The 72,089-nt window shown below is 38.3% G+C and overlaps 2 protein-coding genes and 1 long non-coding RNA gene across 7 annotated transcripts; all 3 read left to right on the top strand.

Moving 5' to 3' along the window:
- The first annotated feature begins 12,639 nt into the window (after positions 1 to 12,639).
- Positions 12,640 to 13,746, top strand: LOC128128066 (uncharacterized). 2 transcript variants are annotated; one of them, XR_008225673.1, is made up of 5 exons: positions 12,640 to 12,691; positions 12,877 to 12,945; positions 13,023 to 13,295; positions 13,390 to 13,492; positions 13,638 to 13,746. It is a non-coding gene; the product is annotated as an uncharacterized LOC128128066 (long non-coding RNA). The 2 variants fall into 2 exon arrangements; XR_008225672.1 differs by having other exon boundaries at positions 13,586 to 13,746.
- A 964-nt stretch (positions 13,747 to 14,710) lies between these two features.
- Positions 14,711 to 16,319, top strand: LOC111920425 (protein DETOXIFICATION 45, chloroplastic-like). 3 transcript variants are annotated; one of them, XR_008225593.1, is made up of 7 exons: positions 14,711 to 14,759; positions 14,842 to 15,040; positions 15,158 to 15,229; positions 15,321 to 15,437; positions 15,575 to 15,787; positions 15,879 to 15,966; positions 16,088 to 16,319. XR_008225593.1 is itself a non-coding variant. In XM_052766812.1 (6 exons), the coding sequence occupies exons 1-4, from the start codon at positions 14,890 to 14,892 to the stop codon at positions 15,737 to 15,739; spliced, it is 417 nt and encodes a 138-aa protein (XP_052622772.1). In that variant the 5' UTR covers positions 14,766 to 14,889; the 3' UTR covers positions 15,740 to 15,787; positions 15,879 to 15,966; positions 16,088 to 16,319. The 3 variants fall into 3 exon arrangements, 2 of the variants coding, with proteins under 2 accessions (XP_052622772.1, XP_052622771.1); XM_052766812.1 differs by lacking the exon at positions 14,711 to 14,759 and having other exon boundaries at positions 14,766 to 14,952; XM_052766811.1 differs by lacking the exon at positions 14,711 to 14,759 and having other exon boundaries at positions 14,766 to 15,040.
- Positions 16,320 to 31,919: 15,600 nt separating this feature from the next.
- On the top strand, positions 31,920 to 43,639 carry LOC111918206 (receptor like protein 21). Of its 2 annotated transcripts, XM_052767101.1 has the most exons (11): positions 31,920 to 32,383; positions 34,116 to 34,277; positions 34,415 to 34,483; positions 35,066 to 35,221; positions 36,204 to 36,278; positions 36,377 to 36,532; positions 36,634 to 36,705; positions 39,516 to 39,656; positions 40,710 to 40,784; positions 40,868 to 41,011; positions 41,195 to 43,639. In XM_052767101.1, exons 1-11 carry the CDS (start codon positions 31,993 to 31,995, stop codon positions 43,390 to 43,392), a joined length of 3,639 nt encoding a protein of 1,212 aa, XP_052623061.1. In that variant the 5' UTR covers positions 31,920 to 31,992; the 3' UTR covers positions 43,393 to 43,639. The 2 variants fall into 2 exon arrangements, with proteins under 2 accessions (XP_052623061.1, XP_052623062.1); XM_052767102.1 differs by lacking the exon at positions 36,377 to 36,532.
- Positions 43,640 to 72,089: the final 28,450 nt, after the last annotated feature.

Below are 72,089 nucleotides of genomic sequence, written 5' to 3'. Positions count from 1 at the left end.
CATGGTTCGCTGCAGCGACGACTCGTTGTTTGAGATGTTAGGTAAGTTTTAGGCATGCTGCGTACCACAGTCACTCCCAAGCACATGTTGGCCGTGTCTCGAATGAATATAGTTGGCCAGGCTATATTGATCCTAGACACGACTACATAACTGCCCAGTTTTAACCGCAGTGTACAACACCCATTTACTTATGTTTTGTTCTACTTGTAGTTACGGATTTCGACGGTTCGGTATACTTGTCTACTTTTGAAAATACTTATAGTTTTGAAGATACTTTTAATTCAGAGCACTGAGGCCCTTTAGTGTTTATAGTTTTATACCATGTAAGGTTTGGTATACCCCGTTCACTATAAACAAGGGCTCTTATACCAATCTCTCACACCCCGAAAATCAAAGGCGGAAACATTTCCGGGTGGACTCCACGTTGTGTATCAAATCCAATGTAGATAGTAATCATAGTAAACAACCAATACATTACACACACACACACACACACACACATATATATATATATATATATATATATATATATATATATATATATATATATATATATATATATATATATATATATATGAAAGTTTACATTTGTTTCAAAAGTAAAGTTATACAAGATATACATATGCATCATATTAACAAAAGTTGAGACGAATCTTCTGAGCACTCCGTCTTCTCCAAAAGATATCACCGGGTACCTGTCTAACTTGAACCTGAGAATACAAGCGGTTTGAAAATCAGCATAAAGCTGGTGAGTTCATAAGCGGTTTTGTTTTATGAAAATGTATCGGTTTCCTTTAGTTTCCGAAAACATTTGTTATCCAAGAAAATCCCATATTTTCTTATGTAAAGTTAGTTTAGTTATCATTTGTTACCAATTCGATTTCGTGTTGTATTTTACCCCAGGAAAATCCCATATTTTCCTAATTGTAAGACCAGTTGTATATCACAAAGTATAGTTTAATACACAAAACTATATGATGAAAATCTTGGGATCACTATCCCGAAAGAGATATAAGATAGTTTGACACATATGAAAGTACAGATTTAAGATCATGGGACTACCATCACGGACTAGACACGAGATAATTTGATGTATATGGAAATATAGATTGAAACCATGGGATCACTATCCCGGACAAGATATAGCTTTAGACCATGGGATTATCATCCCGTACTTAATATAGATTGCATTCATGGGATTACTATCCCGTAATAGATATAGTTAAAGACCATGGGGAAAAACATCCCGTACAAGTTATAGATACAAAACCATTGGATCACTATCCCGGACTAGATACAAAATAGTTTGATAATACCATGGGATCACTATCCCGAAAGAGATATAGATTCAAAAACCCAAACTGTGAATAAACTAATATTAATACATGTTGTGAGTCGGGTAACCATACTAATACGACAATGAGACATCCTTGATGTTTGTCAGACGTCGAAACGATATCCAGAAATTTGTCACCCCAGGCGTGCCCGCCTAACTGTAGCTAGCAGTTAAGGTGTGGGATTGTCAGTCCCGAATAGATCTATTCACAAATTCCGCGCTCTCCCTCCAGGAGACTCTGGTTACACTTCCGGGGAGGATTTACTGATCATCCATAAAGGGTAGTGACTATCTCACAAACTAGTACTAAACTATTCGCAGGGTTCTCATACGATATCGACTTACAAAAGATTATGAAATGTAATACAGTGAATATAGATATACATACAATGAAATTATCTGACAATACATTCAAACGCTACGGAGATAAACTGAATCAGACATAGTTTATCTAATATTCTTATATAGGTATCAGAACATGATAAAACGAATAGTAAAGAACCCCAAATTATTCCCATAATAATTTGATTAGTTTTGTTATTTCCTTAACTAAAATCCATTTAGTTGTAATTGATAAATCATTCCTTATGCTCAGCATAATACATAAGGAGTAAAAGAGTTTATAAGATTTTCAGATATAATTTGAAACGTATCAATGTTATGATTTGAAAACAATTATAGTTTGCTTGTATTCCCCCCCTGAAAACATTGAAAACAGTGAAAAGGGCGTAGGGGTATGAACTCACCGGACTCGGAAATGTGTCGGTTTTGAATACTAGACGTTGGTTCGGGGTTTGATTACTCGTGATGTACCTATGTAAAATTAAATAATGTCCATATATATACAATTAGGGATACATTCACTAATCATATGGGACATTACACTCCAACGAGGTTAAACACCTCAAAACGAGCGTTTGGAGTGACCCGGGTGACATCTTCGGACGTGTAATGGAACTAGGGACTTGGGACTTGAGTTTACTCCCCAAGAGTAAACATTTTAAAGAGTTTACAGCCATAGAACACACACATACATGAGTTTACGGCCATAAACTCATGTGGGTGTGATTTTCGGTGTTTAATGGCTTAAATGGACATGGGGATTGTTGGAATGGATTTCTAAAATGCCTTGGAATTGATTGAATGAAATTTTAACACTTAAATGGGAGTTTACAGCCACACCATAAGAGTTTACGGCCGTAAACTCACCTATGGCCAAGAAAAATTGATTTGAGCTACAAAGGACAATCACATGAGATTCTAGTTAATTTTCCAAGCCTTGTTATGAATTTAGAACATCATTTAACATACTTTAGGAGTTTACGGCCTAGAGGCATGTTCTAAGGCCGTAAAATCTCTTATACCCATGAAAAGTTAGTTTTTGATGCTTAAAAACAATCACATGTGATTCTAGAAATTTATGCAAGCCATTTGAGTGTATTTGATGCATCATTTAACAAGTTTTATGAGTTTACGGCCAAGGGTATGTTCCTAGGCCGTAAACTCCTATAAATGACATTTTTGATATGTTTCAAACCCTTAAACTATTTTTAGATGCATCTAGATTTTACCACAAGGCCATTGGTTGAGTTTCAAGGCATTTGGACACGTTTTAAGGCACTAAATCCCCATTTAAGTGGAGTTTACGGCCCAAGAATGTGCCTTGGCCGTAAACTCACTTTTGTCCCCCAAAATTCATGTTTAAAGTGTTCCAAGTCTAGATTAGCAAGCCTTAAGGTCATATCTAAGCCATATTAGTGATTTGGAGGGGTTTAAGGTCAAGAATACCCCATATATATATATATATATGAATTTACGGCCCAAGCTTGTGCCTTGGCCGTAAACTCCTTCAAATGTCTCAAAATCCAAGTTTTAAATGTTATATGTCCATTTCATGAAGCCATTAAGCCATATCTAAAGTCCAAAATTGCTTAGGAGGGGTTTTAGGGCTTAAAAACCCATGTTATATGAGTTTACGGCCCATGAATGCTCCATGGCCGTAAAATCATGAATGTGGTCTTAATCCATGTTTTGAACTCGAATTTGAAGGCTAAGAAGGTTACAATACAAGCTAGGGAAAGTACCTTAGAGATTTGAGGCCTTAAATTTGAGTTTTGGACCCTTAAACTTGGATTTAGGAGATAGGTTAGAGAGAGAGTAGAGAGAGGAAGAAAAAGCTTCAAATGAGTGCTTAAACACATTTATATAGGTCCTAAAACTTGGACATGGTGGAATTCTACCCGATACCGACGTTAAATGCGGCTTTTGGTCGCACCTGATTAAGTTTCCGTCACCCGGCGGGAACATTTCTAAAACTTAAGAAGTAAATATTTTGGGCTAGTTACATGAGTTCCTGAGTGATTTAGACACTCATTAAATTATATTAAACATATAATTTTTCAAATAATTAACCCAAAGTGAAAACGGAACGAATTTGATAACGGCGAACTTTTCGGGTAGAACGGGTTTTGGCGACGAACAACTTCGGGTTGTTACAAAGTTAAACAAACAAACAGAGAAATTTTCATTCACCAAGAGAAGTACATTTCGGAACTCCTCAAAAACTACTCAATGGACACCTGTGCCTCAGCCAAGGTACTAATGGGTTTCAAACATAAAATCTTTTTAGACCCTTCAGGTGTAGCAGTTGATGAAAAGAAGTATAGAGGAATGATTGAATCTGTACTCTATCTCACAGCAAGTCGTCCAGAAGTTATGTTTTCAACATTTTTGTGTGCCAGATTTCAAGTCAATCCAAAGATGTCTCATCTTTTGGCTGTTAAGCAAATATTAAGATACCTCAAAGGCACAAAGAATCTCGGAATCTGGTACCCAACAAACGATAGTTTTCTTCTTCAAGCATATTTAGATTCAAACTATGACGGTCTTCAATTGGACAGAAAAAGCACATCTGGCGACTGTTAATTTTTAGGTGGTTGATTGGTTAGTTGGTCATCTAAGAAACAGAACTACATTGCTCTATCAACAGCTGGAGCAGAATATATTGTTGCTGCTAGCTGCACTTCACATGTTCTTTAGATGAAATCTCAACTCTTGGATTATGGTTACCGCTTCCAACGTATTCCAATCTATTGTGATTCTCAAATTGCAATTGCAGCACAATCCAATTCATCACTCCATGATGAAGCACATTGATATACGGTACCATTTCATAAAAGATCATGTTTTAAATGGCAATATTGAACTCATCTTTGTTCCATCTGACGATGAATTGCTGATGTCTTTACTAAGGAATTAGACAAAACCAAGTTCAATGATTTTCTGAACAAAATGGGTATGATGATACCTAATCCTTAATTCTTTCAAGAGGTACGTACTCTCCGATGGCAACATCAGAAAGTATAGTTGGTTCCGAAGCAAAATTCTTTTACATTTCGGAACCATCACCTCTCGGAACAATCAAGATCATATTATGTGTCTTTTTATCTAACCTTTATCTCAGTGTAAGTTGTACAACTCCTAAGTCTTGAAGTTCAAAGATCAATATAGTCACATTGGTTAAAATCATACCTCAGAACCAACTTCATAAAATCATCTTGGAATTCAAATCCAGAATGGTAATAAATTCTTTCTTTTTGCTCCGGAACACTCTAAACATTGCTGTGAAAACTGTCTAATTTTTTTTGGAATTTTAAAGAATCTTGCTACGGAACATTAAAGTTTTTTTTTTTTCAATTTGGCTCCGGAAGAATTTCAAATCTGTCTGAAACGTTTTGAAATGCACTCTGGTCCCTTTTCAAATTCACTCCGGATTTTTCAACTCTTGTCTCCGGAATGTTTCCCAAATTTGCTCCGGAACTCTTTCTCTCAAATTCTACTTCTAGAATGCTCTTTCTCAAAACCCTCTCTGGAATCTTTCAAAATCTTTCTACTTTAGAATTTTTTAAAGAAAACATTGCTCTGGAATTTCAAAGTCACTTTGCTTCTAAATACACTTCATAATCATCCAGAAGACCAAAGGTTTTTAAGGTGAAACATTTATTAGTTACTTTTCAAAGGACCCTTTTCGTGTCTTCCTTGAAATTCTCACCATGATTGCATGTTCCCGAAAAGCAACAATCACATCGCCATTCAGGGTTTCCATTTTAAGCTATCAACCATCCCACCCTTTTGCTATCCTAGGTCAACTCATCCCTTAAAACGGATAAACATTAAATGCAACTGATTTCCATTTTGGACCCTCATCATTACTATTCCTGCCCGACCCGTTTTCATCACCCATATAAACCTTGTTAAACCCCCATTTGTCTCTTTATGCACTCAAACTCTCAAAAAAAAACCCCAAATTTATTTTGAGTGTGTGTGTTCTTCAAGCTATCATCCCTTTGCAACAAAGGCGTCTCAATCATCTTCACAAAAAATTGCTCAAACTGCTTCTACACCGTAGAAATCTGTCGCCAAGAAGAAATCTTCTAAAGAATCATCATCCTCACACTCATCTGAACCATTCCTCAGAGACACAACTCAACTTTTCTCGATAAATCCCATGGATTTTGATGAAACCATTAGAGTGATGATCGAGTTCATTGCTCATCATCCCATATCCATTCCACTTACTAAAATCCGAGAACCTCCTTTACCACTCAATCTTCTGCACAAAGCTTTTACAAGAATCAAGATTTACAACGGGATTCTCAAAACAAAAATCACATGTAACAGAATTGTGCCCATCCACAAGTCCAACGAAGAATTCCAACAATTTCTGAATCACATTGGGTATAATCAAGACTACAAAGCCAAGGAATTCAAGAAGTCAGCGGTTTCTGGTCTCTGGACCATGTTGATGCACTTCATTATCAGGGGTTGTCCGGAAAGCATGGTGGTACGGACACCTTGAACAAGGACTGGATGTATGTGGTAAACAACATCTATTCCGGACGCACCAATACAATCGATCTTCTGGAAGTGTTATGGCAGGATTTCCGAAAATTTTCCATTAAACAGAAGATCAATGAAATTTCAAGCCCTAGGTTTTGGGCCTTGACGATCCATCAGATTTGTAGATAAAGATCCGAACCTATTCCGATTTCCACCATTCCGAAAGAGGTATATCTATCCTTTAAAATTGTTAAGCACTATAGAGTTCCGGACCAAGCTTCCTTTGCACCTGTAAGACGTCTTCCGGCACATATGTTGGCCTTAACACCTTCCAAATCAATTTATTTGAAACACCACCTAGAGAATTTGGTTGTGTTTGAACCAACTCAACCTACCCCTGTCTCCGTTGAGCCTAATCCGGAAGAGGCGAATCCCACTTTGTCCGGAGAAAAGATCAAAAAGTCTAAAAAAAGGAAGACTTCTCCATCTAATTCAAAGCCTAAAAAGAGAACCAAAGTTAGCTCCTGCTCCCAAAAGGAAGGAGCTCATGACATTCAGGCCGACTCTAACCAGCCGAACATCCCTTCAACCCACTCATCTGAGGTACCCCTTGATGTTTCAAAACCACTTGCACACACTCACGAGGAGTCTGCTCATAATCCAACCTCACCTTCCCAACAAGGTGATGTTGGTGTTGAAAAAAGTTCCTTGTACCCCCTGGAACTCACCCATGAGTCACATTTGATATCACATCTCTTTCTACATACACACACACACACACACACTCTCTCTCTCTCTAGAACCCCTGTTCTAGACCCCAAGCATTCCGAAGCGGGAACTGTCCCTCCTGCTTCTGGTGCCCCAACTAGTCTGATACCCGGTAAGGGTACAGGACGACTAGGTTCTAATGATCCCCTTTTGGAAGATTTTGTTAGTAGGGCACATTCAAGGTGTCACACCCCCGAACCAGACGGCGGAAACGTCCGGGGGCTGTTGTGACTCAATTGAATACCATCACAATGAATATACATGAAACATAACATTATACATCACCAAGCATTGGAATGATACAACTGGTGGCGTTTACCTCCATTACATTGTCTCAAAATATTACATGCCCAAAAATAAATTGTTCATTGTTACTTAAACAACCGCAAAACAATCATAGAGTACAGTCCTTTCTTCACTTTATCTGTTACCTGAGAATACAAGTATTTTGGAAAAACGTCAACATATGAAATGTTGGTGAGTTCATAAGAAATGTTTAAAATCCAATGTTTGTATTGTTTTGAAAACCACCAGAAAATCCGATATTTTCTGAAAATAGTATAGCGTAAAAATATGTGAAGATCCGTGAGTATGCTTGTTTGAATTCTATAGATGTAAGCGTACGAGTTGTGAAAATTCGGCATGTAGTTCGTAAGTGTACTAGTTGAAAACCCTAGGAAAACCCGACGTTTTCCTATCACTTTGCTTTAATTAGTTTATGTGTTGTTGTTTCGTTACGTTAGAGGTATTCGTTGAGCTCCGGAGGCATTGAGTATACAGTGGGTGGTGAATTGTTGTAACGTCCGTTAATGAAAACGTCCAGTCGACAACCGTACTAGCGATCCCTTAGGCGTCACTCGCACTTATTTACACAACTCAATCCTCCCGGACTTGTGTAGTCCCACGACCGAAGGGAAAAAGAGAAGGTGCGAAACCCTCGGTATTTCCTTGCGTCGTTCAAGACCATTGCAATTGCGAAGGGCCCGAAGCCCAACCCGCAATCGTGAGTTCCCGACTTTACTAGCAGCACCGAAGGACCCTTGGGGACCAGCAGCACATTTGCCATTGAAAGTCCTTTTACACGCGGTTAAGTCGTATTAGACCTAACTACATGTAAGCAAGTATCCTTTGGGCCTAAAGATCATGTCATCGGGCTAGCTAGGCTCAACAAGCATGATTTGCAACTTTTGGGCCTAAGGAGTGTACGTCGACGTATTGAGTAAGTTCCACGAGAGTAAAGAGTTCTGAGAGTTCCATATGTGTATTGAGCGTTGTAGTGTTAGTAGTTTTGGATTTGTTATTGATTCGAGACCGAATCAATTCGTTTGATAACGATTGTTGGTGATATTGTGTATTGTAATTCATCGAGAGTCGTAGTGTTAGCCTTTGCTCACAACGAGTGTATTGAATTGTCATTGAAAATTTTCTGTTTACAACCCCTCTTTATTTTGTAAATGTACTTTTTCACCCCCTTTAGGTAAATAAATTTCCGGTTTAGTCCTTAAAAAAAAATTTCTTGTCATTTAACACCAAAACTTATTACAATTGACATTTTCAGCATGTACTTAGTTGAAAACAGTTTTAATCCCTGAAAATACAGTTTTCTCGGTTGTAACCCCTCTTTTTCGCAATTTTTACATTTTTGGCCCAAATTGGAAAATTTTTGCAACTTTGGTCCTTTTTAAATTTGAAAAGCATTTTAAACCTTTGAAAAGTACTTGTAACACTAATAGTCCACTGTTTTACAGAAAAATACAGTTTTGGCCCTCCAAAACAGAAAATTTCGCATAATGGGCCCTATTGGGCCGAAATTGTCAGTTTTAGCCCATTAAGCTTGAAATTTATGTTTTTAATCCTCCAAAAGAGTATATTTTCAGAAAATACATTATGGAAACTGTTTTGACTCATCTCACCCATCAGATTTCGAAATATTTCATTTTAGTCCCTTCAACTTTGTATTTTTAACATTTTGTGTCAAAAAAAAATGAGTTTTTAGCCCAAAATAAGTGTTGTCAAGCCATTTGGCTATTTTTCTTGGTATACTTTGCATGTAGTAGTACATTTTATGCTAGTATAAAATATATCTCGGTTTTTAGCAATTCATAACTAGATCTAGCATCAAAATCATACAAAACATACATATAAGCATAGAAATCAACCAAAACATACACATAATGATGGATCTACACCTTTGCTTGTATTCTCCCCCACAAAAACATATAAAAACCGAAAATAAGGGGGTATGAAGCTCACCTTTGGGTGTTGATTCGGTTTTTGAAGAAAGGATGGAAGAAAACTTGGTGATTTTCGGCCCTAGCACCCCTTGATGAAGATCTCGAGTTTATGGAGTTTTCTAGGAGTATGATCACCAAAGAAACTTGTTTAGAATAAGAGATCTCATGTGAGGGGGGAGTTTTGAAGCTTAGACATGGAAAAACTTACCAAAGGATGATGATAATCTTGAAGAATCCTCTTGAAACACAAGCCAAATTTCGAGATTTTAGATGGAGAGGAAGAGAGAAGTCTTGAGTGATCTAGAGAGAGTTTGGGAGAGATTTGTGTGTGTGTGTGTTGCTCACGGCCGAAACAAGAAGAGAGAGAGAGAGAGAAATAGACATGAAGTGATACATGCATGGAGATATGAGACATGTTACATGGAAAACCAAGAGATAAAAATGAGGTGGCATGGTAATAGTCAACTTCTCCTCTTGGGCTTGTCTTGGGCCGAAAATTTGGGAAGGAAAAAGAGAAATTTGGGCTTTAATGCCCACAAGCCCATGTGTAAATTAAGTTGGATGAGTTTTAACCTAAAAACAATTATAATATGATTTTTACACTTTGCTAGGCTAGTTTAGGTTAATCATGGATCAAAGCTTTTAATTTATTTCATTCTAGGCCCAATATGGCCCAAAATATTGAAATAAGTAAATGTGGGTCCAATTAGAGCCCATTTAAGGGTTCTAAGCCCATGATAGTCAAATTGGAAGCTTATTGGTCCATTTAGGTCCAATAAGGAAGTCCTAGTCCAAAATGGACCTAATCAAGAACTTTTAGGGTTTCCAATTGCTTGATGTAGTGAATTGGGGTTTAGTTTTCCATTGAGTAAGCATCATACATGCTCTTGAGTTTTTGAATTCAACATTTACTTGAGTATAGTGATTACAAGACACAAAATTTCTAGTTGTGACATCATCCCCCCGTTAGAGGGAATTTCGTCCCGAAATTCTGTTTGAAAGCTAGATTTGAGAATGCTAGAATAGGTGAGGGTACTTTTGTTTCATTTGGTCTTCGCGTTCCCACGTGAATTCTGGCCCACGCTTTGCGTTCCACCGTACTTTCACGATCGGGATGCGACTTTGCTTAGTACGCTTCACCTCCCTATCCTTGATTTCAATTGGTTCCTCAACGAACAGAAGATTCTCATTGATTTCGATTTCGTCAAGAGGAATGACGAGTGTTTCATCTGATAGACACTTCTTCAGATTAGAGACATGAAACACGGGGTGTACACCGTTTAGCTCTGCGGGTAGTTGCAGTCTGTATGCTACCGGACCTATTCGGGCGACGATTTCGAAAGGTCCAATGTATCGTGGATTTAGTTTTCCCCGCTTCCCAAAACGAATAACTCCTTTCCAGGGCGAGACTTTTAACAGTACTCAATCACCGACATGAAATTCTAAAGGCTTTCACCGTTTATCAGCGTAGCTCTTTTGTCGGTCACGCGATGCTTGCAATCGAGCTCTGATTTGAACGATCTTTTCTGTGGTTTCACGAATGATCTCCGGTCCTGTTAGTGCTTTGTTTGACGTATGCGTTTTTACTAGCTGGGTGTCACCTACTTCAGCCCAACATAACGGTGATCTACATTTACGCCCGTACAGTGCTTCGAAAGGAGCCACCTTGATGCTCGAATGGTAACTATTGTTGTATGAGAACTCGATTAAGGGTAGGTGGGTATCCCAAGACTTTCCAAAGTCTATCACGCATGTGTGGAGCATATCTTCGAGCGTTTGGATGGTTCGCTCGCTTTGACCATCCGTTTGTGGATGATAAGCGGTGCTCATGTCGAGGTTTGTTCCCATCGCCTTATGGAGTGATTGCCAAAATCGTGACGTGAACCTACTGTCCCTATCCGAGATGATAGATGTTGGTATTCCGTGGAGTCTCACGATCTCTCGAATGTATAAACGCGTCAATCTCTCCATCTTGTAAGATTCTTTAATTGGCAGGAAATGGGCAGATTTCGTCAGTCGGTCGATTATTACCCATATGGTGTCTAATCCATCCAGCGTTTTGGGTAGTTTGGTCACGAAATCCATAGAAATCCCCTCCCATTTCCACTCAGGGATTGCCGGTTGCTGTAACAATCCTGAGGGTTTCTGGTATTCCACCTTTACTTTGGCGCACGTAAGGCACTTACTGACGTAGGTCGCGATTTCCGCCTTCATGTTAGGCCACCAATAGTGTTGTTTAATATCCAAATACATCTTATCGGAACCGGGATGAATGGAGTATCGCGTCTTGTGGGCTTCCTTCATGACAACATCTCTAAACCCTCCAAGTTTAGGGACCCAAATACGGTTCATAAAATAGTATACTCCATTCTCGTTTGCCTCCAGGTTCTTTTCCATTCCGCGCAATCACTACTAGAAAAAAGACCTTTTACGACGCGCAAAACACGACGCTCTTTGATTTATGTTACGCATTAGAGAGCGACATTAAAAAAGTGTCATCTCTTCAAAAATTTTAAGGATTTAGGTCGCGCATTACTGAGTGCCCTTAAATTAGTGTCTGATGTAAAAATATTAAAAACACGGAGGGCACCTATAATAAAAAGGGCGTCCTCTACAAATGTCGCTATATAATTTTAATAAACACGCGTTTCTGGGACTCATGGGGGAAACTAAATCCCCCAAAAATTTTGAACACCCGCTTCCTCTTCCTCTCTACTCTCTACACCCGCCAAATCAACTTCATTCTCTCCCTTCTTTCTCTCTGCAAACCCCTTCTTCTCCGATCGACTTTCACTTCCTTCTATGTGCAAACCCTAATCAAACATAACACATTTGAAATAGTAATATCTTCTTTCATTTTCTCCCCTACTACTCTTTGTAAAACCTAGCAGCCGCCACCACTAGAAACATGGAAAATCCCCCAAAATTTTGAAGTACCCCGCTCACTCCTCTCAATATCTCTTGCGCTTTCGTATTTATAGCCAGAGTTGGAGAGCGAAAAGAAGAAAGAAGAAAGAAGAAAGAAGAAAGAAATGATGTACGTATTCTTCCTCTTTTCTTCCTCTAGCTCGATCACAACCCTTCTTCTCCCTTCTTATTATTTCTTTTTTTATTTGCAGGTGAGGGTGTGAGGTGGCGTTCAAAGGTTGTCAAGGGGTTGTGAGGAGCTATAGGGCTCAAGTTCGAGGTTGAAGATTAGAAACCGAAGGTTGAAGATCAGATTTGGGATTAGATGAGTCGCTGGTACAACTGACGTCGTCGTGGTGTAGGTCAGATGAGTCGCCGGAGTCCAGGCCAAGTAACAGTGTCGCTGGAGTTTCGGGAAGCTAACGATGTCATCAATTCGAGTGCAGGTGATGTGCCGATTATTGATTTTGGATCAATTACTAACTGTTTGCCATTTTCTTTCTAGAAAATCAATGTAGTGTCTGCTTCTTAATCTTGTTCTCTATGAGTACCATCGTTACCGTCTCTGGTAAAAACATCTAACCATATGCCAGATTCGTTGATTCAGGTTCTCCTCTTCTCCTTTACGTCCCTAAACTTCTTTTCAATCAACACAATTAAGTTTTTACTGCCCACTAAGTGTTTGATTATTTGCTTCACTGAGTATTGCAATATTTGATTATCAAATCAAGGCCCCTGTCTCATCTTGTGTAATCCATTTTTGATACTAGTATTGTTGTTGTATGTTAAAAGGCTACAAAAGTACCTGTTAAAGAGTATGAGTTTGATGAAAAGAAGATGGCAAATGTGCAGTCTCATCTGGTGCGTATCAATAAGGGCATTATTGTACTTTTTAAATTTATTATTATTTGTTAATTTTTAATAATTGGGTTATGCAGGAAAAATTGGTTGCCAATAACTATTACTTGAACAGGTCTCCAAAAGATGCGTACAGATAAATATATTATTCATGAAGTGAAGGCAAGAATAGTTGAATGGTATATGATTATGAACAGGGGCAAATGCGTAAAACAAATTATGATTCTTTTTATTATGGATGGTGCACAGGACAAGGGCAGGCTGGTCAAGACTGGAAGCTTTACACATTCATATCCATTTTGTTGAAGATCTGATACCCCTCTTATCTACAGAGCAGTTCCCATGATGAGCAGGTAATAAACAATAATAATATTAGTAATGACCTTCTTTCTTTTTAGCATACCCTTTTTAATATGTTTTAATTTTTATTCTGGATCCATAATACAGTTGCTTGAAGCAGCTTGGTGTCTTACAAACATAGCTGCTGGAAAACCTAAAGAAACAAGAGCTTAATTGCCTGCATTACCTTTACTCATTGCTCAAATTGGAGGTTAGTGTTAAGTACTTAGTTTTTAATATTTCTTGATTTTTTCATATCACTTCAATGGCGTAATTCTAATTTTGTAATTGTTATCCAAAAAAGAGTTCAGTGCCTGTTGCAGAGCAGTGTGCATAAGCATTAGGAAATGTTGCAGGAGAAGGTGAAGAACCGAGACAAATTCTGATTTCTCAAGGGGCATTACTTCCTCTTGCAAAAATGATGTTGCCAAATAAAGTTTCAGTTAACGGGTGAACCAAGTTTCTCTGAAATGATTAGTTTTTGTAAATTTTTTATACAAAATCCAATTCTGTTCTTCAATATTATAAAGATCAACGGTAAATTGGTAATTTTTGCTTTTGTTTTCCAATTTTCAGGCGACAGCATTGTCAGGGCCTCCTTATATCTTTGTTTCTACTCCAGCTTGTGTCCAAAGATGTCTTTCATCAGGTGTTCTTCAAGCAAAATCCGTTCATGATTATCTTTCAATTATTATTCTTGATAAGGTATGGATTCTTTTCTTTCTGTAACATTTATAATACTCTTTATTAAAGTACTGATTCATGTTAGTAAATCAGGCAGATCTTCTTTTTACATATGGATATGAAAAGAATCTCAAAGATCTCAAAACTCACATTCCTAAAAGATGTCAATGCCTTCTCATGGCTGCTACCTCAAGGTTTGTTTGTGTCATTATCACTTCTTATAAGATGGTATTTCCATTTCTACCCCTGCAATTTCTTCATTCAATTAATTCTGATGAAATTTTTGCAGTGATGATGTTGAAAGCTTGAAGAAGCTTTATCTACACAATCCCTATATTCTTACTTTGGCAGAAGTTGGTGATGGAAAGGACGAAATTGTCCCCAAAAATGTTCAGCAATTTTGGGTAAGAGCTTAAGAGCTAAAATCTTGTATACTTATTTAACAAACTTATTTTAGGGCATTTCTTTAATACATTTTATAGTTTCTTGAATCTTTATTTATTTCTTTTACTTTTATATTTAGATACAATGTAGTTATCGAGATAAGCTTCTTTACATTCTTGCAATTTTGAAGTTGGATCTTGTTCAAAAGAAAGTCTTTATATTTACAAATACAATTGACACAAGTTTTAGACTAAAACTTTGAGCAAGTATTATTTTTCCCATTAAATTAATCTTTTTTTACCTATTATAGATTTTAATAAAACTTTTTATATATTTTTTGACAGTTTGGTATAAAATCTGTTGTGTTAAATGCTGAATTGCCTGTGAATTGACGTCTACATATTCTTGAGGTATTATTCCCTTTGACTTTTCTTGAAGTTTTTATAATTCTATATAATGTTTTTTAGGGTTTTGGTTCTTAAATGAATAAAGAAAACAAATTTCCTGGGCGGGAAAGAAGCAGACATACTTGCTGGTAAGATGAGTATGGTACAGTTGCAAGGGCGGGACCAGTTGCTGACAGCACAAAATGAAATGCTCAAGGTACTCTACTCTACTGCTTCATCATATATGTCTGCAAGTTTGGTTGGCAGTTTCCCTTATTACAGATGCGTTGGCTGCATCTGGTCAGGTATAAATTAACCAAATGTTGACTTTGACTTGACTTGACATATAGTTTAAGGAAAATGTTTGACTATTTGTCAGTTAGTTGACTTCTTAACCATTTTTTTGTTTTGTTTTGTTTTAGGCGTTGATTGCTAGTTCGGTTTCAAAAGGGAATTATAGATCTGTGAAGGATATCACATACTTCGTGTTGACTGTAATGTTACTTAATAATTATTTTGTTTATATAATATATAAAGATGTTTTTATTTTATAAAAGTTAATTAATGTTTTATTATTTTCTTTAGATTGGTTTTGTGATGGGTGTTACTTTGGCTGCAATATTGGGAGTTTCATTTGGTTCCATAGTCACACTGTTCACTAAGGACATTGGAGTATTGGCGATTGCTAGAACCGGGGTTTTGGTAAACTCCCTATAATACCCTTGTTGTTAATATATATATATATATATATATATATATATATATATATATATATATATATATATATATATATATATATATATATATATTTCTGATGCGTTTTGATTTTGTGAAAAAAGTTTGTGAGTGCTAGTCAGCCTTTGAATGCTTTTGCTTTTATTGTTGATGGTTTGCATTATGGAGTTTCAGACTTCCCGTATGCTGCTTATTCCATGGTATGCTTTTTTTTAGACATGAATATAAAATTACATATTTGCCCTTGGATTAATATGTTTTCACTGTAGATGCTTGTTGGGATTTTATCGTCTGTAATTGCAACTTGTTATGAGATGGTATTACCACATTTTTCATACTAATACTAATTACTAAGGCAGATTTCATTTGAAGTGTCTCTTGGATTAATAATAGCACAATGTTTATCAGGCCAAAACCATTGCATTTTGCAATAGTTGATGAACTTGATTATGTCCTAATTGATGAGGGAAGAAACCCATTGCTGATAAGGGGTGAGGTATGTCTTCTTACTTTGAGTGCTGTACGGATAAATGATGTTTAAAAAATATTTGGGAAAGTAAACAAAAGGAACTAGTTACTTAACAACTTTGATATTTTGATATGCATCTCATTCTCAGGCTAGCAAGGATGCTGCACGTAACACAGTTGCTGCTAAAGTAGCTGAGCTTCTCATGCGTGGCCTCGTATTTTACTTTTTTGCCCTTCTTTTTCCTTTTTGATGTCTTGTTATCCATCTCCATTGTATGCGTATCTCATTGTTTGTTCCACTACACATCATGTAAATTTATATATTGTAACAAATAGAATTGTAAGACATTAAATTTTATGAAATGGATTATATTTTTTGTATATGATATTTTATTTTATATTGTGAGGCATTAAATGCAAATTTAATTTGAAAATTAGTAAATCTATAAAAAATATTTTTTTTTAACATTTAAAATTATGATACGCAAACATGCGTGTCATCTTCATTTATGACATGGCCTTTCTTGACAGAGGCTTTCTTGATACGCATTGCGTGTCATTAACACGCGCGTCGTAAGGTTACGACACGCGAATGCGTATCGTCTTCCTTTATGACAGGGCCTTCCTTGATACGCATTGCGTGTCGTAACCGCGCGTCGTAAATGCGCGTCATAAATGCGCGTCGTAAATGCGCGTCGTCTATAGACGACGCGCAAAAGCGCGTCGTCTCTCTTTATGACAGGGCCTTCCTTGACACGCATTTGCGCGTCGTCTGAGCGTTTTACGACGCGCAATGAGCGTCGTAAAAGGCCTTTTTTCTAGTAGTGAATACTTCGCTTGCTCTATTTTCCGTCTTAATGGCCTCTGACTGGACAACTGCAATTTGAGTGGCCAGGTGAGATTGAATGGTTATCGAGAGAGTTTTCGTACAACGATTAGAGTACTCCTTCCGACTTAATGCATCAGCTACCACGTTGGCCTTGCCTGGGTGGTACTTAATCTCACACTCATAATCGTTTAGCAATTCAACCCATCTTCGTTGCCTCATGTTCAACTCCTTTTGGTTCAAGATGTGTTGGAGACTCTTGTGATCCGTGAAGACGGTGCACTTTGTACCGTAAAGGTAATGCCTCCAAATCTTTAGGGCAAAGACTACAGCTCCCAACTCTAGGTCATGGGTCGTATAGTTTACTTCATGCGTCTTTAGTTGGCGGGATGCATAGGCTATCACTCTCCTACGTTGCATGAGAACGCAACCTAAGCCCTGATTTGACGCGTCGCAGTAGACTACAAAATCTTCCGTTCCTTCAGGCAGAGATAGTACAGGTGCGCTACAGAGAGCTTGTTTCAAGGTTCGAAACGCAATCTCTTGTTTGTCTGTCCATTTGAATGGTACGCCCTTTTGCGTAAGCGAGGTAAGTGGCTTGGCGATCTTAGAGAAGTTTTGAATGAATCTCCTATAGTAGCCTACTAAACCCAAGAATTGACGTATTTCTGTGGGCGTTGTCGGGATTGCCCATCCTTCTACAGCTTTGACCTTAAAGGGATCCACATGGATTCCATCTTGGCTGACTACATGACCTAGGAAGTTCACACTCCGTAGCCAGAACTCACACTTGGAGAGTTTGGCATAAAGCTTTTCTGATCGCAGAGTTTCTAAGACTTGTCGAAGATGTTGGCCATGCTCTTCCTTGCTTCGAGAATAGACGAGGATGTCATCGATAAAAACAATGACAAAGTTGTCGAGGAACGGTCGGCAGATTCGATTCATTAGGTCCATAAATGCGGCAGGGGCATTCGTTAGACCGAAGGGCATTACGACAAATTCATAATGTCCGTAGCGAGTTCGGAAAGCGGTTTTTGGAATATCCTCTTCCCGGACTTTGAGTTGGTGGTATCCGGACCGTAGATCTATTTTAAAAAAATAACTAGCTCCTTGGAGCTGGTCAAATAGGTCATCGATTCGTGGGAGTGGGTAGCGGTTCTTGATTGTGAGTTTATTTAACTCTCTGTAATCGATGCACATTCTAAAAGATCCGTCCTTCTTTTTGACAAAGAGCACCGGAGCTCCCCATGGCGAGTAACTAGGTCGAATAAATCCCCTGTCCAAAAGTTCGCTGAGTTGGCTGGATAATTCCTGCATCTCGGCAGGAGCTAGCCGGTAGGGTGATTTAGCGAGAGGAGTTGCTCCTGGAATGAGGTCGATTCGAAACTCAACCTGTCTCTCTGGGGGTACTCCTGGAAGATCTTCAGGAAACACGTCCGGAAATTCACACGCTACGGGAATGTCTCGAACGTTAATCTCCTCCTTGGTTTTATCCACCACGTGAGCCAGGAACGCCAGATTGTTCCTTCGTAGATATTTTTGTGCCTTGATGCACGAAACGAGGCGAAGGTTCATGCTAGATTTGTCTCCGTAAATTACTAGGGTTTCGTGATTTGGGAGACGAAGACGAACGGCCTTCTCGTGGCACATAATTTCGGCATGGTGGGGGCTTAACCAGTCCATGCCGATGATCACATCGAAACTCCTAATTGACATTGGCATTAGATCTATTCGAAAGACGTGTTGATTAAGGGTTAGGGTACATCCGGTGTAGATTTCCCCAGTGGATTCGGTTTTCCCATTGGCCATTTCCACCGTATAGGTTTCATTTAGCTTTTGGGGCAGTTGTTTTAATAAATGCTTAAACTTATTGCTTACGAAACTTCGCTCCGCTCCGGTGTCAAATAAGATGCATGCATAACTGTGGTTTAAGGGAAACGTACCGGTAACAACAGAGGGGTCTTGAATAGCCTCACCCTGACCCATGGTCAACATCCTTCCTGTTCCTCCGCTTCTTAAATTGTTGTTGTTAGGACAGTCTCGGCGGATGTGTCCAGTCCTCCCACACCCGAAGCAGGTGTGGCTAGGCCCTGTGTTATTGCCGCCGGCATTGATGTTGTTGTTGCTGCGATGGTTGTTGTTGTTGGTTCCCTGATTTTGGTTCTGGGGATGGTAAGTCCTGCAGTACTTTGCAGTGTGTCCCCTTCGGTTGCAACTGGTGCACTGAAAATCCTTGCATTCTCCATTGTGATGGAAACCGCACTTGTTGCATTTGGGAAGATTACCGGAATAAGGTCTGGAAGCATTTGAAGTGGCTGAGGTTGGAGCATGTGGTGCGGCTGGAACCGGTGCGGTAACAGCATTAACCGCCACTGTCTGCTGCTTCTTGGAGGTGTCGGGGCCCTGGCGCCCCTTCCTCTTATTGTTCTTTCCCCTCTTGCCATCACCTTCCTTCGTCTTCTCAGTCTCCACTGGCTTCTCTCCCTTCTTGTTGTTATGGTCATACAGCTTCTTTGCCAATCTTTTCGCACTGTCAAATGTTTCGGGGTTTGTAGCTATCACATTCCCTTGAATTGGTGATGTTAGTCCCCAGATGAATCGCTCAATCTTCTTTCCTTCCGAGGTGATCATACCCGGGCACAGCAGAGATAGTTCGCTAAATCTCGATATGTAGGCATCGATATTCGCATTCTGCATAGTGAGGTTCCATAGCTCTTGCTCCATCTTCTGTATTTCGCCTTGTGGGCAGTACTCAGCCATTAACATTTCTTTCATCTCTACCCACGGCATAGATTTGGTTACAGGGAGCGTCATGGATTCTACATGTCCGTTCCACCAGGTGAGCGCTTGATCCACAAAAGTGCAGGCCGCGAACTTCACCTTCATGTGCTCAGGGCAGTCGCATATCTTGAATACCGACTCCACCTTTTCGATCCATCGCTTCAGAGTGATCACCCCTCCAGTGCCATTAAAAGTTCGTGGTTTGGCGTTTGTGAAGTCCTTGTAGGTACATGTCTTGGTGGGTCCTTGATTCATTCCGTTGTTCGAACTTCCGGCTCCTTGCCCATTGACTCCTCCATTGTTCCCTTGATGAATTTGCGCAATCGCTGCAGTGACTGCTGCAGATACAGCTGCCTGGAACACGGCTGAGTCAACTTCAGGTGGGGTTGGTCCTGGGTTTCCGCGAGTAGGTCGGGGAGGCATCTTTCTGTCACAAAACGGAAAGATGTTGAGGGTATGTTGTTTCAGTGAGGTCGTGATCCTACTGACTAGGCGCATGGTACGAACTTAAACACTACTACCATTGACCAATCAATCATAATTTCTCAACACATAGCAATTTGTAATATCGTAACAAAACACGTAAAAATTTATTAATATTATCCGCATTTGATACATGAAAATTTTGCTCGTAAGAGCATACATGAGTGATACTAGTTCGACAGCATAACGGCTCTATGAGTAGTGTAGTCACTTAAACATAGAGTCGAGGTACATAGCATAGTTCCTAACGACCTACTAAGATAAGTCTATCCCTAACCGCGATGAGCTGCGTCCGGAGGTGGTGCCGAGGATGTGGATGCTCCCTGAAGACGAGCCACCAAGCGTTCTGCGTCCCGAAGTCGAGACTCCCACCAAACCTGCCTCATGTGAAACTCTCGAAGGACGTCACGCGTCTCCTGCTCCGCACGCTCGACCCTAGTCCTCAACTGGCGCACCTGATCAGCAGTGTCCTGGGCAAGGTCGCCCGTATTCCGTAACCGTTTCACCATGACTGGAAGGGCTCGATCAGCCGGTCCTCCGTCTCTCAGGTCAAAGAACTCGCGTGACATACCGTATGGGGGTCGCTGTCCCTGCTGTCTGCTCCATCTCCAAAGATCAATACCCCAGGGAGGTGTAGGACCAGTGGGGCCTACACGATAGGCAGGCACCCTGATCGGGTAAGGGGGGTTGATGACTTCGGACTCCGCATCCGAATCACCCCCTTCGCTATCATCAGTATCCTCCTCGAGGCTTCCTTCATCTTCCTCTGATTCGGCAGGCTCGCCTTCAACTTCGGCCTCCGGTTCCCCGTCAGATTCCTCTTCGGGGTCTTCCTCGGGCTCCTCCTCAGGCTCTTCCTCGGGCTCCTCCTCTAGCCATCCGTTGTTCCCCTGGTTAGGGAAGTAAGGATCTCCAGGGTGATGAAAACCAGCCATGCGGTCTGCGAGAGTGCGTAATTATGCTAACGTTATTCCTAGGATGCTACAATTATCGCATAGATCAAGTAGGCGTTCTCTTTTCGGTGGTAGGGGTATAGTTTTAGATTCCCTAGCTATCCTGATCTCATCAGGACGTGTGTTAGTTATACTTTGGAGAGAGTGTAGTTGATCAGGCTACATCCACTCCTTGGTACCACTAAGAACAGTCCTTAATTTAACCGAGACACTAGTATTATTTTTGTTTGGTTCGGCGTTATGTTCCTATTCCTAATGCAAGCAAGGGTGTTTTATTTACTTGTTTTGTTCAGAGTTATGTTAGTCCCTCTTTTTGGTTTATAGTTGCATATCAATGTGTGGCTAGATATGCTAGTTCACTATAAACAAAGCTCTGATACCAACTTGTCACACCCCCAAACCAGACGGCGGAAACGTCCGGGGGCTGTTGTGACTCAATTGAATACCATCACAATGAATATACATGAAACATAACATTATACATCACCAAGCATTGGAATGATACAACTGGTGGCGTTTACCTCCATTACATTGTCTCAAAATATTACATGCCCAAAAATAAATTGTTCATTGTTACTTAAACAACCGCAAAACAATCATAGAGTACAGTCCTTTCTTCACTTTATCTGTTACCTGAGAATACAAGTATTTTGGAAAAACGTCAACATATGAAATGTTGGTGAGTTCATAAGAAATGTTTAAAATCCAATGTTTGTATTGTTTTGAAAACCACCAGAAAATCCGATATTTTCTGAAAATAGTATAGCGTAAAAATATGTGAAGATCCGTGAGTATGCTTGTTTGAATTCTATAGATGTAAGCGTACGAGTTGTGAAAATTCGGCATGTAGTTCGTAAGTGTACTAGTTGAAAACCCTAGGAAAACCCGACGTTTTCCTATCACTTTGCTTTAATTAGTTTATGTGTTGTTGTTTCGTTACGTTAGAGGTATTCGTTGAGCTCCGGAGGCATTGAGTATACAGTGGGTGGTGAATTGTTGTAACGTCCGTTAATGAAAACGTCCAGTCGACAACCGTACTAGCGATCCCTTAGGCGTCACTCGCACTTATTCACACAACTCAATCCTCCCGGACTTGTGTAGTCCCACGACCGAAGGGAAAAAGAGAAGGTGCGAAACCCTCGGTATTTCCTTGCGTCGTTCAAGACCATTGCAATTGCGAAGGGCCCGAAGCCCAACCCGCAATCGTGAGTTCCCGACTTTACTAGCAGCACCGAAGGACCCTTGGGGACCAGCAACACATTTGCCATTGAAAGTCCTTTTACACGCGGTTAAGTCGTATTAGACCTAACTACATGTAAGCAAGTATCCTTTGGGCCTAAAGATCATGTCATCGGGCTAGCTAGGCTCAACAAGCATGATTTGCAACTTTTGGGCCTAAGGAGTGTACGTCGACGTATTGAGTAAGTTCCACGAGAGTAAAGAGTTCCGAGAGTTCCATATGTGTATTGAGCGTTGTAGTGTTAGTAGTTTTGGATTTGTTATTGATTCGAGACCGAATCAATTCGTTTGATAACGATTGTTGGTGATATTGTGTATTGTAATTCATCGAGAGTCGTAGTGTTAGCCTTTGCTCACAACGAGTGTATTGAATTGTCATTGAAAATTTTCTGTTTACAACCCCTCTTTATTTTGTAAATTTACTTTTTCACCCCCTTTAGGTAAATAAATTTCCGGTTTAGTCCTTAAAAAAAATTTCTTGTCATTTAACACCAAAACTTATTACAATTGACATTTTTCAGCATGTACTTAGTTGAAAACAGTTTTAATCCCTGAAAATACAGTTTTCTCGGTTGTAACCCCTCTTTTTCGCAATTTTTACATTTTTGGCCCAAATTGGAAAATTTTTGCAACTTTGGTCCTTTTTAAATTTGAAAAGCATTTTAAACCTTTGAAAAGTACTTGTAACACTAATAGTCCACTGTTTTACAGAAAAATACAGTTTTGGCCCTCCAAAACAGAAAACTTCGCATAATGGGCCCTATTGGGCCGAAATTGTCATTTTTAGCCCATTAAGCTTGAAATTTATGTTTTTAATCCTCCAAAAGAGTATATTTTCAGAAAATACATTATGGAAACTGTTTTGACTCATCTCACCCATCAGATTTCGAAATATTTCATTTTAGTCCCTTCAACTTTGTATTTTTAACATTTTGTGTCAAAAAAAAATGAGTTTTTAGCCCAAAATAAGTGTTGTCAAGCCATTTGGCTATTTTTCTTGGTATACTTTGCATGTAGTAGTACATTTTATGCTAGTATAAAATATATCTCGGTTTTTAGCAATTCATAACTAGATCTAGCATCAAAATCATACAAAACATACATATAAGCATAGAAATCAACCAAAACATACACATAATGATGGATCTACACCTTTGCTTGTATTCTCCCCCACAAAAACATATAAAAACCGAAAATAAGGGGGTATGAAGCTCACCTTTGGGTGTTGATTCGGTTTTTGAAGAAAGGATGGAAGAAAACTTGGTGATTTTCGGCCCTAGCACCCCTTGATGAAGATCTCGAGTTTATGGAGTTTTCTAGGAGTATGATCACCAAAGAAACTTGTTTAGAATAAGAGATCTCATGTGAGGGGGGAGTTTTGAAGCTTAGACATGGAAAAACTTACCAAAGGATGATGATAATCTTGAAGAATCCTCTTGAAACACAAGCCAAATTTCGAGATTTTAGATGGAGAGGAAGAGAGAAGTCTTGAGTGATCTAGAGAGAGTTTGGGAGAGATTTGTGTGTGTGTGTGTTGCTCACGGCCGAAACAAGAAGAGAGAGAGAGAGAAATAGACATGAAGTGATACATGCATGGAGATATGAGACATGTTACATGGAAAACCAAGAGATAAAAATGAGGTGGCATGGTAATAGTCAACTTCTCCTCTTGGGCTTGTCTTGGGCCGAAAATTTGGGAAGGAAAAAGAGAAATTTGGGCTTTAATGCCCACAAGCCCATGTGTAAATTAAGTTGGATGAGTTTTAACCTAAAAACAATTATAATATGATTTTTACACTTTGCTAGGCTAGTTTAGGTTAATCATGGATCAAAGCTTTTAATTTATTTCATTCTAGGCCCAATATGGCCCAAAATATTGAAATAAGTAAATGTGGGTCCAATTAGAGCCCATTTAAGGGTTCTAAGCCCATGATAGTCAAATTGGAAGCTTATTGGTCCATTTAGGTCCAATAAGGAAGTCCTAGTCCAAAATGGACCTAATCAAGAACTTTTAGGGTTTCCAATTGCTTGATGTAGTGAATTGGGGTTTAGTTTTCCATTGAGTAAGCATCATACATGCTCTTGAGTTTTTGAATTCAACATTTACTTGAGTATAGTGATTACAAGACACAAAATTTCTAGTTGTGACACAAGGCATCCAAAACTTACAAGGTCCCAGGATGAAGCTACACTTATCTCGATGTGGAATAGAGCCATTCAGAGTAACCAACCATTTGTTGCTCCCACCGATGATGAAACCGATCAGGAATTTGCTTCCATAGAATCTCTAGCAACTCCTCACAACAATTTTATTTAGACAGATCCGGACGAAAAACTTTCCAAAGAAGTGATGTTTAATGAAGATGGTACAACTGTTGTTGACACTCATATTCTACCCACTGTGCAATTTCAATCCAAGCCATCCTCATCAAAATCATCTTTTTACTTCGGATCACCCTCATCCACTCATGCCAATGAAACTAAATCTACTCAGAAACTTCAAGATGTTGCTGCTACCAACAAGCCTGGTCCTTCAGTTAACCCGGAACCTCACAAACACAAGCCTCAACACTCCAAATCAGACACCGGATCCTCCGCAGGAGACTACATTGATCCGTTTTCTCTTCTTGACATCCAATCCAATGTATCAGACACCATGAAGAAGGTGGATACACTTGAAGCTTCAGTTTTTGGACTCAACTCCAAAATAGACGAAAAGGTTTGCGGACTGGATTCGAAACTTGATGCCATTCTCCAGTCCTTAGTAACCATGTCCGGACCCTCTATTGAAGAACACGAAGCTCAACTGGATCAACTCATTTCCTTAAGGCTCAAACACACCATTGAGGGAGTTGAGAAGAAATATGATGAAAGTGTCGATCACTATCTTGACACCATCACCAAGATGTTAAAGGTTCATGACGATATGTTGAATGCTTGCAACTCATCAAGAAAACTCATATTCGTCATGAGAAGCAGATCCAACAGTTGGAAAAGGAGATCTGAAAGAAAGATGAGATGTATCAAAAGAAGGAACATAACTCTATGTGAAGCTGCAAGATCAATGCTTATCTTCGCTGATATGCCACAATACTTATGGGCAGAAGCAAGAGCCATTGCTTGCTACACTCAAAATCTTTCCTTAATCTATGAACATCTTCATAAACACCATATGAAGTCATCAACAACCGAAAACCAAACATCAAATTTTTTCATATTTTTGGTTGTCGATGCTTCGTAAAGAATAATAAAGATCACCTTTCAAAATTTGAATCAAGGTTGTACAAAGGAATTTTCCTTGGTTACTCGTATTCCTCAGCTTCTTATCGAGTAGTGAACAAATGTACCAGAGTAATTGAAGAAAGTACTGATGTACATTTCGATGAATTTTATGTCAGAAAATTGGATTGTGAACATTTTGGTTCTAAAATGATTGATAATATTTTTCAAAATCTAATTCAACAAACACCATCTCCTGAAATAGACATTGAAATCGATCTTGATTTACTTTTTGAACAACCCAAAACCGCTTACAATTCTGAACTTCTAACTACTTCAATTGATTCTACAAGAACACCTAGTGAAGGAATTCCACAAACAAACCAAAATGATGCAAATTAATACGAGGGGGAACCACCAACCCATACTTCCATTTTGGAACAACCACCAAATCCTCCTTTGAACACCCCATCCACAAATAGCCAAAAGAATCCTAATGCATCATTTATGGGTGAACCTTCAAACCTAGTCCAAGATAAAACACCCAGAGAAGAACAATGGGATACTGAAATTCCAGTTATTATAGAAGAAGAGAATCGCTTAATAAAGTGGACCAGAAATCATACTATAGACCAAATCACCATAGAACCCAACTCAGGCATTCAAACCAGAGCAGCATCCACAAATGAATGTTTATTTGGAGCCTTTTTTATCCATGACTGAACCCAAAACCATACATTTTGCTCTGAAAGATCCAGACTGGGTAAAAGCTATGCAAGAAGATCTAGCAGAATTTGAAAGAAATAACGTATGGAATCTTGTTCCTACCCCACCCGATGTTACTATTATAGGTTCAAGATGGGTATACAGAAACAAGACTGATGATCAAAGAATCATTTGTCGAAACAAGGCACGTATTGTAGTCAAAGAATATTCACAACAAAAAGGAATCGACTACGTACAATGAAACATATGCTCTAGTTTCCAAAATTGAAGCAATTCACATCTTTCTTGCATATGTTGCACATAAGAACTTCAAAGTATTCCAAATAGACGTTAAATGTGCATTCCTACATGGAGAGATAGATCGTGAAGTATACATCCAACAACCACCAATTTTCGAAGATCCTAAATTTCCAGATCACAACTTTAAATTGCAGAAAGTTGTCTATGGCTTGAAACAAGCACCCCGAGCCTGGTATGCCATGTTGTCAACTTTTTTCGAAGAATCAGGTTTTAAAAGAGGTTCAATCGATCAAACCCTCTTTTGTAAAATCTTTAATATTCATCTTTTAATTGTACAAATATATGTTGATGACATTATTTTCGGTTCTACTGATGAATCTTTGAGTGTTAAGTTTGCAGATCTAATGAAGAGCAAATTTGAAATGAGCATGATTGGGGAGATGACTACTTTTCTCAGACTTCAAATCAAACAGTCAACTGATGACAATTTCATCAACCAAGAGAATTATGTCAAAAACCTACTCACTCGCTTTTCAATGGGCAAACCCAATACCGTAAAAACCCCAATGGCTTTTGGATACAAAATTGATGCAGACTTAAATGGCAAACCTGTTGACCAGAAAAGATGAGTCTTAGACATTTACAAAGGTCCAGAAGAGTGCTAGAGTGAAGAATGGAGACTTTCTTGCTTGATCTTTGCTTCCTTTCTCCTTCTTTAGCTTCAAGGAGCACCAAAACTAACTCAATAATGGAGGAAAGTGATAAGGGTTTCTTTGGGGGCTTGAGAGAACTGATGGAGGCTAAGGATGACCAAACACTAGCCTCTTGATTCCTTTAAATAGGAAGCAAATCCGGAAAAATAGGGTTTTCATGCCAGCCTCCACCACGTCGTGGCCAATACTGCCAATATTGGTTATTTAAATCCAAAAGTGAAATTTTCATGTGCTTTTATGTCAATAAGCCTATAATTTATTTATATACCAATAATGTTATGCCATTGACACCACCATTGCCACATTTTTAATCGAAAAAAGTGAATCAACATTATTATTGGTAGTTTCCGTGCATCTTTTGATAATGTATTGACGGACTCCACGTTGTTTGATGTCATTAAATTATAACGAACCCCAAATAAACACTCCCCAGCCCATTTATGGCTACCGATTTTTTCTATACATGTACGAAAATCATCAGCCAGATCACATCATAGCCTACCCAAACTATCTTTCAAATCAGACTCTCAGTAAGCTTTGCATGCCTCTCAAAGAAAAAAATTTGATTTTTATCTTGTTTGTCGATATTTGTTCGTATATTCATGAACAAATGGTGACAAAAGAGTACATGGTATGTGTTTGGGAACATGACTTGAATAAACATTTCAATAAAATTGGCTCTATTATATATATGATAGCCAAATGGACCATATATAAATTACATTCTTTCAGTCTCGATAAAAATCATATCCAAGATTCCACACTTTATGTTTTTCTAATGCCAAATGCTATTTTAAGGATTAGGTTATTACCGTCCATGGATACTGCTAGAAACATAGATCCCAAGTATGTCCCTTGTAGGTGGGATTTGTCAATGAGAATAATAGGACGCACGCATGTTTGAAAAGCTTAAATCTACACAATAATATAATATTTTAGTAATTAGATCCAATACATGTATAAGAAGTATAAAAAATATACATACGGAATAATACCACAACCATGCTGTAAACGATGAGTGTTCGCCCTTGGTCTACGCGGATCAGGGGCCCAGCTAACGCGTGAAACACTCCGCCTGGGGAGTACGGTCGCAAGACCGAAACTCAAAGGAATTGATGGGGGCCTGCACAAGCGGTGGATCATGTGGTTTAATTCGATACAACGCGCAAAACCTTACCAGCCCTTGACATATGAACAAGAAAACCTCTCCTTAACGGGATGGTACTGACTTTCATCAGGTGTTGTATGGCTGTCGTCAGCTCGTGTCGTGAGATGTTTGGTCAAGTCCTATAACGAGCGAAACCCTCGTTTTGTGTTGCTGAGACATGCGCCTAAGGAGAAAGTTGAAAATTGCTAGCGATCTTAGAAGCACAAGGAAGCAACATGCGAGTTCATTCAGTATCGAAGTTAGCTAGCCTTCATTAAATCAAGGCAAGTTCAATGGGATCTCCCTTGTCTCTTAGTCTCAGTTGCAATACTTGTACATGAAAGGCAGTGAAATACCATTCAATAGAAAGAGGATTGAATATCTCACTTCAATACCAATCTATCGAACTGTATACCTTCAATATCGCTGCTGTCAGTAAGCATTCTTTGTGCCAGAAAGAGAGATTGTATTGTAGCTTACCTTCTTAAACAAATCCGGCTCCAGTTCTATTCAGAATAGGGCAAGAAAGCGACTTGTCGCCTCAGTCATGAAGGAATACCGAAGAGCCTAAAGAGGGTGTTAGAATGCAGCTAGATAGAGAACTATAAGATAAGAGGGATTACCGATAGTGGAGAAAACATATTCAAATTTGTTGTTGTTATATGTCTTTATATGTGCAACGGTCGTTAGATTCTTCCGCATTAAATTGTAACAATATAAAGGAAGTCTTTGAAAGCTTTCTTTAGGGGTCCATCTAAAAAATTTATAACATACATTTTTGCACTCCATGCTTGCTTGTACGAAATATATACACTAATACGGTCATTTAAAGTTTGTTGAATATGTTTTCCTCGCAACATATTCCATGTATATAAACTAATGTGTCCTTCAAAAAATGACCCAACACTTTTTTGTTGGCTTGGCAATGAAGGGGACAGACTTGTGTGTTTGAGCAAGTGTGGCTTTTCGATAGTTTAGTGACTTGAAATGATATAATGTCTTAATCTTTTGTAGACCTTAACTGCTATTTACAATATTTTGCAAAGAAACAACTTTAAATCAATCTTTTATCGATTTGCCCACTCTCATTTGAAAGTCGTTAGTAACACATTTGAATCCCAAATTAAGCTTACAGTCTTCTTTGCTTTTGAACAACTGAAACAACTTCACATACAAATAATGATTGTTGACTACGACACTTTTACATTTTTGATGATAACTCAGGCAATGGTAAGGGATCAAGCATCCTCCAATGAGTGGTTTTTGTTTATCCAGAATCTGAAAAACAATAAGAACACTTATCCTACCGGGCCTTTCGTACTTGTCGGGGATTAGTTTTCTCATTTTCAGATTCAGTCTCCTCCCTAGCAAATTTAGTGAAGCTCTAAAATTGTTTCACTAGGTCTCCATGTGGAATTATATTACCATCATCAACCAATGCCATTAGTTTTTGCCTGATAATTTACATTTACAGATTAATCAACATCGACTCTTGGACCAACATCAACAACAACCTTACCTTTATACCTAAATCCACCCCCTTTTACAGGCCCATTGTAAGAAGGAACATGATTTAATGTTATAGGTAATAAATTACAAATTTGATTATTTCTAGCATGGAAAGAACCATTGCCATCGGAACAGTTTTCCCTTGGAAATCGATAACACCATTTTCCATGACATGATTAACAACAAACAATTGTATTATGTTAGGAGACATATTACTAACAAAACTAAGAAAATATTTGACAATTATCGTCAACAATCTGCATAACTATATTTGATCTAGGATACAGAAAAAATAAACATATTTGATTAGTGTGTAATCTGGACTTCGAAGCAACTAACGTAATTAACCCACAAAAGTTGATATTACTGCCTATATCTACACCAAAATATGTATAGTTTGGAGCAATATACTGCATAGAGCCCTTTATTTATTTCCAACTAGGTTACAACCCGTGGGAACCACGGGTAAAATATTTATAAAACATTTAAATTATTTATAAGATTTTTTTAACTTCTTTGGTTTACTCTCACTCTACTTACACCAGGTGATTCAATTTGTTCAACTCATTCCTACTTTATTGCTAAATAACTTAGACCTAATCTGAAACTAAGATTTGGTTAAACCTTAAACAAAAATAAGGATTGAAAGTGCTTGGTGTTGGAACTTTATTGTAACTTTATTGTTGTTTCAGATTTTTCAAAATATGCTTTGTTTCATATTTTTTTAATTAGATTATACATTGTTTCAGATATTTAGTGTTGGAAAATAATGTTGTTTTTTTTATTTCCATATTATGTCTTGTTTCAAATTATCAATTTTTTTAGCTCATGCCTTGTTATCAAAAATTTCAAATTATCATATTGTTATTTGAACATCTAATGGTGGTGAAGTTATGGCGGTAGTAATATCAAATTAAAAGTAAACGTTATCACTTGTTTATAACATAATGTTTTTTAAAAATAAATCAAAGTAGAATGCTATTATTTGTAAAAAAAATCATCTCCATAATGTTTTTTTACAATAAATCAAAGATAGTAATATCAAATTGAGAGTAAAATGTCATCTCTATAATGTTGTTTAAAATAAATCAAAGTATTACAAATCATGTTTTTTGTATTATCCCCTATTAGTTACAAATTTGTATAAATGGTCGGTCAAAACTCTAAACTATAAGTTTATAATGATATTCACAGAAATGGTTCTGATATCATGGGATTTTATTTAACAAATTTCTATAATAATTTCGAATTTTAAGCATTATAAATGTGTTGATGGTATTGTTGATTTTGAATTGCATTTAAAACTTATCATATTCCAACCTTTCTAAACGTAAATTCAAATTAAAATTAAAAAAGTCAAATTTGTGAAATTTAATTTAAGATAGTAGGATATGCAATTAAGGAATACCAAATTTAAAATAATCAAGGGTATTGAAGTAATTTAACAATGAATTGAAAATGAATTGTGAGAGTGACATGTCATCAAAAGGTTTCTTTTATTAAGATAGGAGATTTCTATCATGGGAAACATGCATTCTAAAAAATTCTTTATACAAACTCATTTTTTAGTATAAAAAAGCTTTATTGGATTATACAGCAAAAATAACAATAAAAATACCTTTATATTAAACAGAACATAACTTCGAAATGTCTGTACATTCAAAGCAAGTACTCCAAAATATATTTTTTCAATTTAAAATGTTCGATGTTAGATTCTACCAACCACCACCAACTTTAAAATGACAACCTACTCTAATAAATGAAAACTGATTTTGTTATATGTCACTTTCTCGTAAATTTTGATATTTGTTATTTTGTGATATTTTTGAAATAAATAGTATCTGCATGTCAATTTCTAAGTTTTTTTAATTTTTAAAATTAAAAAGTCATGTAATACATATACTTATATTATTAAATGTAATAAATATGTTTTTTTCCGTATTTTAAAAATTAACTTTAAACTAAACCTAATGTTTACATTTTGATATTTATTTTTTTTATTTAACTCAGTTAAGAAATGCCGTTTTCAAATAGGATAGTCATTTAAAAAAAAAAAGTGTTTATTTTTTCCATTGCTTGGTTTATAATTGTTAGATTATTCAATTTGCCTAATAATAAATAGAAAGAAAATGAAAATGTTTGCTTTGCCGGTGTATATATATACCCCTTTTATCTACAAAACCACCGCACAGTTTGTCTAGATAGTCGCAATCCCATAATGAAGAACCGGTCTACCATCGGTTACCTAAAGATATTACTTCTACTGATTCTCATGATTACACAAATATACGGTGCTTGCATAGAAGAAGAGAGAGCGGCGCTGCTGGAAATCAAAGCTTCAGTAAAATCACACTGTGCTGATGCAGATGATCTTCTTCCGACATGGACTGATCATGGTGGCCGCGAATGTTGTCACTGGGAGAGGGTGACGTGCAACAGTACCACCGGGCGAATAACGGATCTGACGTTGGATCATTTGTTTGAGATAGTGTACGAAGATTTCAGCCAGAAGTATTGGGAGCTTAATATCTCTTTGTTTCTTCATTTCCAGGAGCTCACGAACCTTAATTTGGCGTATGATCTTCTGGATAATGGCATTGAGAAGACAGGTACCATTTCATTTTTTACCCAATTTTGAATATGGTAATTCTAACCAAAAAAACAATCATATATCTCTTTATTATTATTTATTTATTTATTTGTTTTGTTTATTTATTTCAATAAATTATATTTTTGGTTCTTAGTTTTAGATAATTTTTGCAAGTTTGGTCGATTGGTCTCACATAGTTTATTTATTTATTAATATTTGAGGTTTTTGTCAATTTTCCAAGTACAATATCTATTTATCGAGTCTAGTTGATTTTATTTTTTTATCCCAAAAATATATAATTACTAAAGAAACATTTTTAGAACCAAAATTGTAAAAAAATCACAAAATACTTAAAACACCAAATACAATTTTTTTTTAAAACAATTAATACAATTTAATATGTTATCTTTAAACAATTAAAGATTTTATTAATTGAAGTAGCTCAAGCAAACTTTAAAGCTATAAAAAAAAAACCTAGTCACATATTGATTTTATTCTAATCAGTCCAACTTATGTACACCCGCTATATCAAACATTTAACTTCAACGTGTTGTTTCTGTCTTTTTTTTCAACTTTTCAACTGTTTATTTTTTTTTTGGTCCGATCCTTTTTAAATCCCTTTTCTCTGGTTTGTTGGTTCGTTGTGGCTTTACACCCGTTCGGCCTCGATCACATCTTACCGATATACAATTGTCTTTTTGTTAATATCTAGATAAACGATAATCAAAATTCGTCAAAGAAGGTGGGCTTATATATTCTCACTTGGCCATGTATAATATGTAATAATAAGGAAAATACGTCCCATTTGACTTGACTTGACTAGACTTTTAAGACTTACTTTGACTATGTAAGTCTTCCACTTATATATATATATATATATATATATATATATATATATATATATATATATATATATATATATATATATATATATATATATATATATATATATATATATATATATTCCTATTCTAATAAAAGAATAGTTTTATTCTCTTTTTGACATGTGTCATATTATTAGGCCTCCTAATTAATGCATATTTTATTCTCATTTTGTCATGTGTCGCCTTATTATATCTCCTAATTAATGTATGCTACTTGTCAACTTCATTTCAAATTTCAAATTTTAAAACTTCCACTTTAATTACATTAAATTAATAACATTAGAATAAAAATTAAAATAAAAATAATACAAATGATATAATTTCACATATTTATTTAAATCAATGATTAAAATTTATATAACTAAAAAACTCTTAATTAATAATTTATTTAAAATAATTAATTAATAATTTTAAGTTTTTACTATAAAAATTTAATTAATTTTGTAACCGTGGTTCCTACGGGTTATAAACTAATATATATATATATATATATATATATATATATATATATATATATATATATATATATATATATACACACACGTTCCGTTGAGATTAAAAATAAAATAGAGATCTTTAGATTGAATCTCAGTCATATATTTTACATCTGCTATTCTAACCCTTTGCGTATAGGTGCGACATGGCTGTTATAATCATAAATGATTACATAATGACGTCCGTTCCTTTCTCCTCCGCCACCATCACCTCTAACACAAGCCAACCCCACCACTCTCACCTCCGTCAGTTATATCACCGCCACCTCTATCACCACCAACTCTTCTACCACTAACTATCATAATCATATATGATCACTCAATATGTGAATAGAAATCTGTGAAATTTTGTCTAATATATATTTTCTTTCAGGACTAGGAAAGTTGTCTAGTTTGAAGAAGCTGGAGATGCTGAACCTGGCCGGCAATAATATTGAAAACATCACCATCTTTCGTCCATTGGGTACAATCACATCACTGAGATTTATCGATCTTAGTGACAATTCCATGGAAGGATCTAACTTCCCTGTTCATGGTTCTCTCTCTCTCTCTCTCTCTCTCTCTCTCTCTCTCTCTCTATATATATATATATATATATATATATATATATATATATATATATATATATATATATATATATATATATATATATATATATATATATATATGCAGAATTAGCAGCTTTGGAAAACTTGGAGATGTTGGATCTCACCTACGGTGAAGGCACTTTCGAAAGGCAAGGTAAACAATGTCATTATATTATTGATGTGACTTGTGAGGCGTCACTTTGAAAGAAGCATGAAAATTGAGGAGTGGATTTAAAATATCAACCCTGTAAAATTTTAATATCCAATCTTCCAACACCAAAGGGTTGAAGCTATGGACACACAGCCCTTCGTTCATACAAACAGGTTTATTTCTGTCTGTTTTTGGTTGGAAGGATAAACTAGATTGAATGGGATCACTAGGTACTCATTGATCAAAAAGAAAAGTGGCAGATTATCATTTAATTAGCAAACAAATTATCTAGTCAATTAGTCATCATGACTGTTGTTTTCATATATCAAGATAATCACCAAGTTTTCAGCAATAATTATCCCCTTTAAGAAATATAGTCTTTTATTACTTTATGTTAGTCACTTAGTCTTACATAGGAGTGTAAGAAATAAAGATGGTTTATAAGTCCAAACTCCAAACTGATCGGTGTCAAACGCTTTCTCTTATCATAAAAATGATTTTTACTATGTTCATTAAAAAGGAAATATACTCCTTATCTATACCAGGTTTGCAACAAAAGAGAACTCATAGAAAACTTCAATGCAGGTTTGGAGAGTCTTTCCCGATTGAGGAAGTTGAAAATTTTGAATCTTGGGTATAATAGTTTTAATCAAAGCATCTTACCCACTTTGAGAGCCTTTCCATCACTTAAGGTGCTAGTACTTTTGGCCAACAATTTTTATGGATCGTTTCCAGCTAAAGGTTCTATCTTTTCCTTTTGCACACTTTTCTATAGTTGATCAAAGGGTTATCATTAGAAAAGTGTCAATAATTTGGTCTAGTTTATTGAAAAGTCCTAAGTTTTATTTGCTTAACAAGAAAAGTGTCAATTTAATAATATGTAAATTCTTATCCAAAACACCATGCTTGTTTATTATGTATCCATTCTTTCATTTTATCTTTACGTATATTTAATATGGACATATATAGTTCATTGGTATTGAGTTTAGGACTTTTTAATGATAACCAAAAATAATAACACAACTATGCACATTTGAAATATAGTAGAGTATTTTGTAGATAACCACTATATAATAACACAACTCTTCTATTAGAACTTAATCAAGGCCTTCTAAAATTGGAGCATAGCTAAAATCATCACCATCAAACTTAATAGCTTATATCAATTTAATAAACATTTCCAAATCTTTTATCCAGTTTGTACCCCAGAAAACAAGACTAAAAAATTGAGTAAATATTGTGTCTAGAACAAGAATAAAAAACTGATATCAAACATAATAGCTGATATCAATGTAATCAACGTGTCTCAGTCTTTTATCCAGCTACTCTTTTGTTTCTCAACAAAAAAGAAAAAAAAAATTGAGCAATAAAGCAAATACTGCTTATGCACAAAAAAAGTTTGGTTTTTTTTTTTTTTTTTTGAAAAATTCAGTGAAAGTTTATATTTTTGAAAAAAATGGATATTTGAGACATACATATTTTTTTGTGATATGCACATGTACAAAAAAATGTGCATACACCTGCACATGCTTTTTTTTTTAAAAAAAAAAAAAAACAAGTTATGATTCTTTTAGAGGAGGTATGATTCTTTTGTTTATACATTATACAAATTTCAGTTCTTTGAAACATTATATTAATCGTTTGCGTTAGGTTTTGAGCAAAATGCCTAACTTGTTTTTGTGAGTTTAATTACACGTTAATTTCTTTTGTTTTCTCTTGGCAGAATTAGCTAATCTTAAAAACCTGGAGGTTTTGGATTTAAGTAAAAATAACTTTAATGACACCTCAACTATCCAAGGTAAAGATTATTCAGGTTCTCATAACCATGGTAATATACAAATATTTCAGATATAGCTTCTTCTCTTGTCTTCATTTCACGAACTTATTCCTTTCTAGATTGTAAGCAGTTATCAAAATTGAAAAGGCTGGAGAGTGTAGCTCTTGAAATCAATTTTAATAGTAGCATCATTTCATGCCTAAGTGCTCTTCCATCCCTCAAAAAACTTAATCTTCAATGGTCTACCCTTTCAGGAAACTCCTTTCCTACACAAGGCATGGTTCTTTGAAATGTTTTCGTCATTGCATATATGTGCTTAACAACTAAAAGCTCATCCTGATTTCACTAGTTATAACTTTTCATTCTCCTTGTGCAGAAATATCACTTTTGAAAGAGTTAAAAACGCTTGACTTGAGCAACAGCAATCTTGAAACGCTAGAATTTAATGGTAAAGTTGTATTCTACTCCTAATCTGCATGTGGTGAAAAATATATCTTTTTAACAATGATTATAGATAATGAATTGATATCCTCTGTTAATGAATAAAGCCCTATATATAGGAATAAGATACAATCAGATATACCCACATATGGGGGTATATAATAGGAAATTATATAAAAGATAATTACAAGATATATAAATATCTTTCTAAGATATGATCGACTAATACTTTTAACATAAAAAATGTACCAACGTATACTTAAGTAATCCAACAACAGCAATGCTGGTTATACCAATAGATGGTGTTATTAGTAATAAAATGCATAAAACAGAGGGAATAAAGTATAAAGAAAAAGAATCTTATTAAAAGAGTATTCGGATACTTACGACAAAGAAGCCACTCTAATCCTATACAATTAAATGTAACCTACCAAATGATTCTCTCACTCATATAAACATTAGATCAGTAAGAAATATATAGAATCTCTCAAATTGACTACTGATCTAACATGAACTAATGGACATTGCATGTCTCACAGTACAGACGAAGACGAAGATTAGAAAGAATGCCCCAGCGGATAGGGTTTCTAAGAACAATAGAATGAGCTAATGACCTTAGATTAGAGGTAGTGGTGGTGTGCTTAACATGCTGCCGCGTCATTTTTTTTGCATGCCACCTAAGCATTGCATGATGTTAGGGAGTGGTGGTGGGTTTAGCATGCTAACAACTATTAATTAAAAACTCAAACATTTTAATATTAAAATACTTGAATTACAAAACATGACTTAATACAAGACTTAAAATACGACTTAATAAATTACTTAAAACATAAAAAGATGACTCAATAAAACTCGAAACATGACCTAATACATAAAAAACAATGAAACGTAACTGAAGCAACACGTTTTCGTCCGAAAACTGGTCTGCTAATTCATCTTCGGGTGGCATATTAAGATAAAGATTGTCGGTCATTCAAATATGATCGGTCAAATGGTGGTGAAGATCACAATAGATAATAGAATTGTGAAGTACCCCATTCTTTGTGTAAATTCTGGACTATCATATATTAGCGATTGTATCTCGGCGATGACTTGATTCTCATCGTAGTCACATATAGTGCTTCCTTTATCTTCTAGTATCATATTATGTAATATCATACATGTATACATTACCCTAGTCATAGTTTCTACTTGGGAAATTGTCAGAAAAGTCCTAATATTTTCGGAATGTTTCACTTTAGTCTCATATTTATTTTTTGAACATGAAAATCCTGATTATTTCATTTTGGCTCAAATTAACAAAAAAAAATCGTTTTTATTTTAACAGGAAATGACATATTATCGTATAAAATCAAATAATCAGGACTTTTCTATTCAAAAACTAAAATTTAGGACTAAAGTGAAACTTTTCCAAAAATATTAGGACTTATCTGACAATTTCTCTTTCTACTTCACGAAATGTTGATAGTTTAGCAAGTATTTGTCAATGCTTTTTAAGTGCCCCAAACGCTTGTTCAATATTCTTCCTTGTTTTTTCTTGCGTTTTCTTATATCTGGTGGGTCATCCGGACACGACAAAGTTTTAGCTAAAGCAGAAAGCTCATGATAGATATCGTTCATAAGATAGTACCCAAATTTGAACTCATTTCCACAAAGTAGAAATGAAGAATCAGGGGCAATACCATCAAGCAAAGTCTTAAATATTAGTTAATTATTGGGAATATTAATGTCGTTAATCGAATTGGGTCTACTAAAGTAGGCATGGCAAAACCACAAATCTTGTGAGGCTACATCCTTAAGTACGGCCGTCGGGTAATGATAATTACCTTTTGTGTATTGTACATGATATGCATTTGGATACATATTCCATCTCCAATGCATGCAGCTACACTTCCTAACATCCTGGGGAAGCCATGCATGTTCGCATGATGAGAATACAATTGTTGTATGTCATTACAAGTCAATGACGCAAATAGCGTGCTTTGTACAACGCAAGATACTTTTGCAAAATGTGTGAAGACTTTTTCGTGCAATACGTGCACGCATCCTAAAACTTTCGTCTAGTGCATCAAGGCGGTGTCATATGCTAACATATGAAGTACAACAGTACATTTTTGAATTTGATGAAAGCCAGGCGTACCTTACGCATCTGGAGTTTGGATATATTTAGACACTCTAGGAATGTCTTTGAAAATATGTATAAACAAAGGTTTATGCATTCGGAACCGCCGCTGGAAAGAATATCATTCAAAGATAGCATGCTCATCGAAAATAATCATGCATAAGACTTTGGTGGGTGTCTTCACGTAGTCTTCTGATATATCTTTGTTGTCTATGTTGCACACTACCCTCTTCCTGGCTGGTAATAGCTTGTTGTATCTAGTTGCATACGATGATGGCTGCTTATAACATGGTCTCGAGAAGATCGTATGTCGACGACGAGGGAGGTTATGAGAGATGTAAAGAGAGTTGTGTGTGTTGAAATGTGAAGGTTTAAGTGTGTATTTATACTGGTTGGAAGAAAGTTTGACAATTTGAATTTTATAAAAAAATACCGGCTAGTTTTTTGTTTCAAATGGTTTGAATTGTATAAAAAATGGTTGGAATTTGATTTGAATTGGGTTAAAATCTGGTCAAATAGTCAAAAGGGGCCACCACCATGAATCATTCCTTTTCTCTCTTCTCCCCGGTGAAACAGCGTATGTCACTCATAGCGAGCCCACTTGGGGGAAATTCATAATGGTCTCATTTGTTAACTATGTTGTTTCATGGACCCATAGTTTTACGAGTACTCTCTCAAATTTCAAATATTTTCAGGTACCATGAGGAGTCTCGTGCACTTATATCTAGATAATAACAAGCTCAGAAAAGGCGTCCTGAGGTCCTTGGTTGCTTTTCCATCCCTTAAACTTCTATCTTTAGCAAATAGTAACATGGATGGGATGATTTTTGATGAAGGTTTGTAGTCTCCTTGAGTTATTTCCAGTCTCCATCTAGATGTCTTAACTATAAAAAGGGAAAATGATCCAATATGGTGACCTATAACACAAAATTTACCCATTAGATGGCGCCCACGTCACTGGTTGTGTCCACGTAATCGATGGTATATTAGAACCGAAAAAGAAAAGTTTTTTGGTCAAATGGATACAATTATATAAGTTTAGTGATGTAAAAAAGCAAATAAAATGTTATTGGAATCCAGTTTATATTTGACATTTTCATAGAAAATATTAAAAAAACTTTTAAACACCATTTATATATCCAAAATCTTCAGTTTTGCCTTAACTGACTTGTTTTAAAAATATTCAGACTTGCCACAAGACAATTAAGATCTTTTTCAACGAGAATTTTTCATTTTTTTCCACCTTCATTGTTAAGTCTTAGAAATAGTTATATGTGTTTAAGGATGAAGTTAGAAGAAAATGAAATTTTCTTGTTGAAAAAGATGTTAATTGTCTTATGGATGGTCTGAATATTTTTAAGACAAATAAGTTGAGACAAAATCGAAGATTTTGGATATATAAATGGTTTTTAAAAGTTTTTTTTTTATTTTCTATGAAAATGTCATAAAATGGCAATCAATAACATTTTATTTGTTTTTTAAATCACTAAACTCATATAATTGTATCCAATCCAATTGACCAACAAACTTTTCTTTTCGGTTTTATTATACCACTGATTACGTGGACACAACCGGTGACGTGGACTCCACGTGGGTTGGTATCCGGCTATCACCGTTATCAATGGTATGATAGAACCAAAATAAAAAGTTTGGTTGTCAATTGGGTGCAATTAAAACTTTAGTGACCTAATGGTTAAATTTTGTGTTATTGGTTGCCATTTTGTTTCATTTTGCCCTATAATAAAAATGAAGGGCTGAACATTTGCAGCTACTAGAATTGGATTCAGTTCCAGTATATTTTATTAATTATCATCCTAAAGCTTCAGTGAGTTTTACTATTGTGATCCTTGATTTAAAATCAGTCTGATGTGTACCTTGATCTGATTCAGACCTGCCTAAACTTCCTGATTTGGAGGTTCTAATTTTGAAAAGTAATTCCTTTAATGGGACTCTGCCAATAAAAGGTATAGTTTATTCATTTTAAAAGGTTTCATTTTTGTCTTCTAGATCAACTATATATGTGGTAAAGTGTTTTTCTTGAATGTAGGTTTGGCATCCTTTTCTCGTCTGGAGGTCTTAGATTTGAGCAACAACAAATTCGTTGGGTCTATCCCTTCATCTATAGAAGCATTATCTTCTGTGAAAGTATTATCTTTTGCTGATAATGATCTGAATGGCTCTTTACCCCTAGGTAATTACCCACAACATGGTTTATGACTATTTAAAATACTTCAAATGACAGCTTATAAAGGAATAGCCAGAAAGTGGAAATTTTATGAATTATTCTAGTAGGTTTGGCCATTACATAGACTTGGAGAACACTTAGGTTGATGTAGCATGGAGACCTTATCTCTATTTTTCTATTACTTTGCAGGTTTCTGTGAGTTAAAGAACCTCCATGAGTTAGATCTAAGTCAAAACAAGTTCGAAGGAGAGCTGCCTCTATGTTTCAGCAGTTTATCATCACTAAAGCTGTTTGACCTTTCTCTAAACCAGTTCAGTGGAAACATTCCATCTTCAATGATTGCTAATCTTACATCTCTCGAGTATGTTGATCTCAGTCATAACAACTTTGAGGGTTTGTTTTCAATGAGCTCGTTCTTCAATCATACAAAACTTGAAGTGGTTGAATTCATAAGCGACAATGACAAGTTTGAGGTAGAAACACAAGAAGTTAAAGATTGGATCCCAACGTTCCAGTTAAAAGTCCTTGTGCTCTCTAACTGCAATCTGAACAGGTGTTCGAGAAGTAATCTCAGTTTTCTCCTTCACCAGCATAAGTTGCAGGTAATTGACATGTCTCACAACTCTTTGGATGGGACATTTCCAAATTGGTTGATTGCGAATAATACAAGGTTGGAATATATAAACCTAAGGAACAATTCATTTGGTGGTATAGGTGTTATGCCACCATATCGGAATGTTAACACTTGGTGGTTGGATATGTCAGACAATCGCTTGATTGGTACTATACCTCTTGATATAGGAACTATCCTTCCCTATATAACCAATCTGAACTTGTCCCGGAATTCTTTGGAGGGTAATCTCCCTCTGTCACTTGGTAATCTGAGTGAGATAGAAGTGCTGGATTTATCTGATAATAATTTCTCTGGAGAAGTATCGAAGAGATTGCTCACTGATTGTCCTAGATTGACTGTTTTAGTGCTATCTAATAACAAACTCGATGGTGAGGTACTTTCAAGAAATTTCAGTGTAACTGCTCTATGGATATTGTTGTTAGACAACAACCGGTTTACAGGGGTGCTCACAAATGAGTCTGCAGGCAATACTGAGTTAAACACGTTGGATATAAGTGGTAACTTGTTTTCAGGCGTGATTCCTGAATGGATAAGCCAACTACCATCGATGAATGCATTCTTGATAAGAAACAACATGTTCGAAGGTCAATTCCCTTGTGGGACAACTCCATTCACTTTCCTTGATATTTCACATAATTCTTTTTCGGGACCCATCCCATCCTGCAAAAACTTTCGAGGTATAGAGCACCTTCATTTAAATTCTAACAGATTCACGGGACCAGTACCCAAATCATTTCGTAATCTGACAAGTCTTTTAACTTTGGATCTGAGTGATAACAAGCTATCCGGCAAGATTCCAAACTTGGTAGGTGAACTCTCGATTTTAAGGATCCTTTTGTTGAGGAGAAACAACTTTAGTGGTTCGATTCCTAGACAGTTGTGCCAATTAAGTAACGTGAGGTTGATAGATCTATCTAGTAATTCCCTTTCGGGTTCAATACCTAGTTGCTTACAAAATATTACTACCCAAGGCAACCTTGTTTTCCTAGAAAGACCAAATTCATTTAGAGGCAGGAACTCATTTTACCATTATGCAAGTGTTCTTCAGAGACGTGAAAGTCCTTTACACGGAGAAGATGATACATACGAAAAACAAGATGAAGTTCAGTTTGTTATGAAAAATAGGTATGACACCTACAAAGGTGGAATCCTTGATTACTTGTCGGGATTGGATTTCTCTAGCAACAATCTGACTGGTTCAATCCCAAAAGAACTTGGACTTTTGAGTCACATTCATGCTATAAACTTGTCTCACAATCAACTCACAGGACCGATACCAAGTCTTTTCTCGAATCTGGCAAACATAGAGAGCTTGGACATCTCATCAAACCATTTGAGTGGTAGAGTTCCATCGGAACTGATTGTGTTACATTTTCTGGCTGTCTTCATTGTTGCTAACAATAATCTATCAGGGAGACTCCCAGAAAGGAAAGGACAATTTGGGACCTTTACCACCGATAGCTACAAAGGAAATCCATTTCTTTGTGGACTACCATTGGAGAAGACATGCAGGCCTGCGAAGCCAAATTCATCATTAAAGAAACCACCATTGTCCGCCGACGAAAATGAAGAAAAATGGTATTACGTCGATATAGTTTTCTTTGGTGCGAGTTTGGCTTGGACATGGTTTGCACTTTTGATGGGATTTTTGGGAATCCTTTATGTAAATCCTTACTGGCGTATGAGGTGGTTTGCTTTCGTCGAAGAATGTATGTATGTCAGCTATTACTTTCTCCGTAAACTTCGGTTTTGATACACATTATATCTCTTGGTAGTCATGGTAATTTCATTATATGAAATAGAGCTATGTAAACTCCTAATATATCTCATATTCCATTTGATAGAACAATATGTTGAAGCAGTTTCTGTCTATATTTACCATTGTATTTTATTGTGTTATAGGCTTGGTTTTCGGCCCTATTAATCGGCCTCCTTAATGTATTTTCCCTATAATGTTGTATGATGAGAAAGGAGGAATCTAAGGAAAATATTTGTTATGATGGTATTAGAGCAATACTGATCCTGGTCTTCTTTTTATTAGCCAATCATATCTTAGGAAGATATTTATATATCTTGTAATTATCGTTTATATAATTTCCTATTATATATATATATATATATATATATATATATATATATATATATATATATATACCCCCTATATGTGGGTATATCTGATGGTATCTTATTCCCTATTTATATATAGGACTTTATTCATTAACGCAAGATAAGGCAATTGATTCAAGATCTGTAATCGTTATTATGGTATCAGAGCCTACCTAAACCCTAACAGACGATTTTTTTAAGAACGAAGCCACGGTTTTGCTTCAATCTTCTTCCATGACAAAAGATGCTTCTGGTTCAGGTGAGGTGAAGGCCACGGCCTTGCACCATGCCTACATTGTCACAAACATCCGGACAAAGATCCAAAGATCCGAACATTGGATGGCTCAAAAGTCACGTACTCATCTTGGACAAAGTTGTTTCGTCTTCACGCCAAGTCTTACAAGGTTCTCGATCACATTGATGACACTCCTGCACCAGTTGACACTGATCCCGTGTACCTCCAATTAGCTTAAATCGATGCACTTGTCCTTCAATGGATATACAGCACCTTGTCTGATGAATTGATGGTCCGCATCTTAGAGATTGATACCACTGCCCAAGCCGCTTGGAATAAACTCAAATAAACTTTTCTCAACAATAAAGGGTCACGTGCAGCAGCCCTTGAACAGGAATTCACAAGTCTTACCTTGGGAGCATGTTTATTTATGGAATCTTATTGTCAAAAACTTAAAGATCTTGCTGATCAGCTTGGAGATGTTGAGAACCCAATCAAGGAGATGTTGAGAACCCAGTCATTGAGTCTAGACTGGTCTTACAAATGGTTTGTGGGTTACCACCGGAGTTTGATGTTGTCGGGGCCTACATCAATCAAAGCTCTCCGTCCTTTGAAACAGCTCGCAGCATGTTACAACTTGAAAAACACAGACAAAAAGCTAGACAAAATCAAACCCACACGGTTCTCGCTGCTCCTACTTCTGTCGACAGGACGCCACAACACGAAGCAGTTGGTCAACGCAATCAAGGCCAACCCTACAACAACTGGTGGAGGGCGTGGCAAAAGCTTCAGGGGACGTGGTGGTCGTGGCCACCAAAACTGGAACCAAGGAAATCAATGGCAGTAGCAAGGATGGAATGGATCACAATCATGGTATCCACCTCCATCACCATACCCTTCTCATGGACCGAATCAATCCACAAATCACTAGGCTAATGATACCTACGGGCCCGGTCAATATTTTGGACCCACAACACAACAGGGGCCACTTAGACCTCCGATGCAGCCATCAGGTCTGACGCCTACTCCCACTCCTCAATTTTTTGGTTATTCTGACTACAGTCCGTCAGATTTAGCACAGACAATGCAGCAAGTTCATCTTAATTTCAATGATCCAGCGTGGTATATGGACTCCGGTGCCTCGACACATCTTACATCTGATCAGGGTAAGATCTCAAGTTCCATAACTACTTCGCCTCTAACATCGATTTTTGTTGGAAATGGCTCTAGTCTGCCAATTCATGGGTCTGGTCATGCTTCTTACACTACCCTCTCTCATTCATATACTCTAAAAAATATCTTGTTTACTCCATCCGTTATTAAAAATCTTTTATTTGTTCGTAAGTTTACTATCGATAATCAAGCTTCTGTTAAATTTGACCAAACTGGTTTTTCTATAAAGGAACTCAAGACTGGAGCTCTTCTTTCTCGTCATGATAGCATGGGAGATCTTTACCCCTTCACCACACCTTTCAGTTCTACTGATCTGCTTGCCACTTCTCCTTCGTTCAAAATTTTCAATTTCTTGTAATAAACCTACAACTTCTTCTTTATGCCATGCTTGCCAATTATCTAAACATACCTACTTACCTTTTTATGATTCACAATCTGTAACTTATGCACCATTTGACATTATACATTGTGATCTTTGGACACCCCCAGTCTTGAGCAAATCTGGTTACAAATACTATATGGTCCTTATTGATAATTTCACTCATTATGTATGGGTATACCCCCTCAAATATAAATCTGACACATTTCTCACTTTTACAAAATTTCACAAGCTTATCCATACGCAATTTAACCGAACAATTAAGTCATTCCAATGCGATCTCGGGGGAGAATTCGACAATAATGACTTTAAATCATTTGCCCACACTCACGGTCTCATCTTCCGTTTCTCTTGCCCTCAAACTTCCCAACAAAACGGACGAGCCGAACGGATTATTCATCACATTAATGACATTATTCATACCCTTCTCACTCATGCCTCTCTTTCACACTCATTTTGGGTCGAAGCTCTTCACACGGCCACCTACCTTCACAATATCCTTCCTACTAAACGCCTAAATTTTTCCATACCTGCCTTCTCTCTCTATGGTCGTCAACCATCATATGATCATCTCCGCACCTTCGGTTGCGCTTGTTATCCTAATATCTCATCCACTCAATCTCATAAACTCCAACCAAGATCCGTTAAATGTGTTTTCCTTGGTTATCCGGAAAACTTTCGGGGATATCGATGCTTTGATCCATCAACTGGCAAAGTATATTTGTCTCGACATGTTACATTTGATGAAACCTCTTTTCCCTTTGCCAATACCCCTCCCCCCTCTACATCTTTTGACTTTCTTGATGACCCCCCCCCCCCTCCCCTCTTCATGATTTTCCCTACTCCATATCCATCAACCCTACACCTCCTTCACCACCACCGCATTTCACCACCCCTACCCAATCTTCAACACCGCCTCGCTCCACCTCCTCATCTCCTCACCCTCCTATCTTGACCTTTCTCGCCGGTTAAAAGCACCATCCACCACCACAAACCCTTTATCAACACCCATACATCCCTCCCACACACTTTACCTACAACAACCCATCCTCAATCCACTCCACCTCAAACTCCCCCTCAACCCTCCCTTCTTATTCATACCATGACCACTCGTGTACGGGCAGGATTAACCAAACCTGTTACCCGTCTAAACCTCCATACCTCTTCTACTCCACATATATCTCCAATTGCTACATCCATCTCTGCCGCCATGTCTGACCCTAATTGGCTACGAGCCATGGAAGATGAATTTCGAGCTTTACAAGTAAACAAAACATGGGAACTTGTTCCCTGACCAACCAACAGCCTTGTTATTCGATGTATGTGGTTGTTTCGTCACAAACTTAAAGCTGATGGAACACTTGACCGATATAAAGCACGACTGGTGGTCAACGGTAAATCACAAACAGTAGGTGTTGACTGTTTAGAAACATTCAATCCTGTGGTGAAGTCAGCTACTATACGCACAGTTCTTGTTGGAACTTTATATATAAAGGAATTGCATGTTGGTAATTTCCTTTATATCCCACATTGGTGGGGGGAAGAAACTTTTGTGGGTTTATAAGCCTATTCCCTTGTTAAGCCTTCAAAGGCTTTAGTGGATCAAAGGAATGGGCCAAGCCCACGCACGCGCCTAGCCTAGCACTAGCCGACGCCGCGAGTGCGTGAAATGGCACGATTTAGGCGCACTTTGCACTTCGCACGATGCATCGGTCGCTGGGAGTCAGGGTATTCTAGAAGGATCAGGAAATGGCTTGCTTGGAGAGCAAGCTGTCGCCCTAGGGTTTCTGGGGCCGGCCTATGGGGGCCCGTTTGATGCCTTCTAGGGTTACAATACCTATAAATACAGCTCCCTGGTAGCCACATGAACACTCTTGAAAATCTGAAAGCTCTCTCCCTCTCTCTGCGTTTTTTCCTGGTTTCCAATTAGTCGATTTGTGTTTGTCGATTTCCAGTGTTGTTGGAATATCGATCAAGCTGCATTAAATCCTAGGGTTTTACTCTGTTGCTTACAGCCAGTAGAAGCGAAGTAAAAACCTTTAAGGATAGGAGTCTGATCCGTGCAGTTGCTTCAAGATCAAGATCAGCAATCAACAGGTCGGTTTTACTTTTTCTGTCTTGTGATTAATTCGTCCAATAACAGGACAGTCTTCTTCTACCTTTCTTATAATCAGATCTAATCGAGAAGGATAGATCTGGTTTCTGGACGAAACTTGGTAAATATAATAATAATAATTGGATCTATTATTCGCAACTAATCGACATATAATTCTCAATATTATTTGTCGGTTTCCTTGCGCGTCTATTAGTTTGTTTTACAGCAATCTTAAAGGTTTTTTTTATTATTTGTGATCAATCAACAGACTAATGGACTCTACTGCTAGCCTCCACTTCATGAACCAAGAGTTTGCCAAAATTGACCAATTCGATGGTCAGAACTACACTCGTTGGACCAAAAAGGTCAAGTTCATGCTTCATGTTTTGAAGCTCTCCTTTGTGTTGGACCCAAAACTGGCACCAATTCTTGATGATCTAATTCCCAAGGAGGGGGAATATGTGGACCCAGAGGTCATTACAGAATTGGAAAAGCAAAGGATTCTGTGTAGATAATCCGAGGAATTATGTGTGGGTCACATCAAGAATTCCCTATCTGATCGGCTCTATGATCTTTACTCGCCGGTCAAAGATCCAAAAGAGCTATGGAGTGCGTTGGAACTTAAGTATAAGGCACATGAAGAAGGTACTAACAAGTACCTTGTGTCCAAGTACCTTGAGTTTCAAATGGTTAAAGGCAAACCAATTATGGAGCAAGTGCATGAACTCTAAGTCATGGTCAACAAGTTGAACGCACTCTCCATCTCTCTTCCAGAACTCTTTCAGGTTGGTGCGATCATCGCAAAACTGCCACCCTCGTGGAAAGATTTATCTAAGAGATTGATGCTCAAATCTGAGGACTACTCCTTGGATGATCTGATGAAACACCTCCGCATTGAGGAGGAAACTCGCATCAGGTACAAGCAAGGTAAAGTTGGACAAAGTGTGCATCATGTGTCAGCTGGGAGTTCTAGCCACAAAGGAAAATCTGGGGGACAGAACAAGAAGAACTTTGGACCCAAGAAACAAAGCTTCAAGAAACCGGGTCATCAGAATCCTAACTCAAATCCAAAAAGGGTCGGTCCTTGCCACGTCTGCGGAGAGATTGGGCACTATGCGAGAGAATGCAAAGATCACAAATCAGTACTGGTTGCACATGCAGTCGAGAAGGTAACTGACATTGTGGCTCGTCTGAACCTTGGAGAGATTTTCATGATCTCCTCTCTTACTCGAGCAATCTGTGCTCAAGATTGGTTCGTGGACACTGGAGACACTATGCATGTTTGTGGGCAACGAGAGAGCTTTCGCACCTACCACCCCATGCCTCATGGGACGGTTGTCGTCTGTGCTGATGGCCACAGAGCTGAAGTTCTAGGAAGGGGTGATGTTTAGTTAAAGTTCACACATGGTGAATGGGTGACTCTTCGAGATGTTCTTCATGTTCTGTAACGCCTGTGTTTCTGGGCTTGCCATTTTTAGCAATGTAATGGTCTAGGTTAACCTTTGTAACCCGTTTTGAAATAATAGAAGTGTATTATTTGAGTATTATGTGTTTTGTGCTTAATTGCTTAATTATGTGGTTTGATTAATTAAGAATAAAAATAAGAGTCAAAATTTAAGTGTAAAATAAACTTGATGTCTTTAGATAATGTTGTAGTAGTTGAAACAAGGTTTCTGAAGATATAAAGAATGCCGAAATCCGAGTTATAACGAAGAAGTTATGACCTGTCGAAGTTTCGCGACAGAACCGGCACCGCTGAATAACGTAAAAAGTGAAATTTACGTTAAAGCGATATTTAGCCTTAGTGATCTAAACGAGAATCGAATATCTCGTTGTTAGTATCAAAGCGATAAAAAGTTAGGCAAGAACGGACGTCAAACGAAGAAGTTATGAATTTATAACGAAATTTTCTGTCCCGGCCTATTAAAAATAAATAATAAAAATAAAGTCAAAATTAGCTGACGGAGTCTAAACAAAAGTTGTAGAGCATAGTCTCACCTTCACGTGGATATAAATAACGTCGAAAACGAAGTTCGTATGAGGAAGATATGAATTTTCGAAGTTTATTAAATAATTAATAATTAAAATTAATTATTAAACCTCGGTATTATCTGGAGGCGAGTCACCGGACTCATCCGGAGTACGCCCCGCGTACGGCGAAGAGTGTCGACACTCGCACTCGAGGACTTCGGATGACGCATGCAGTGACGTTTCGGAGGCAGTACGCCCCGCGTATTGCGAGGCATCAGCCTCCTATAAATAGGATGCGAGGGCAGCCGGCTTCTTTGCTATTTTTCTTCATTCTCTCTCCCGTTTTGCCTCGATTTGCGTGCCAGAAATACCCCGAAGCCCCGGTAATATTCCCGAGTCCCAAAGCAAGTCCCGAGATCCTGAAGATCCCGAGAAGCGCGGTTTCCGAGCCGAAGCTCTGCTCGCGAGAAGTTCGATTTTTATAGAGATCTTCCAGATCTGCTAAGGATTACTACTTTTGCAAGTCGTAGTGCTGTCCGATCATCTTCTGATCAAGTGAGTGTATACTACCTTTCATAAACGCAATAATAATACAAGTATGGTTTGAGTGTATTAAGTATATTGTTGTTTATACGTGTGAGTGCGTTGTTACTTTCTCCTAACGTATAATTATGAAGTATTTTATACGAGATACGTGTTATGTGTATATTTTGTTGTTATGTGTGTGAATGTATATTCACTTTTTTCTATCTTACAGATATGATTATTTCTATATGAAATATGTGTTATGTGGGTGTGCCTCATCTGTTATATGGAAAATGTATTGATCAAGCATGCTATACAGGTTTTGAAAATATGTATAAAAATGTATGTTTTTATCTACTAATATGTTGGGTAGAACATGGGTAGATAGTTGGTGTGTAATAAACAGATGAGAGGCCTCGTTGTTGTTTTGATCCAGTCATCTAGCGGAATTTAGATGATGACCACGGACTTTTCTAGACAGTCCAGTGGAACGCTAGCAAGCTCATAACATGTAGGTGTTAATGAACTTGGGTGTTCATTCGCTGTATTCCATCCCCCTCATGGTTGCCCTATTTGACTTATATTGCTGAGGAACCCCCGCAGCATGTGTTGTCACCCCGATGAAAATATTCTTAGATTAGGTCCCTTGTGTTAGTTATTTTAGGGACATAAAGTGAGAATAACGGGAATGGGTAACTGGGTTATTGTTGGTTGATAATAATTCATTTAATTATTTATTGTGGGTTGAAAACCCTATATGCTCACCAGGCTCCCAAGCCTGACCCACTCAGTTTTATTTGTATTACAGGAAGTGGCGCAAGGGCGTAAGATGGATGAACCATCAAGTTGTTTTGTTTACAAGTCTGTATATATATATATATATATATATATATATATATATATATATATATATATTTGTTGAATGACTTGTAATGTTATCGTTTATGCTTAGTGGTCTGTATCGGAACATGACACCCCGAGTTTTGATTATATAATGAAAAATACATTTCTTTTATGAAATGCTTTGGTAAACATTGTTTTATCATGTTTTGTTTTGGGGAGCAAATTCCGCAACTCTTTCGAATCAAAAGGATTTACTCTGAAATTATTTTAAAAGCATAAATGAAAATCGGTCTTTTCTGGCCGTGATTTTGGGGATGTCACAGTTGGTATCAGAGCATTAGTTTAAGCGAACTAGGAATTTGTAGGATTTCTAGACTTAAACTTAGAATGCTAAGTGAAATTTTGAGATGTGTGTCTGTTATATTTTAGACACGAGCACTAGTTTATTTTAGGAAAGTTGCCTAAAATGCTTTATGTGCTAAATGTTATATGTTGCCATATATGATATTATTTGTTCGGATCTATGGTATGTTGCCGACCGGATCTAGAAACTTTATGTGTGTAGGATTCTAAGCGTACGTCTACGATATTAGAACTAGCATGTAAACGTTTCGGAGCGATAAGGATGATTTGAATATCTATCGTGAATGAGGATCTAATTTCACCTTATTCGGTGTGTAGATCAAAAATGGTGAGAACAAGAAGTGGAGTTGGAAATGCTGATGAAAACAGGAATCAACCACCAGTGATTGAGCAAAGACCTGTCGTAACAACAGCACCTGAGCCAATTACAATGGCTGGTGTGCAAATGATGATTCAAACAATGTTGGATCGTCAGATGGATGAAACTAGACGGTTGCTTCAACAGAATCGTGAAGAACTGTCAATTCGTGTGGAAGAGCCTGAATTAAATGAAGGGCACTCGGAAGGTGGAAACTTCAGTGGATCAGTTGGTCAAGCCAACCCACCGATAGTTAGGCGAGACCACCATGATGGAAGGAATGATGAAATGGGATGCAAGTACAAGGACTTTCTAACTTGCAAACCATCGACCTTCAATGGAAAGGAGGATCCGATAGGAGTGATGGATTGGATCTCTGAAATGGAGTTAGCCTTCATGACTTGTGGCTGCAGAGGCAAGTTGCAGACTATCTAAGTAGTACGTCAGTTCCGAGGAGGAGCCGTTCGTTGGTGGAACACTCTAGGGAAGACTTTAAGCCCAAATGAGACACTGCAATTGTCATGGGCTGAATTCTTGGTATAGTTCAAGCGCAAGTTCTGCTCGGCTCAAAATCTGTTGGAATTGGAGAACAAGTTTCTGACATTAACGAAAGGTAGCATTTTAGTTGATGAATACACCAATAACTTCACCGATAAGATGGAGTTTGCCTTGCGTATCGTTCCAGACGAGCTGAAAAAGGTGGACCGGTATGCGAAGGGACTCCCATGGGAGTATGAGGTGCCAGTGCGTCAGGCACATACTTTAGAGGCAGCTATCTGGGCTGCCAAGTCTGGTGAGAACATGATTAAGGGGAGAACCACCAACAAGGTTGAGGTTGGTGAGAAGAGGAAGTTTGAAGGAACATCTGGTTCCGGTAAGAAAAGCAAATTTTCGAAATCTGATTCGAAAAGGTTTGGTGGGGGAAAAGAAGGAGAAGCGAAGTGGTGTGATAAGTGTAAGAAAAAGCACTTTGGGAAATGTAGCGAGGATGTAACTTGCTACAAGTGTGGGAAGGTTGGACATTTTGCCAATGAATGTCCAAACAACAAAAGGATGTGTTTTGGTTGTAATGAAGAGGGGCACATTTTGAAAGACTGTCCGAAGAAGAAGGAGGCAGCTAAGCCCAACATTCCACCAAAGCCAAAGGCGAGAGCATTCTAGATGACACTGGAAGCTGCTAAGGATGAAGCTGATGTCACTTCAGGTACCTTTCTCGTTAACAATTTGCCTGCCCAAATTTTATTTGATTCTGGAGCCAACTACTCCTTTATATCGCATGAATTTGGTAGAAAACTAGCTTTGTCTGTTGATATACTAGATAATGCTTTATTAGTCGAAGTTGCTAGTGGCAAGTTTGTACCTGTTAGCCATCGTATGAAAAACATCTTAATCGACCTTAATGGGAATAAGTTTCACGAGGAATTATTACCTATCGAACTTCATGGTTTCGACATCGTGTTGGGAATGGATTGGCTTAGCGCCAATGATGCCGAAATTTTATGCAAGAAGAAGATAGTTAAAGTGAACCCGCCTGGGAAGGAATCGTTTATGGTGTATGGGGACAAACGCCGAGTGAATTCTGGAATCATTTCCCTAATGAAAGCCAGAAAGTGTTTGACCAAGGGATGTACATCATATTTAGCATACATGATTGATGCTAAGAAGGAAAAGAAGGTGATGCAGAGTATTCCAGTGGTGTGTGATTATCCGGAAGTATTTCCCGAAGATCTTCCTGGATTACCGCCTGATAGACAAGTGGAGTTCAAAATTGACTTGTTACCAGGAACCACGCCAATAGCAAAAGCACCTTATCGATTAGCACCGACGGAGATGAAGGAGATGATGATGCAATTTCAGGAGTTATTGGACAAAGGTTTCATTAGACCTAGTTCATCACCTTGGGGAGATCCGGTGTTATTCGTGAAGAAGAAAGATGGAAGTATGAGAATGTGCATTGATTACAGAGAGTTGAACAAGGCAACAATAAAGAATATATCCGTTGCCGAGGATTGATGACCTATTTGATCAATTTCAAGGTTCGAGCTATTTCTCGAAGATCGATCTTAGGTCAGGATATCATCAGCTGAAAGTGAGAGAGCAGGATATAGAGAAGACTGCATTTAGAACTAGATATGGACACTACGAGTTCTTGGTTATGTCGTTTGGACTAACCAATGCTCCGGCAGCATTCATGGATTTAATGAATAGGGTTTGTAATCCGTTCCTTGATAAATCCGTGATAGTGTTCATAGACGACATTCTGATTTACTCAAAAAGCCAGGAGGAGCATGGCAGACACTTGCGAGAAGTGTTAGAAGTCTTGAAGAAGGAGAAGTTGTATGCTAAGTTCTCCAAATGTGATTTTTGGATTCGTGAAGTCCAATTCTTGGGTCACGTAGTCAACCAAGAAGGGATAATGGTTGATCCAGCAAAGATTGAAGCTGTAATGAAGTGGGAACAACCGAAAAGTCTCACAGAGATCCGAAGCTTTTTAGGATTAGCCGGATATTACCGAAGATTTATCCAAGGCTTTTCTTCGATTGCTACTCCATTGACAGTTTTGACCCACAAAGGAGCTACTTATGCTTGGAGTGATAAGCATAAAGAAGCATTCGAGAAGCTAAAGAAGAAGCTATACGAGGCACCGATACTTTCTCTACCCGATGGAATCGAAGACTTCGCTGTTTATAGCGATGCGTCTGGTGTTGGATTGGGTTGTGTTTTAACCCAAAGAGAAAAGGTGATAGCATATGCGTCTAAAAAGCTGAAGGAGCATGAAAAGAACTACCCGACTCATGATTTGGAGTTGGCAGCGGTAGTTTTCGCTCTGAAGATATGGAGGCATTACCTCTATGGCACGAAGTGCAAACTTTTCACTGATCATAAGAGTCTCCAATACCTCTTTAATTAGAAGGAATTGAATATGAGGCAACGACGCTGGCTGGAATTACTTAAGGACTACGACTGTGAGATACTTTACCATCCCGGTAAAGCTAATGTTGTTGCTGATGCTCTAAGTCGGAAAGTCAATCTTGAAAGGAAAAGGCCAAGAGCATTGAGAATTGAAGTTGTCTCGAACATTGTGGAAATTATAAAGAAAGCTCAAGAGGAAGCTTCTGAGAAGAATGACCGAAAGGAGGAACGTTTGGGCAAAACGTTGGTGTTCGGTGTAAACAGTCATGGAATGAAGGTGCTCCAAGATCGGATTTGGATACCTAAGATAGGAGGAGTCAGAGATCTTCTGATGGAAGAAACTCACAAGACCATGTACTCGATTCATCCCGGTAGCACTAAAATGTATAGGGACCTGAAACCCTACTACTGGTGGCCGACGATGAAGCTTGATGTTGCAAAGTATGTGGCAGAGTGTGTGACGTGTGCGAGAGTCAAGACACAACATCAGAAACGGTATGGGAGTTTAGAACCTTTACCTGTGCCTATGGGTAAGTGGGAAGACATTGTTATGGATTTTGTCACTAAACTGTCCAGAACAAAGAATGGTCACGACATGATTTGGGTGGTCGTCGATCGATTCAATAAGAGTGCGCATTTCATAGTAGCCAGGGAGAAATGGTCTATGGAAAAGCTTGCAAATTCTTATGTGAAGGAAATTGTGAGACTTCACGGTGTTCCGCTAACGATTGTATCGGATCGTGATAGCCGTTTCACCTCAAGGTTTTGGAAAAGTCTACAAGAGGAAATGGGTACCAAGTTATGTTTAAGTACAGCTTACCATCCGCGGACTGATGGTCAGAGTGAAAGAACGATACAAACACTTGAATATATGCTGAGAGCATGTACCTTGGAATTCCTAGGTAATTGGGATGAACATTTACCATTGGTAGAATTTTCCTATAATAATAGTTTTCACTCGAGCATTAAGATGGCACCTTACCAAGCTTTGTATGGACAAAAGTGTCGTACGCCGTTTTGTTGGCTTGAGGCTGGGGAAAAGCAATTTGTGGGACCGGAGTTGGTTCATCAAACTGCTGAAAAGTTGAAGCTAATTAGGGATAGAATGTTAGCGGCTCAGGATCGTCAAAAGAGTTATGCTGACAAAAAGCGAAGACCGATGACTTTTGAAGTTGGGGATTCGGTTTTGCTTAAAGTCTCGCCGTGGAAGGGACTTATAATATTTGGTAAAAGGGGAAAATTAAGTCCAAGGTTTATTGGACCGTTTAAAGTTCTTCAGAGGATTGGGAACCAAGCTTACAAGCTCGAACTACCAGAAGAACTAAATGGAATTCATAACACTTTTCATGTGTGTTATTTATAGAAGTTCACGGGGGAAGTTCCCGACATGATTCCACTTTCGGAGTTGAGAATCGATGAGAACAAAAGGTTGATTGAAGAACCAGAGGCAATTGTTGACCGAAAGACTAAGAAGTTGCGACGCGAGATGGTCGAGTTAGTGCTTCATCGATGGAAACACACGAATGGGCCGAATCTCACCTGGGAGACGGAGAGTGACATGATGGGTCGCTATCCGCATTTGTTTGTTGAGGTGTGATTCCGGGGACGAAATCATCCTATGGTGGGGAGAATTGTAACGCATGTGTTTCTGGGTTTGCCATTTTTAGCAATGTAATGGTCTAGGTTAACCTTTGTAACCCGTTTTGAAATAATAGAAGTGTATTATTTGAGTATTATGTGTTTTGTGCTTAATTGCTTAATTATGTGGTTTGATTAATTAAGAATAAAAATAAGCGTCAAAATTTAAGTGTAAAATAAACTTGATATATTTAGATAATGTTGTAGTAGTTGAAACAAGGTTTCCGAAGATATAAAGAATGCTGAAATCCGAGTTATAACGAAGAAGTTATGACCTGTCGAAGTTTCGCGTCAGAACCGGCACCGCTGAATAACGTAAAAAGTGAAATTTACGTTAAACAGATATTTAGCCTTAGTGATCTAAACGAGAATCGAAGATCTCGTTGTTAGTATCAAAGCGATAAAAAGTTAGGCAAGAACGGACGTCAAACGAAGAAGTTATGAATTTATAACGAAATTTTCTGTCCCGGCCTATTAAAAATAAATAATAAAAATAAAGTCAAAATTAGCCGACGGAGTCTAAACGAAAGTTGTAGAGCATAGTCTCACCTTCGCGTGGATATAAAGAACGTCGAAAACGGATTTCGTATGAGGAAGATATGAATTTTCAAAGTTTATTAAATAATTAATAATTAAAATTAATTATTAAACCTCGGTATTATCCGGAGGCGAGTCACCGAACTCATCCGGAGTACGCCCCGCGTACTCGTGTACGCCCCGCGTACAGCGAGGCATCAGCCTCCTATAAATAGGATGCGAGGGCAGCCGGCTTCTTTGCTATTTTTCTCCATTCTCTCTCCCGTTTTGCCTCGATTTACGTGCCAGAAATACCCCGAAGCCCCAGTAATATTCCCGAGTCCCGAAGCAAGTCCCGAGATCCCGAAGATCCCGAGAAGTGTGGTTTCCGATCCGAAACTCTGCCCGCGAGAAGTTCGATTTTGGTAGAGATCTTCCAGATCTGCTAAGGATTACTACTTTTGCAAGTCGTAGTGCTGTCCGATCATCTTCTGATCAAGTGAGTGTATACTACCTTTCATAAACTCAATAATAATACAAGTATGGTTTGAGTGTATTAAGTATATTGTTGTTTATACGTGTGAGTGCGTTGTTACTTTCTCCTAACGTATAATTATGAAGTATTTTATACGAGATACGTGTTATGTGTATATTTTGTTGTTATGTGTGTGAATGTATATTCACTTTCTTCTATCTTACAGATATGATTATTTCTATATGAAATACGTGTTATGTGGGTGTGCCTCATCTGTTATATGGAAAATGTATTGATCAAGCATGCTATACAGGTTTTGAAAATATGTATAAAAATGTATGTTTTTATCTACTAATATGTTGGGTAGAACATGGGTAGATAGTTGGTGTGTAATAAACAGATGAGAGGCCTCGTTGTTGTTTTGATCCAGTCATCTAGCGGAATTTAGATGATGACCACGGACTTTTCTAGACAGTCCAGTGGAACGCTAGCAAGCTCATAACATGTAGGTGTTAATGAACTTGGGTGTTCATTCGCTGTATTCCATCCCCCTCATGGTTGCCCTATTTGACTTATATTGCTGAGGAACCCCCGCAGCATGTGTTGTCACCCCGATGAAAATATTCTTAGATTAGGTCCCTTGTGTTAGTTATTTTAGGGACATAAAGTGAGAATAAAGGGAATGGGTAACTGGGTTATTGTTGGTTGATAATAATTCATTTAATTATTTATTGTGGGTTGAAAACCCTATATGCTCACCAGGCTCCCAAGCCTGACCCACTCAGTTTTATTTGTATTACAGGAAGTGGCGCAAGGGCGTAAGATGGATGAACCATCAAGTTGTTTTGTTTACAAGTCTGTATATATATATATATATATATATATATATATATATATATATATATATATATATATATATTTGTTGAATGACTTGTAATGTTATCGTTTATGCTTAGTGGTCTGTATCGGAACATGACACCCCGAGTTTTGATTATATAATGAAAAATACATTTCTTTTATGAAATGCTTTGGTAAACATTGTTTTATCATGTTTTGTTTTGGGGAGCAAATTCCGCAACTCTTTCGAATCAAAAGGATTTACTCTGAAATTATTTTAAAAGCATAAATGAAAATCGGTCTTTTCTGGCCGTGATTTTGGGGATGTCACATGTTCCTACTATCTCGAAGGGTTTGGTTTATGCGGACAAGTTTGACAAGGGTGGGTTCAAGATGGTGCTTGAGAGAGGCAAAATTGTGATAACTAAAGGCAGAAGATATGTTGGGAGGGAGAACAATACTTCGGGAATGTATCGCTTGTGTCTTAGTGATGAGGGTAATATGAGTGGTCCCAGTGTTGAGAGTGGTGTTTCTAGTGTTGCTAGTGTGTCGAGTGTTGGTAATGATGTAATTGATGGATTGGTTGCTAATGTGAATGAAGTGAACTTTTTTGTTTATATTGTTTGCTCAATTTCTTTATAGCATAAACGTTTAGCTCATACTAATGTTAAAAACATTGAAAAAATGCAAACTAAAGGTATGTTAAAATATGACACAAAAGATTTTGAAAAATGTGAAATATGTGTAAAATCAAAGTTCACTAAGAAACCATTTCCATCAGTTAAAAGAAACACTTCATTACTTGATTTGATTCATTCTGATATATGTGAGTTAAATGGAATCCTTACTCGAGGAGGAAAAAGGTATTTCATCACATTTTGTGATGACTTCAGTAGATATCTACATGTTTATTTGCTGAGATCAAAAGATGAAGCTTTTGATGCATTTAAACAATATAAGGTTGAGGTCGAAAATCAACTTGAAAGACACATCAAAATTCTTCGCTCGGACAGAGGCGAAGAATATTTCAACCAAGAGTTTGACACATTCTGCGAAGAGAATGGAATCAAACATGAGAGAAAATCACCATACACTCCCCAATAGAATGGTTTGGCTGAAAGAAAGAACCGAACCCTTTGTGAAATGGTCAACTGTATGTTGAACCAATCGGGTCAACCAAACAATCTGTGGGGGGAAGCACTACTGACTGCTTGTTATGTTCATAATAGGATCACTAGTCGTGTGATTCCTACAAGCCCTTATGAGTTGTGGAAAGGTAGAAAGCCTAACCTAGACTATTTGAAAGTGTGGGGGTGTGTTGCTTATTATCGGACTCCCGATCCTAAGCAAACCAAATTGGGAGCACGAGCTAATAAGAGTATATTTATCGGATATTCTCAAAATAGCAAGGCTTACCGGTTACAAGATATTGATTCAGGTGTTGTTGTGGAATCCAGAGATGTGGAATTCTTTGAGGACAAGTTTTCTAAGGATGAAGAAAACTCTAGTCATACAACACCTACAAGTACCTCTCGAGAAATACTCCCACCTCCTCCCATTGTGGAGGAACCAAGGAGAAGTACTAGGGCTAGAATTGAGAAAACCTTTGGAGATGATTTCTATTCTTATTTGATTGAAGGAACACAAAAGAAAGTGACGAGAGAGGTCATCCTTTCAATTAATTTGGATGATGATCCTAAGACCTTCACTGAAGCCATGACGTCTCGGGATGCTCCTATGTGGAAGGAAGCAATCAATGATGAAATGGATTCAATTATGGGTAATGGTACTTGGGAGTTAGTTGATCTGCCCAAGGGGAGAAGACCCATAGGATCCAAATGGATATTCAAGAAGAAATATCATCCTGATGGATCCATATCTACCTATAAAGCAAGGTTGGTTGCAAAGGCTATAGGCAGCGAGAAGGGATCGATTATTTTGATACCTATGCCCTAGTTGCTAGAATTAGTTCAATTAGAACACTCATAGCAATATCAGCTTTGAAAGGATTGTACATTCATCAAATGGATGTGAAGACAGCCTTTCTAAATGGTTATCTCAAAAAGGAGATTTACCTGGAGCAACCTGAAGGTTTCGTAATACCTGGACAAGAAAACAAAGTGTGTAGACTTGTTAAGTCTTTGTATGGGTTGAAGCAAGCTCCCAAACAGTGGCATGAGAGATTTGATACCACTGTGACTGCATTTGGTTTTCAGCACAACAGTGCTGACAGGTGTATTTATTCTAAATATACATCTAATTATATAGTAGTTATATGTCTTTATGTTGATGATCTGCTGATCATTGGAACTCATCTAGAAGGTATTCTTGAGACGAAGAAATACCTATCCTCAAACTTTAAGATGAAAGATCTTGGAGAAGTAGATACTATTCTTGGTATCAAGATGAAGAGGACAGGTGGTCAGATTTCTCTAAGTCAATCTCATTACATAGAGAAAATTCTGACAAAGTTTCAACATTTGAACATTAAGGAATTCAATACTCCTTTTGAATCAAGTGTGAAACTGAAGGTGAATTATGTTCGAGCAGTGGCTCAACTAGAATATGCTAGTGCAGTAGGAAGTATGATGTATGCTATTCACTGCACGCGACGTGACATCACATTCGTTGTAAGCAAATTGAGTCGGTACACTGTTAATCCAGGGACGGAGCACTGGAAGGCAGTGGGTAGAGTACTAGGATACCTGAAAAGGAAAAGTACTTTTGAATTGACATATTCGTCATCTAATGGATTACTTGAAGGTTATTCTGATGCCAGCTGGATTGATCACACTAGTGATTCAAAATCAACAAGTGGTTGGATTTATACTCTAGCTGGTGGTGCTATTTCTTGGGCGAGCAAGAAACAGATATGCATAGCTCATTCAACGATGGAAGCAGAGCTAATTGCCTTAGCAGCAGTTGGCAAAGAGGCAGAGTGGATTCGACATCTACTTATGGATATCCATTTGTGGGATATTCCGATGCCTTCAATACCCATGTACTGTGACAGTGAGGCCACACTGTCTAAAGTATATAATGCGGTATATAATGGGAAGTCAAGACATGTAGGTCTGCGACATAATTTCGTGAGACAACTAATTGAAAGTCGTACCATCAAGGTTGTCTATGTCAAGACAAGTAGGAACTTGGCAGATCCGTTTACCAAACCTCTGACGAGAGATTTGGTTACATCTACCACGAGAGTCATGGGTCTAAAACCACAATAGAATCGTTTAGTGATGGAAACCCAACTTGACATTAGTGCTCCTAATTTTCAAGTTTAACGGGTAACAATGACATCATTAACGATAGAAGGTACTATCATTCATGATAGATCCATGTAAGGTAGGATAGTACGTCTTTGCCGAGAACAAGGTTGAGTTACAACTCTTAACATAGTTTTGGAGACATCTTAGCAACGAAGATGTTGTAAAACTTTGCGTATATGATCTAGAGGTGCTGCCGCCTCAAGGGAAGATTAGTGGTTTATCTTCTAGAGGGTCATGAAAAGGATTTATAGCGCATGGCCATAATAGCGCTCAGGGAGAAGACAAATATGACTTTTGATGTATGGGGGTAAACCGGAGAGGTCATTTAGGTTCATGGTTTAAACCTATAAGGATACCATTGAATCGGTCTCTTCTTGTTTGTTCTCATTAAACTAGGGTTTAATCTCCGTGACACCTAAGTGACATCATCTGTCTGAGTGAAAGGAAACTTACTAACTTGGTGGGGGATTGTTGGAACTTTATATATAAAGGAATTGCAAGTTGGCGATTTCCTTTGTATCCCACATTGGTGGGGGGAAGAAAATTTTGTGGGTTTATAAGCCTATTCCCTTGTTTAGCCTTCAAAGGCTTTAGTGGATCAAAGGAATGGGCCAAGCCCACGCGCGCGCCTAGCCTAGCACTAGCCGACGCCGCAAGTGCGCGAAATGGCGCGATTTAGGCGCACTTTTCACTTCGCACGATGCGTCGGTCGCTGGGAGTCAGGGTATTCTAGAAGGATCAAGAAATGGCTTGCTTGGAGAGCAAGCTGTCGCCCTAGGGTTTCTGGGGCCAGCCTATGGGGGCCCGTTTGATGCCTTCTAGGGTTACAATACCTATAAATACAGCTCCCTGGGAGCCGCATGAACACTCTCGAAAATCTGAAAGCTCTCTCCCTCTCTCTGCATTTTTTCCTGGTTTCCAAGTAGTTGATTTGTGTTTGTCGATTTCCAGTGTTGTTGGAATATCGATCAAGCTGCATTAAATCCTAGGGTTTTACTCTGTTGCTTATAGCCAGTAGAAGCGAAATAAAAACCTTTAAGGATAGGAGTCTGATCCGTGCAGTTGCTTCAAGATCAAGATCAACAATCAACACGTCGGTTTTACTTTTTCTGTCTTGTGATTAATTCGTCCAATAACAGGACAGTCTTCTTCTACCTTTCTTATAATCAGATCTAATCAAGAAGGATAGATCTGGTTTCTGGACGAAACTTGGTAAATATAATAATAATAATTGGATCTATTATTCGCAACTAATCGACATATAATTCTCAATATTATTTGTCAGTTTCCTTGCGCGTCTATTAGTTTGTTTTACAACAGTTCTCAGTCTCGCAGTCTCATAAGGTTGGTCGATACATCAGTTAGACGTCAAGAACGCATTTCTCCATGGCGATCTCCATAAGATGGTTTTTATGCACCAGCCCCTGGATTCTTTGATAGTCGGGGCGTACGAGGGAGTGCTCTTACAAAGACTTCACGAATGGCAATCTCGACCCTTTAAATGGAAGCGGGGGCGTCATCACGCTGGTGCAATGGTTCGAAAGGACCGAGGCAGTTTTCGAAATCTGCGCTTGTCCCGAAGCGAGCAAGGTCAAGTATGCAGCATTCACTTTCACTAGAAAAGCACTTACTTGGTGGAATGGCCGAGTTAAATCACTTACTCCTGCAGTAGCTAACGCTATAAGCTGGGAGGATTTGAAAGCCTTAATGTTAAAGGAATATTGCCCGAGGGGCGAAATACAAAAATTTGAAGAAGAACTTTGGAACCTCAGAATGTCAGGCACTGATCTTGAAACTTATACTTCCCGTTTCAATGACCTAGCACTCCTCTGTCCAGCAATGGTCACTCCAAAGGAGAAAAAGGTGAAACGATACCTCTGGGGGCTGTCATCCCAGATTCAAGATAGTGTATTGGCCTCGAAACCCACTACCTTTGAGAGTGCCAAGGAATTGGCACAACAACTCATAGATCACAGGGCTAGCCGTGGTACCGTGATAACCACCACCGACCGAACAAAAGGAGGGAACAACAAGAGGAAGTTCTGGGGCAATAAAAAGAAACAACCGATGCAGGACCCCGCCAAAAAGCAACAGATTGTTGTTGTCCGTGCCGCCACTACTGCTGTCACTCCAGCGTCGCCGAAACAGTACACGGGAACTCTTCCCAAGTGCAACAAGTGTAACTACCACCATAACGGTGCTTGTCGAGAGTTACACTGCAATAACTATAACAAGAAGGGACACACTGCACGATTCTGTAGAGCGACTACCCAACCTGCCGCTCAAGCCGCTACGACCGCCAACACCGGAGCAAGCCAAACTTGATATGGATGTGGTGAAACGGGACACTTCAGGAGGAACTGCCCCAAGGCACGAGCCCCTAATGTTGGGGGTGTAGGAAGAGTCCTAACTTTAGGGCATGGAGAAGCAGTCAAGGATCCCTCTGTGGTTACTGGTACGTTCCTCCTCAATAACTCTTATGCATGCGCACTTTTTGATAGTGGGGCAGAAAGAAGTTTCGTAAGTCACCAATTCAAACATATACTTAAGCAAAATTCCTAGCCACTAGAAGATTCTTACATCGTAGAAATGGCAAATGGAAAGGTTGAGCGTGCTAACGATATTTACATAAGGTGTACTCTCACTCTAGACAACTATTTGTTCAAAATTGACCTTATGTCGGTCACCATAAAAAGTTTCGACATAATCATTGGTATGGATTGGTTAAGCCTTCATCGTGCCAACATTCTATGTTACGAAAGGGCCGTTCGCCTCAATCTGCCGAATGGAAACATTCTCACCGTTTATAGCAATAAACCTAGTGCGAACCTACAAATCATCTCTTGTGTTAAAACCCAAAAGTACCTCCGAAAGCAATACCATGCATTCTTAGCCCACGTCGTAGACAAGAAACAAGAGGTGAAGGACATCAAAGAAATTCCAGAAGTATGCAACTTCTCTTATGTATTCCCAGACGATCTTCCAGGTGTACCACTCGCACGACAAGTCGAATTTCGGATCGACTTAATCCCAGGAGCTACCCCCGTCGCCAGGGCTCCATACCGCTTAGCACCGGCAGAAATGCAAGAACTGTCCAGCCAGTTGAATGAACTGTTAAGCAAAGGATTCATCGGGCCAAGCTTCTCACCCTGGGGAGCACCAGTCCTCTTTGTAAAGAAGAAGGATGGATCTTTTCGCATGTGCATAGACTACCGAGAACTAAACAAACTCACTATCAAGAACCGTTATCCCTTACCCCGAATCGATGACGTCGTCGACCAGCTCCAAGGAGCCAGCTACTTTTCAAAAATCGACCTGAGGTCGGGCTATCATCAACTACAAGTTCAAGAAGAGGATATCCCCAAGACGGCATTCAGAACTCGCTATGGACACTACGAATTTGTAGTGATGCCATTCGGATTAACAAACGTGCCTGCGGTGTTCATGGATTTGATGAACCGAGTGTGTCGACCCCTCTTGGATAAATTCGTCATCGTATTCATCGACGATATCTTGGTCTATTCGAGAAGCGAAGAAGAGCACAGACAACACCTACGACTAGTTCTGGAGATTTTAAGAACTGAGAAGCTTTACGCCAAGTTCTCAAAGTGTGAATTTTGGCTCTGTGAAGCAGGATTCCTTGGCCACATAGTAAGCAAAGAAGGAATACATGTGGATCCCTCAAAGAGCAAAGCAATCGAAGATTGGTCAGCAACTACAACGCCAACAGAAATCCGACAATTTTTGGGACTCACAGGCTACTATCGAAGATTCATACAAAACTTCTCCAAGATCGCTAAGCCCCTCACCACCTTTACTCATAAAGGCGTGGTGTTCAAATGGGAAGATAAACAAGAAGTCTCCTTCCAGACACTAAAGCAATCCCTATGCAGCGCACCAGTCTTGTCTCTTCCAGAAGGAACCGATGATTTTGTGGTGTATTGCGATGCTTCGAATCAAGGCCTCGGCTGTGTGCTCATGCAAAGGGGAAAAGTCATCGCTTACGCATCAAGGCAACTTAAGACACACGAAGTTAATTATACCACCCACGACCTTGAACTGGGAGCAGTGTTGTTCGCCCTAAAGATCTGGAGGCACTAACTCTACGGCACCAAGTGCACCATCTTCACTGATCACAAAATTCTATAGCATATTCTCAATCAGAAAGAACTTAACATGTGCCAAAGAAGATGGGTGGAATTGCTGAATGACTACGAATGTGAAATTCGCTACCACCCGGGCAAGGCCAATATAGTGGCCGATGCCTTAAGCAGGAAAGAATACTCGGGTCGCCGAGTAAAATCCCTAGTCATGAACATCCACTCCCAACTGGCCACGCAGATCAAGGATGCCCAGTTAGAAGCCTTGAAACCAGAAAACGTGACAAACAAAGCACTAAGAGGGATGGACAAGAACTTGGAAGTCAAAGAGGATGGAACTCGTTATCTCATGAACCGAATCTGGACACCGAAGTTCGGTGGGTACCGAGACGTTGTAATGAACGAGGACCACAAGACTCGATACTCCATTCATCCTGGGTCAGATAAGATGTATCTAGACCTCAAAAGGTTATACTGGTGGCCAAACATGAAGGCTGAAATTGCTGCTTATGTGAGCAAGTGCCTCACTTGCGCCAAGGTCAAGGTAGAATATCAGAAGCCATCAGGACTACTTCAACAACCGGATATACCCGAGTGGAAGTGGGAGCGAATAACCATGGACTTCATAACCAAACTGCCTAAGACATCAGGTGGGCTGGACACCATATGGGTTGTCGTGGACAGATTGACCAAGTCTGCGCACTTTCTGCCAATAAAGGAAACAGACAAGATGGAGAAGTTAACCAGGACATACATTAAAGAGATCGTGCGACTGCATGGTGTACCAATATCCATTATCTCTGACCGAGATAGTAGATTCGCCTCGCGGTTCTGGCAGTCCCTATAGAAGTCTCTGGGAACTAGGCTTGACATGAGTACGGCCTACCATCCACAAACCGACGGGCAAAGCGAGAGAACCATCCAGACATTGGAAGACATGTTGAGAGTCTGTGTGATAGATTTCGGTAAGGCATGGGATATCCATCTGCCGCTTATCGAATTCTCTTATAATAACAGCTATCACACTAGCATTGGAGTCGCTCCATTCGAAGCTCTCTACGGTCGGAAGTGTAGATCACCTCTGTGTTGGGCCGAAGTCGGGGATACTCAACTAGCCAGAGGGAAAATCCATGATAGCACCCTTACTGGGCCTGAAATCATAAGGGAAACCACAGAAAAGATCATTCAAATTCGGGAAAGACTGAAGGCGTCTCGTGATCGACAAAAGAGTTATGCGGATAAGCGACGCAAACCTTTAGAATTCCAGGTCGGAGACCGAGTACTACTAAAAGTTTCCCCCTGGAAAGGGATGATACGTTTCGGTAAACGTGGGAAACTAAACCCAAGGTACATCGGACCGTTCGAAATCCTTGCCAGGATTGGTCCTGTGGCGTACAAACTCCGACTACCACAAGAACTTAGTAACGTACACACTACCTTCCACGTATCCAACTTAAAGAAGTGTCTGTCTGACAAGACACTTGTAATACCGCTCGACGAAATCGAAGTTAATGAAAATCTCCACTTTGTGGAGGAACCCGTCGAGATCATGGACCGAGAGATCAAGAGAACGAAACATAGTCGCATTCCCATAGTGAAGGTTCGTTGGAACGCGAAACGAGGGCCTGAGTTTACTTGGGAACGCGAAGATCAAATGAAGCAAAAGTATCCGCATCTTTTCCCAAACCTTTGAAGTCCCATCCAAATTTAAATTTCGGGACGAAATTCCCTCTAACGGGGGGATGATGTGACAATCGTCAATCTTGAGTCAAGTCAAGTCATCAAGTCAAATCGGTCAACTCGATTAAACCTTGTGTATTAGGGTTTGTGTTATGTACATACTGTATAACTTGCTATATTAATGGGAAAACATCACGTGGGAAAAGTCTTGTGTTAAAATTTCCTGAGCCTTAGTGCTAATCAATGAACTAAACTGATAAAAACCATGTTGCATACTCATCGGGAGTGTGTAGGATCCTTAATCATGACTTAACGGGGCTCAAGAACCTTGCATTGCGGGGCCAAACACTCACAATTGTCACACATGGAACCTCTCTCAATCGTTTTCACTCTATCTCTCTCTATGTCAAATCTCTCCAAGTATGTGAAACCTATCTCAAATATCTCTTTGTATGAGAAATATCTCCAAGAATGTCAAATCTCTCCCAAATCTCTATAAGTATGTGAAACCTCTCTCAAATATCTCTTTGTATGAGAAATCTCTCCAAGGATGTCAAATCTCTCCCAAATCTCTCCAAGTATGTGAAATCTCTCTCAAATATCTCTTTGTATGAGGAATCTCTCCAAGAATGTCAAATCTCTCTCAAATCTCTCTCAAAAGTTCCTTGGACTTTTTATAGTCTTTCGGGCCATCCCGTCCCTTAACCGGGTCAAAAACGGCTTAAAACGGGATAAAAACGAGAAAATTGGACCTTAGGAACCGAAACCTCTTTACAAGAGCCGAAGCCTCTTAGGACCCGAAAGTCCTCTTAGGGACCGAGACCAAGGAGGATCCGAACCCGAGACCAAGGAGGAACCGAACCCGAGACCAAGGAGGAACCGAACCCGAAGGTCCTCTCAGGGTCGAACCTCGTCCAGGAAGAACCGAACCCGAAGGCTACTGTTCATTCGGCTCATTTCGGGTCTGACCATCTTCGCCTCTTATCTCCGGACCGAGCCTTCCCTTCGCTTCCTCGCCTCCTCTCGCTTCCTCGCCTCCCTTCGTTTCCGGCTCAGCATCAGCAAGGACCGAACCTCGGCCTAGGACCGAGAGGTCTCGCTGGGAATGCTTTTCTTCCCGGTTTTCGCGTAGTTTTGCGTTTAAGGCCCGTTTTTAATTATTTTAACGCGGGATTTTCACCCAAAATTATATTTTAACATAATGAACCCTAAATATTCACAATTTAATCATATTTTCATGAAAATCTTTATTTAAATAATAAAAGTTAGTGGGTAAAGTACAAAGAGGTGGAGTGTTGACTTTGCTTTACCTTATGAAACAAGCAACCACTCCCACACCCACTCTATGACCAGCCACACCTCCCCACCTTACCTAGGTCACTTCAATGTCCCTTACACTCAATTACCACCCATTCCCACGTTTTTAGAGCTGGAACAAAACATCCTCTCTCCTCACTTCTCTCATTTGCTCTCATTTCACCAAGAATCAAACATCACTTCTCTCTTAAACTTCTCCTCTCCATTTCAAGTCTCCAAGGCTGAATATCAAGTTTTCTTCCACTCTTGGTAAGTTTAATTCATCCTCCTTCTGATTATTACACTTCATTCTACTCAAATCATTGATTGCTTACACAAACTCCATAACTATGATGTTAGATTCTCGAAAATCTTCAAGGCATCTCCAAGTGTTCTTGAGTTAAACACTTCCATTATTCAACAATCATCTACTGAAATCACTTAAGGTGAGTTCATAACCCTACGTTTTCATGTTTTCTCAAGTTTTTAGGGGGGGAATACAAGTTAAAACACCAAGAACATAACTAAACTTTTCTAACAGCCTTCATCAGAAAAGTTCAACTCCATTCACGGACTATTTTGGGAAACTCAAACATTTTTGTTTTCAAAACTGTATGAGGTGCAAATAGTTCAAGTTCTTAGATTTAAAATGACTACTTGCACATCGCCATACGATTTTTCTACAATTTATGGTGATTTTTACAAAACTGCCTATCATTTCAAACAACAATCCGGACCAGTCTGTGATTATGGACTTTTTCACCCAAGTTGGAGGTCATTAAAAATCGTGATAAAAATTATGAGTAAACTAGACACATTTTGGAACTCTCAGAATTTACGGATCTAGTTTTTGACTTCGTATGATTTTTCTATGATTTTTCCAAAACAGTGAAGAATGGTTAAAGTTAGCCAACAGCATGTAAATATCATAACACTTTGTATTATGTTGAGCAAAGTGTATAATCATAAGTTCTAATTATTGAATGTGTTTCTTTGTTAGTTTATCATCATGAACTGAAACTAAGTCATTCATAATAAATATTATTCATTCATTTTAGAACATGTATAATAAACTATAAAAAGTATAGTTTAATGAATTCATAACACTAATACATTTCCATAAAAGAGTTCTTACATATTACAAACGTTTTAGATAAATTATAATAGGTATAGTTTATGATACATTACATAACACACTCATACAAAAAGGGTACATTCATACAGAAAAGGTTTACACTCACACACATTATACGTAAACTTGTTACCCTAAATTGTGAGACATTCTCTTTCCGTACGTCCGAGTGCGGAATATAATTCCTGGTAGTTATAATCAGAGTCTCCTGGAGGGAGAACGTGATACTTGTATATAGATCTATATTGGGTTTGACACCCCACACCTTGCTGCTAGCTACAGTGGGACCTGCAGGTCTACGGGTGACAAATGTCATTTCATTTTCGCGACGCCTGAGAAACATCGTGGCAGGTTCACATAGTCATAGTATGATTATAGTGACTCACATAGGGAGATATCAATTCATAAAGTTTACGGGATTTTATAAAACCTAAGTAGGTTTTATGTTGATTTAAATTCACTTTTTATATCAATTCAAACTCACAGTATTCTACTAAGTAAGAATGATTTCTTATACATTTTGGTCTTTGGTCATAAGGCTACATTATACGGATTTTAAGGAAAATATCGGATTTTTCTGAAACAAACACGACACTTACATGAGAAAGACTTCTATTAGGTTTTATAGCAAAAACTTATGAACTCACCAACCTTTGTGTTGACACTTTTCAAAAAACTTGTATTCTCAGGAAATCACTAAACAGGTAATCAAGTGCATTTGAGGATGGGACGTTAAGGCGTCAAACTTTTCATATTTTGTCAACATATTGTAATTGATTTTGAAACATGTAATTCATACAAGTGATGTAATTTTTTTCAATTATGTATATGTTGGTTGTGTTTGCTTAAATTACTATTGAAATTGTGGTTATGATACTATACATGAAGTCCTCCACCCCCGGACGTTTCCGCCATCCTTGGTTTGGGGGTGTGACAACGGCTACTCCTGATAAGAATGGGTTATTTGTATCACAGGCTTCTTACACTTGTGCCATCCTTCAACGAGCTAATATGGCCTCCTATAAGCCGTGCGCTACACCAGTGTATATGTCCACCAAACTCAGTGTCACTGATGGTGCACTACTCATTGATGGCACTCTTTATCATACTCTTGTCGGCGCTCTCCAGTACCTGACTTTTACTCTCCCCTACGTTGCTTATGCTGTTCAACAAGTTTTTTTGTTCATGCATGCTCCGCGCGAGCCCCATTTTCAATTCATGAAGACTATTTTTTGGTATCTACAAGGTACCATTGACTATGGTCTTCAGTTGGTTGCATCTTCCTCTCACACTCTTATTGCCTACTCTGATGTTGATTGGGGCGGTTGTCCTTACTCGCGACGATCCAATTCTGGCTATTGTGTTTTTCTTGGCAACAACCTTGTGTCTTGGTCCTCGAAGCACCAACCAACGATTTCAAATGTTGTTTCTAAGACTACCTGGCTGTGTAATCTCTTACTTGAGCTTCATGTTCCACTAAGCAAAGCAACGATTGTTTAATGTGACAATGTATCTGCAGTTTATCTATCACAAAACCCAGTTCAGCATCAGCGTACCAAACATGTGAAAGTGATATCCACTTTGTGTGGGAAAAGTTCGTCTTGGTCTTGTTCGAGTTCTTCGCATTCCTGACTCTATGCAATATGTTGACATCTTCACAAAAGGCTTACCTCGCTACCTATATCAACAATTTCAATCCAGTTTGAGTGTCGGTCCTTCCCCAGCTCAAACTGTGAGGGACTATTAGCCAATCATATCTTAGGAAGATATTTATATATCTTGTAATTATATTTTATATAATTTCCTATTATATACCCCTTATATGTGGGTATATCCGATGGTATCTTATTCCCTATTTGTATATAGGGCTTTATTCATTAATGCAAGATAAGGCAATTGATTCAAGATTTGTAATCGTTATTACTTTTCTCTCTCTAAATCTCTCCTTTCTCTTTTCTTTTTCTTTGAAACCCAAGTCATATCCCCTCCTTGGTTATCGGATTCTTCCTCACGCCTCTTGCTTCTTGTGCAAGTTTCTTCTTGTTCTCTTCATTCAATCGACATCCATGGCTTCCCTGCACAAGCTATTGAAAAACCTTATGGCATCTCCACCATAAAATCATATAGTCCCCTAATTCTAGATCTGGCATCTCCAACAGAAAATCATATATTCCTCTAATTATAGATCTGGATTGTGTAAACTATAATGCATGGCATGACTTTTTCAAAACCCACTTAATTGAATTTGGAATCGCAGATCATCTCGAAGATCTTGCAGAGAAGAATGTCATTGACGAATGAATCGCATAAACTCCATAGTCAAGTTATGGATCTATGGAACGATCTTTCATATGTTGTTACAAATGATTTTAAAAAGAATGCAATTGCGAGCCTGATATGGAAAAATCTTGAAACTCTTTTATGCGATAATAAAGTTACCAAAGCATTACACACAACAAAATAAAGCTATTGCAACACCCATAAAGTGTTGCATTATGCCTTAAAAGTGTTGTTATGCGTAGTCCAACAATTTACCAAGTCTT

This window comes from Lactuca sativa, chromosome 8 (assembly GCF_002870075.4).
Source record: "Lactuca sativa cultivar Salinas chromosome 8, Lsat_Salinas_v11, whole genome shotgun sequence".
Classification (NCBI taxonomy): Eukaryota; Viridiplantae; Streptophyta; class Magnoliopsida; order Asterales; family Asteraceae; genus Lactuca; species Lactuca sativa.
This window is presented reverse-complemented; position numbering and strand designations above follow the sequence as displayed.

Excerpts from the sequence above, each read along its gene's own strand:
- LOC111920425 (XM_052766811.1), top strand. The coding sequence starts at position 14,939 with ATGAAATGCTCAAGGTACTCTACTCTACTGCTTCATCATATATGTCTG. Across the intron at positions 15,041-15,157 it reads CGTTGGCTGCATCTGGTCAG|GCGTTGATTGCTAGTTCGGT; the intron begins GTATAAATTAAC and ends GTTTTGTTTTAG. Across the intron at positions 15,230-15,320 it reads TCACATACTTCGTGTTGACT|ATTGGTTTTGTGATGGGTGT; the intron begins GTAATGTTACTT and ends TATTTTCTTTAG.
- LOC111918206 (XM_052767101.1), top strand. The coding sequence starts at position 31,993 with ATGAAGAACCGGTCTACCATCGGTTACCTAAAGATATTACTTCTACTG. Across the intron at positions 40,785-40,867 it reads TGGGACTCTGCCAATAAAAG|GTTTGGCATCCTTTTCTCGT; the intron begins GTATAGTTTATT and ends TCTTGAATGTAG. Across the intron at positions 41,012-41,194 it reads GAATGGCTCTTTACCCCTAG|GTTTCTGTGAGTTAAAGAAC; the intron begins GTAATTACCCAC and ends ATTACTTTGCAG.